Source organism: Alligator mississippiensis, chromosome 6 (genome assembly GCF_030867095.1).
Source record: "Alligator mississippiensis isolate rAllMis1 chromosome 6, rAllMis1, whole genome shotgun sequence".
NCBI classification, from domain to species: Eukaryota; Metazoa; Chordata; order Crocodylia; family Alligatoridae; genus Alligator; species Alligator mississippiensis.
In genome coordinates, this window is record NC_081829.1 from 67145090 (window position 1) to 67217178 (window position 72089).

Below are 72089 nucleotides of genomic sequence, written 5' to 3' on the forward strand. Positions count from 1 at the left end.
GGACAGCATTGAGAGGGTCCAGAGGAGGGCCACCCACATGATCAGGGGGCAGCAGGGCAGGCCCTACGAGGAGAGGCTAAGGGACCTGAACCTGTTCAGCCTCCACAAGAGAAGGCTGAATGGGGGATCTACTGGCTGTTTACAAACTAGTCAGGGGGGACCAGCAGGCATTGGGAGAGTCCCTGTTCCCCTGAGCACTACCAGGAGTGACTAGAAATAATGGTCACAAGCTGGCAGAGGGTAGATTTAGACTAGACATCAGGAGGCGCTACTCCACTGTCAGGGTGGCTAGGAGCTGGAACCAACTTCCAAGAGAAGTGGTGCTGGTTCCTACCCTGGGAGTCTTTGAAAGGAGGCTGGATGAACACCTTGCTGGGGTGGTTTGACCCCAGTACTCTTTCCTGCTATGGCAGTGGGTCGGACTTGATGATCTGCTCGGGTCCCTTCCAACCCGACCAACTATGAAACTATGAAGCACAAATAGTGGTCTCCCTTAGTCAGCCAAACCAAGGGGACCCCAAGGCATAATCTAGACCCGCTCCCAATAAGTCTCCCACACTATGTACAAAGGAGAACTTTATTGGTTATATCAGAGAAATCCCATGGAGCAAACAGGGTGGCTGGGTAGCCTTTGATCATGCATCTCATCATGCAAGCTATATATCTAGTTAGATCTCAGGTAGCTTACTCACAAGTATCATCCAGAGGCAGGTAGAGATTCCCTATGGAGGCAGGCAGTTCATTGATCATGAATTTGAAGAGACAGAGCAAGTTTCAGATGGTCCAGCTTCTCTCTGTGAGTTTTCATCATGACTATTGCCCCTCCTCCTCGGGCATATATAAACCTTATGACCTCATTTACCTGATCCAATGAAGCCCAGCACCTATTGGCTGCCAGCCAACCAATTTGAAATTCATCACTGGTTGCCAGGTAGACTGGCAGGGTCTTTAGCCCCCTACCAGTCAGGTTGGCATTACTTAGAACAATAGGGAGTGTAAGCCTTGCACCCAGGTATGTGATGCCAGGCACTTAGGCAGAGGGAGCAGGTTTCCCCCCTCCCCTCAGGAATGTATCCAGCTCAGGTTACAACTCAGGGTTACCTGGAGCCCATGGGATGTCTGCCCTCTGCATTGACCATGGTAATCAAATTGTAACAGAGCAGAGTTTGGGGAGAGACAGAAATGGTATTCTGCCAGGGTGCTAAATGCTGATAACAGAGCTGATAAGTGCTCTGTTATCAAGGGGGGGAGGGGGGCTCCTCCCTAATCACAGTGTCCTACCAGAACCTGGCCACACCCCCCCAGTTCCCTGCAGAAGGGAAGGGAGAGCTGCTCAAGTGCCCCTTCCCCCAGCTGGCTTCTATCCTGAGCCACTCCAGGCACGTGCCTGCAATTCTGGGATGTCTGTCTGGGTTACAAACTGATTTAGCCTAGCCAGATTAGGCAAACCTGCAAAGATTGAATCTATTCAGGCTCAGGCTTTTATAATGTCTGTCCCTAGTCACAGAGCAAAGACTTCCACCTTTCATGTGTTCTCAAGACCCCTGCCATTAGCAGAGATGGATTTTTGAGCCATCCTGATGCTAGTTCTCTCACCATGCACGTGCTTTGTAGCATCTTCTTCATCAGATTCAGCAACTCACAGCTGACTTCGGACCTCCCTCTAATAGGAACATGTTGTACATGTCAGTCGCATTTTACGTGGGGGTTAGGTTCTGAAGCCAGTGCGTAAGGCGAAAATCACATATAGTCAAATCAGGTGTTACCGTGCCAGCGATTTGACTAGCGGTGACTGCCTCTGCCTCCAAAACCTCCTGCCACTGCGGCAAAGCCATGCTTAGAGCTGTGCAGCAGGTGGCAGCAGTGCAGCGCAGGGTGGTGGTAGGGATGGCTGCATGCTGCCTGGCCACCACCACACTGCCGCTGCCGCCCGGCAGCTGGCCACACAGCTGTGGGCACGGCTCCATGGCGACAGTGGGAGGCTTTGGAGGCAGTGGCCGTCACTGCCATAATGGGCTTCCAAGGTAGCGGCAGCGCTGCATGCAAACTCAAGCCCCGACCCCCCCTCCCACCTCACATATAGTTGAATTCGTGCAAGTTAAATGGATGCTTATGATGCGACTGACCTGTATATTCTAGAAAGTCTCCAAATGTGCCTTTGAGTGATTCAGCCTCATGTGGTGACTATGTAAAAGGCACTTCCCTGGGTAGCACTGGAACATGCACCATTGACACACCTCTCAATCCATGTACAACATCCCTGCTTCGATGCTTTCAAATGGGTCCATGAAATATTTAATTATAGCACTAAATTATCAAATTCACAAAGAACGTCTTATTTGCTTTCCTATAGCATTATAACTGCCCATGTACTTAAAAATAAAATTACAAACCTAGAAATGAAAGTGAATAAATGGACCATCTATTATTTCAGTAATGATAGTTACAAAATAATTCAGACTTGTTAATAACTTAAAAATCTGGCTTTTGTTTAAAGTAATGTTACAAAGTAGGTATTTTATTAAGAAAAAATAAAGACACATAGAGCTGTGAAAATAACGGGGTTTTCAGGTCAGTAGCTGAAAATAAAATAAAGTAAATTTTAGACTGAACTGAAAAATTTCACTTTACAACAAAATATAAATAATAAAAATTATCTCAGGTTAAATTTAATGTTTTATTTAAATGTTTTGTATAATTGGAATGTTAATTTGAAGCATCTTGTCCCTTCCCGGGTCTGTTGTATCTTAAAGGAACAGCTACTGTGGAAGTCGTGCCATCCTTCCTTCTTCGCTTTTCCCCTACGCTCATGCTCACTCCCTGCAGTAAGCATTTTATTTTTATCCAGTGCCTTTTCACATATCCTCCCCCTTAAGATACGGCTAGGTGCCTTTTTTTTCATCTCCTTGAGGTTCTCTTGAATAACGGGGAACTCACCTATATGGGTATCACTGGAGAATTTGCTTCTTGACAACACCGAGGTAGGAAGTCAGCCACTACATTGGCATGGCCAGGCCTAAATTCAATATCAAAGTGAAATGGTTGTAAGGTGAGGGCCCACCATGTGATCCAGGCAATGTCAGTCTGAGTGGTCTTTAGCCAACTCAAGGGGACATGATCAGTTATTAATGTAAACTTGCAGCCCAGGAGGTAGTAATGGAATTATTCTATCCCCCCATTTAATGACCAGACATTCCTGCTCAATGGTACCTTTGTTCCTGGGGATTAAATTTTCTGCTGGCATAGGCGATTGGGCATTCTATGCCATCCATCTCTTGAGCTAATACTGCTCCCATGGTGTGGTTGGATGCATCCGTCTGTAGGATGAAAGGACGTGTGAAGTCGGGAGTGTGAAGGACCACATCTTTGCACAAGGCATGCTGGGTTTTTCAAAATGCTCCTCATCCCATTTTTTAGGCCCATTACCCCATTCCTTCAGTAAGTCAGTTAACAGGGCCATCACTTCCGCAAAATGTGGAATGAACCTGGTGTGCATTTGTTTTCCCATTTGGGGCAGTAAGTAGTCTTATATAGCCTCTATCTTGTCTGTTAGAGGATGGATACATCCCTGGCCTACCATGAAAGCTAGGTACTTAGTCTTGGCCTTCCCTAATTGGGTTTGCAGTCAGTGGCAACACGTAGGGGGTGCACGGGCGTGCTCATGTACACACTGAGACCACCAGTGCCCCCCTAAGAGCACCAGCCAGGGGGGGTGGGGTCACTAGGAGAAACACTGCTGGCACTTCTAGGCACACCCCTGACCCTTCCAGGAGTGCCGCTGGCACTTCCGGGTTGGTGCCTCCCCCCCACCCCCCCAGTCAGCACAATCAGGGCACCCCCCCCCAGGTTGCTGACTGGCCTCTGTGAGGAGCAAGTGCCCCCCCCCCGACTCAGGAAGCACCATTCACCCACGGTCATGGTCAGACCAGCTAGTCTTAGCTCTTGGAGGACCACTTGAATGGGCTTTTAAGTGTTGTTCCCATCCATTAGCATAGATCATCTATGTAGGCCATGGCATAACTCTGGTGTGGGGCCAAAACCCAATCAATTAGGCTCTTGGACGTCACTGCAGCCCCATGGAAGCCAAACAGCATATGCTTAAACTTGTATAGTCCCTACAGAGTACCAAAAGCAGGTTTTGCCTGATCTTCTTTTCATATGGGTATTTGCCAATAACCTTTGGTTAAATCCAAGGTTGATATAAATTTTGCCTGCCCAACTCTCTCTAATAATTCACTTATTTGCAGCATGGGAAAAGCATCAAATTTTGAGATTGCATTTACTAAAAGTCCACACATAATCATAACAAACTATCCTGTTCAGGCACAACTACTAAGGAGCTCTGCCAAGGACTGCAGGATTCTGTTATTATTTCCTGAGCTAACATTTTATCTATCTCCACCTGGATTAACTCATACCGATGGTACAGGATCCTCCTCCATCTTCTCCTTACCACCGTTCCTTCAGGGGTGACAGTATTGTGACTTAGTTCCGTGGCACAGCCTGGGTTCTCATTAAACACATCCCCAAACACATGTACTAGGAGCTTTAATTATTCTTTTTGCTCTACTGTCAGTTGAGTTCCTAAGCATACTTCTTTGTTAGCCTCTAGCTTTCTTTGTAACTTAGTTGGTTCTTTCCCTAAGTCTGGCTGATCCCTCAATGAGGTTGCCAATAGGCCTTCGGGTTCATTCCACAGTTTTAATAAGTTGACATGGAAAATTTGTTTTTCTTTTTCTGTCCAGGGCAAAGGATTTCATAATCAATAGGGCCAACCCACCTAATTATTTTAAACAGCCCTGGCCAACAAGTTAAAAACTTACTTGTGGTACTAGGGAGGAGAACTGAAACCTATTGCCCTTCACGTAAGTCCCTCTCTCGAGCCCCTTTTTCATAATTAGATTTTTGTTTTCCTTGGACTTGCCTGATGTGATCTCAGGCGACCTCTCCTGCTCTCTGAAATTGTCTCAATTCCCAGCCATAGTTAGCTAGTTGTGTCCCAGAGGTTCTCCTTTCTCCCATTCCACTTGGGCCACATCTAACAGGCCCCACGGTTGGTATCCATAAACTAGTTCAAATGGGGAAAACCCTAATGATGACTGTGGAACTTCCCTTACTGCGAACAGCAAATGTGGTACAATCAAGTCCCATTTTCTGGGTTCTTCTGGGCACTTTCCGGGCACATCTTTGCAGCATATTTTTAAGAGTCCCATTGAATCTTTCTACCAACCCGTTGGTTTGGGGATGATACGCAGCCATTCATAAGTGTTGTATTTTTAGAACTTGGCACAGGCTGCACATAACATGGGACATAAAGTTTGTCCCTTGATCTGTAATTACTTCTCTGGGGATACTAACCCTGGATATCCATTTAAGCAGTCCCTCTGCTACTCGAGGTCCAGTGACTGTACATAGAGGGATCGCCTCCGGAAACCTAGTGGCATAATCAATCATGACTAATATGAATTGGTGCCTCACAGGACTTTTGGGTAACGGTCCAATTATATCTAGGGCTATTCATGAAAATGGATCCTTCACCACTGGCACTGATTACAAGGGAGCCCTAGGGGGTTTTTGGAGACTGACTCTCTGGCAATTCAGGCAGGCCCTACAAAAGTTCTCTACTTGCTCATACAGCCAGGGCCAGAAACACCAATTGGTCAGCCTAGCCTCTGTTTTGGCCCTCCCAATGTGTCCCCCCAAGGGATTCATATGGGCCAGCCTCAATAGTGGGCTTCAGTATGCTTGAGGAATCAAAAGTTGTGGTACCTCTAGTCCGTCAGGTTGACCCAATTTAATTCTATACAACAGGCCCTTTCTTAGTTCATATCTGGGTAGTAAGCAACACCACTTGGGACATATTACCTGTTCATCTTGTTTGGCTAATTTGGACTGAATGATGGATCGGAACAGATCTTCTCCCTCTTGTGCTTCCCTGAAGTGTCTGAATCCAGTGGAACTTCTGACTCTTCTCCCGCTAGGCCCTCCCATTTTTCTTCCTGTCTTCTCACCGTATCTAATACATGATAAATTTCTGTCCAAGTAAGTGCGATATGACTGCCATTGCAGGGGTAGAGTTTTTAAGCCCCCAAAGCAGGTATGACTCTTACCCTGCTCTGGACACTCTCCCACCTTTGGCACCCAGCAGCACCTCCCCTCCTCTCCTATCCCTCCTTCTCCTCTCCAACAAGCATTGTCTCTGAGCATAGAAAGAGAAGACCTACACACCACTGCCACTATCCCCAGCTGACCCAGAAGCAGGGAAAGCCCCAAAGCCACTCCTGCTCCACTGTAGTCAGACGTTGCGGTGAGCAGCTACACCAGGTAACAGGCTCAGCTGGAGATTGTGGCAGCAGTGACAGCCCCGCCCCCCACTCCCCTACCTCACCTGCTACTTACTTGTTAACTTGCTTGGGGGTTCAGCCAGACCTCTGACTCAGGTATACACTGATACAGGGAACTGGAGCCACCAGCAGGTGAGCTATGATGTTAAAGAGGGATATGATCACGTTGCTATACCCCACCACACCCCAGATCTCCAGAAGATATACAGGTATGCAGATAGCTGTTTATATACACATGTGTACATACATATATACATACATTCTTAAATTGTGTCTCTTAATACTACTGGTATGTTTTAAAATCAAAGATTGCTTCCTGGAATTTGTTTATGGCTCACTCTGAAAGTTTTACATTGATCTGCATTTCAGGGGCATGAAATTAAGGTACTTGGAATCAAGACAATGTGGAGAAAACTTCCTAAAAACTAGAAACTAGTGTGTTCCATTCAACTTTATTGGGCTTCATCGACAAAGACTGAATTCCTGATGACTGCAGTAGAAGTTTATTTATAGCTAAAATGATACAGTAGAATTAACAATAAAATGATGTATAACATAATAATAAAATGGCAACATTTGTGGGAATTTGTAAAAGCAAACAGTAAAATTATACATTCTACTACTTTAAATAAAAGTAAAATAAAACATCATATATGATGATATATGAAAATAAATAAAAGGAAGCAATATAAAACAATAGAATAAAAAAAAAAACAGGTAAGTTTCTTGATTTTGGCCTTTATACTTTGTGCAAGTAATGCAAATACACCTATAAAGTATAGGGCATGCTGTAAGCTGTTAGAGAAGAGCCATTTGTTCTTCATTAGTCTAGTACTTAAAATTTTCCACTAATGGAGAGATCCATTTCCCCCTTTCTTCTTCAAAGAACAAACAAGATGACAGATTGTCATCTATCTCATTCTTCTCAGCAAAACTTATCCTGGCTGACTACGGGATCTAACACCACCTCCCCATAATCACGTTAGAGTAAATCTCAGTCTCATAATAGCCTTTTGTTTGTGGTTTTATACTTCAGCTGGCTAGATTTCTAGGCCAAAAGAGTGCTTTATTAATTTTAAACAAGGGGAAGTTTGAGGAAAGCTCACCAAGCTGCTGTCTTTCTTAAATTTATATCTTGTTTTGAATATGGGCAGAATAGTGAGTCAGTAATTGTCAGCATATTTCCCAAGCCATTTTTATGGAGGAAAGTGTTAATATTATTTAACCATCCAAATAAGGGTTTATTTGGAAGAGAAGAGGCATCTACAATGCACTTAGAGCATATGATATGGGTACAAGCTCTAACTTTTATCCAATAATTTGGAGTTCTTAATTGAGCTAAGGTACTCTCATTAAGCAGCCCCATTTCAGATCACATGATTCCTATCCTCCCACCATCACAGATTTTGGTAGAGGTAAAACCTACCTGAAAAAGTAGTTAGAAATGTTTTCTATTTTGAAATGAACCAGGGGGTCAGTTCTGCTGCCTACAATAAAATGAACTCTGCCTTTAGTGCTCCTAGGAGTACCCTTTTACTGGACTTGGTGAGAAAGGATGAAGCTCTGCCTGAGGCTTGTTTTGCTTTAGTGCTTACATTTTTATGAGCTTATTCCAGATCAGATTTTTATTATTTTTTCCAAGGTATTTAAATGAAGATATCACCTCTAATTTCTTTTTCTGTAAAACCCATACTTGTTTCCTTTCATTCTCAAAAACCAATACCTTGGGTTTAGTGGTGTTGATTTCCAAGCTGCTAAGATCCGGATGACTGAAAAACAAGGATGTTGTGCCTTTACTGTATCTGAAATTGCAACTTCCACCTCTGGGTGTGGACACACCAATGCTTGGTGTCCTTTCAAAAGAGGAATGTTTCAAAAGGGCAGCAGCTGGTATGTTCTGATTCTTGTGTATGAACAAGCATAGAAGTGTTGAAATACAGCAGACCATCTCCAGCTCTACCACCCCTTCATCCAGGGCTCCAAGTGTTCCTGGCTCCACACTCTCAAGAGTATTCTTGCTGATACACATTTCACAGTGGGAGCTATGAGGGGTCCACACCCAGGGTAGGAGCTGTGTCTCTAGTTACAGTCAAGGCAGAGCATCCTTGTTTTTCAGTCATCAGGATCAACTGGCAAACAAGTATACTTCACAGCAAGACATTAGCATTCTAAACTGAAACACTACCGTTCACATCCAGACTAAGATACAGACACAGGACAGGAAGAAAAGAAAAGAAGTTCAGAGTCAAGTTATCACTCCCTCCAGCCAGAATTAAAAAGCTGATGCACTCCAAAGAGTGGAACCTAAAAACATTACACTAGACCAGAAGTGTTAATGCAAAGATTTTCTTAAAAAAAACCTGTGCTCCTCAAAAAAACAAAACCCCACAAAACAAAGCAAAACTAACAAAATGCTCCAGCTCTGCTCTGTAACAAATGTCATATAAAAGAACTACACAGGTACAAACAACAACTGGGGTTACTAACTACACACTACATGCAAAGCAAACAACATGAATGTCCTGCTGATCTGGCAAGGAGGCTGGATTCTGCTGGTTTTTGAAACATGGAACAAAATTACTTAAAAGGCTCCTACACAGCTCCTAGATGCTGCACCACATGCACAATTCTGCCCCACGGGAGAGAATTAGTCCTTAGGACCTCACGGAATGGTACATAGATAGTGCCCAAGACCTCTATGTTTTGGCTTTTCAGGAGGGAAGTTTGCCAGTGAAGTACACAGCAACAAAAAGGCTCCTGGAAATGTCTACAGCTCAAAATGAAGCATTTTGTTTTGGCCGGAAGTGGTTAAAAAACTGAAAATATTTAAAACAGAGCTATTTTGTATGCTTTTTTATGAAAACAGATTACCTAGCTTTTAGCTCCTATGCTAAAATCTAGCAGGATGAGTCATCAACCACTGTAAAATGGAATTTAATATGAAAACATGAGCACAGTCAGACTGTCTTTCAAAAGTGGATACAGTCATTGAATAGATTAAGAGATTTAGAGATATTTTGATAAGTGATATTTTAAGATCATCATTCTGTTTACAACAGACTGCAGAGTTTGAAGTGCTATAATTTACATACTGAAAGAGACAAGCACCACAGGGAAAGCTGTTAACTGATTTGAAGAACAGCTGTGAAGTACAAGTTGCCAGCCTCATGGATGTTCCTTTAAACGAGGCAGTGGAGGATAAGATGGCGACTGCAGTGAATCTTGTCTATTTTAATACTAGCATCCACACCCTTGTTCAGGATTCCTTTCAGCCTCTATCTACTTCTACCCTCTGCCCCTTTAGCAATATTAGAGAAGTTTGGGGGATCACAATCCTAAAATGAAAATTGTTTATCTGTGCATTAAACTACAGGACTGTGGTTATGAGATCTATTCTTCACTTTGTCTCTGATTTCCAGTGCAGACCTCAATAAGCAACTTAAATGATCTATGTTGTGGTATCCTGTATCCATAAATAGTAATACTATTTCTATCTCAGATACTTACATGAATCCCAGTACCACTAGATCTAAGTGCTTTGTCATCTTTAACATATTTATTTATTTTTATGATACCTATGTAAGAAAATGCCACCAGCCCCACTTTACAGATTTACATACCTATCAATATATATTTAAGTATGTGTACCTAGATCTATAAAAACCTTAGGTGCGTAAGTGTCACTTTCTACACCTGCAATGCTATGTCCAGTTCTGGTCACCCCTGTTCAAGAAAGTTGAATCCAGGCTGGAACAATTGCAGACAAGAGCAAATAGAGAATAGTGAGCCTTTCTTCTGAGAAGAAACTAAAAGTTCTTAGCTTGTTTAAGCTAGCAAAATAAGACTGAAGGGAGATGCATGCTCATCAGGGGGGATAAAGACCAGGGAGAAAGAAACTATTTATTGTATATTATTTCTGGAATGAGTGGGTATAAAATGTCAATGAATACATTTAAACAGAAAATTTGAATTCTTTAACTATCAGAGGGGTGATGGTTCTGGAATACCCTTCTGGTAAGTGTAGTGGAGGCAACAATTAATTTTAAAATACAACTTGATAAATATATTAAAAAGATTATGTGACTTGGTTGATTTCAATTACACAGGACTGGTTTCAGTCTTATACTCCTAAAATATTTGAATATTTATTAGGACATGGACAGAATCCTACATGAGTGCCTTAACCACCAGACTTTTAGGCTATAGTCTCTCTCTCTCTCTGTGCAACTACTTACTAGTTAAGCATTTTATGCGAAGTGTAATGCGCTAAACAGAAAAGATTGAGAAAGACCCACTTCAACATATCCTGTGGCCTAATACTTAAGATAAAGAAAGTTAGGAGGCCTAGATTAAAATACCTGCTCCAAATCCAGATGTTTCATAATCCAAGTGAGTGGTGGTCTATCCTTTGGATGGGGGGCGGGCGAGGGGGGCACTGCTACTCCATTTCTGTGGGTGCTTAGCATTCCCATATAGGCTAAGTACAGACAGTCAAAAAGCCTGAGGCTGTATTGATTCAGTCTTTGCAGGTTACCCTAAGCTGCAAAGACTGAAGCGATAAGCAAACAAACAGACATTCATTTGTGATTCAGGAAATGCAGCCACATGCCTGCAGTGGCCCAAGCCAGAAGCCAGCATGGTCTATGTGTTTGCTTCCTCTTCCTGCTGCCCCCAAGGTCTCTTGGATTTGTGGTCCACAATCAGAGCAGCAGGACTCTGCAGGGTTGCTAATCACTTCCTCTTCCTGCTTCCAGGTGTCTCTGGGATTTGTAACCCACAGTCGCAGCCAGCAGTAAGTAAGCCAGGAGGGCAGGGCAGCTCTGTACTTGGGGGAAGGGGAGTTTAACCCCCTCCCTGGCGTCAGCCCCCAGCCACTGTTTGCCAGGCGGCGGGGGAGGGGACAGTGATCCAACAAGTAAGACCTGTGAGCCAGTCCTCACTGATCCAGCTAAGAAGCAGAGGGGCAGAGCCAGCCCTGCTCTCTGGAGCAGATAGCGTAGCCTAGCCCAGGGCTGAAAAGCATGCTGGGATGCTGGGAGACTCTGATTTAACTTAAACCAGGAAGGGATTTGAGGCAGAAGTTTCATAAACCAGTTTAACCTAAATCAGTTTTATCTTAAACATGTTTCAGTCATTTTGAAACTGGTTTATGTGCACTGAACTTCTGTTCTTTTACAGGTTTAAACCAGTTTCTGATCACTTAAATTGGTTTATGTGTAACTTCTGTCCCTAACCATAGAGATAGGCACCTGGATACCTTTGAGGGTAAGAGCTAGGTCTCACTCTTGTCATCAAGATTTCTGTTGCCCAAGTTAGGTATACTCATATTTAGCATTCTAGCTCTAGACCTCACTTTTACGTTCCTAATTCTCTCTATGCAATGTACAGGGAAGCTGGACACCTAGTCTGAGGTGAGGATTCCACCACATAGCAGAGTATCTAAAAGGTAGGTGTTAAATACTGAAACTAAATTCTAAGTTCCCTTTTAACTAGATCCAAACTGACTTTGTAGCCACTCTAGATATCTAAGTTAAGAGAGAGATTAGTTGACTCCTCTCAGCAGTTACAAAACTTCTTGAGTTCCTATTAAATACATGTGGGCTAATGCTCTTACTCAGACACTCCTCATTCCCACCTTAACTCTGTTGTGAGGGAAATCTGTGTGACACCCTAATCTCTACCTAAACTCCCAATTCCTTTGATACGCTCTGATCTCAGTCAGCAACTGTTCAGTTCTGAAAGCACTTATATAGCTCATTTCAAAATCCTAGCCCCTGACATATCAGCAGTGCTCATCTTTTTCCCATGAGCTTAGTGGTAAGATGACATGTTTAAGAAATCAGCGACGTGGGTTCCAGGCCCAACTCCAAACCCACCTCCCCCTCAATCCTAGGCAAGTGCTCTAACCACTAGGTTATCGGCTAGTATCAGTAGTGGCCTTCCTTCTCCCCTCCTGTTGAAGTTTGCTCACAGGCAGACATGATGGGACAAAAATGTGTGTGTGAGACTTGTTGAGCAGTGATGAAGGGAGTCTTGGCATTTCTTTTTAACCAATGATTGTCAACTCAATGCTTCTGTTGAGAATGCTCAACTCAGTGCTTCTGTCAGTTAGGTATTCTGGTTCAGGGAGGTGCCTGCCCTCTGAACAGTCTGGATCCCAAGAGGAAGAAGTACCACCCTTGCCCTCAGTGTCAAATGCCTGTGCTCCAGGGAAGAGTAGGAGTTCAGATATACTTCAGCCTAGCTGAAGGCTCCTCCTAAAGCAATTTGTATTGCTATTAGGAGACATAAGTTTCCCCATTTACTTTATGGAGATCCTATGTACCTAACCTGTCCATTTGGTTCACCCTCTTGGGCAAAGTGCCTAAACTTTAACAACTGCAGTGCTTACAGTGGAGCTTTCCTTAGGTGTCAATTAGGATTAGCAACCAATAGGACATGTAAAGTGCTTAATCCCATTGAAATCAATAAATATTAGGCATCCCGATACTTTGGAAAATCCTGCTTGGTACTATTCTGCATCTTTGGGTGCCTAAATATCTTTAAAAGTCTGTCTCTGAACTGAAATGGTTGGAGTTAGGTCCCTTTGTGACTTATCTGAAATCACACAGGAAGTCAGACCTCCCAAATCCCAGTTTAGAGACTTACCTACCAGACTATCCTTCATCTCTAAACCTAGTCCTGGGGATGTTGTGAGTTTAAATTAATGAAATTTTAAAATACCCATATTAGTAGTCTACAAAACCAATTAGTCAAAAAGTCAGAATGCAAATGTATTCCATTTTATGCCATTTTCACCACAAAGATTTCAATCAACTGATTCTGATGTTAAGAGTTGAAAGGGTAAAATATAAGACAAGAAACTAGGACTCTTTCCAAAGTAAGTTACATACACATTAGTGACATGTAGGGGGTGCACATGCACCCCATGAGATCAGCTGTGCACCCCCTGGAAGCGCCAGCCATGAAATGCACTTCTGGTTTGGCTGCTGGCTCAGCGATCAGCTGCTGGGGGACCCCCCCTCACCTGTCAGCGATCTGGTGCCCCCCCAGACTTGGGAGGCACCAGTCGCCCAAGTACATACATAATCTTGTTCTTTAGCCTTTCCCAAAGCAAAGCGAAAACAATCCTCTGATAACCATAAGAGATTTCCAAACAGTTTTACAGGGCAACCGAAGGTACTGCTGGGAGAAGAGGAACACACACTGCATCTTTAAAATGTAGCAAAAATCCTTTTCTTGGTCAGTCCTTATCTAGTATGTCTCAGGCAGCTCCTTAGTGTTCCAGGCTCACCTCTACACTGTCTTACCTTGCTAACAGAAGAGCCCCTTTCTGCTTTACTCTCCTCTGGTTTTGCCCCTCCTTCAGGAACTGTAGGCAAAAGTTAGAAAATCAACTAGCAATACTAGAGGACAAGACTAACTGTCACTTACCACAGTGGGAGGAGCACTGAGCTGTGGGTGTGCTGTACAGCAGCAGTCAGAGAAGTGCTCTCTCTAGGTGGTGACGGCGAGAGGGCAGCTACTCTTATGCTGCTGGGTTACTTTCAGTTTGGAAGACAGTATTCTCAAGGGCTTATCTGGGCATAGCACTGACAGCATGATCAAGACGCTCCTGGTCTCCTTTCTTGTAAGTCCTGTCTCCATTTCCTTGGCATTAGCCCTTTCCCTGTATAATCCTGTCAAAGGGGGAGGACAGTGGCCAGTGGGACAGTGAGCATGCAAGAGAGCTGCAGGTTTGCCCGCTGTCCCAGTGACAGCGAAGAGGGCTGTCTGCCTTCCTCTATATTCCAAGTAGCTGTGCAGGGCCCTCTCTCCCACTCAGTTTAAGAAAGACTGTAATGACGTCCTGTTTATCTGTAAATATCTCTCTGAAATACAGACAGAAAGATGCTACTAACTGCTTTGAAATGAAATCCAGGCCACTGCCCCTTTCTCTCACTAAAGGAGGCAGGGCAAGTGCTGGCATACACTGTACAGTATTTATTTATTAACATTAAACCACTCACGAGCATTAACGCTTTATAGAACTCATGAGTAAAAGCAGTTCCTTCATTGAACAGTTAAGTCTAAATGTCATTTAGGCACAGACAGCCTCATGTAGGAGACAGAGTCGTCTCCTACAGCTAATAGGAAATAATCCAGTAAAGGTAAGATGACTCCTGACATGTCTTCATAAAAATCACATTGCATTTCTGTGAAATGATACTAACTTTCAGTTCAAGCTTTGTTTGCTTTGTTGCACAACAGGGAAGAAAAAAAACAGAAAGCCTTTAGAGCTCCTTAAGATACATAATGAGTAACTCACAGACTATGTGACTGATGCATGTTTTCTTTAATGCATTTTTTTCCATAGAAGTTAGGAGAATGTTTCCAATGTTTTACACTGTTAAAAATGCTGGGGAACAAAACACTTAAGGAGCCTGGAAACTCCTCTGTGCTCCCATATTTTTGAAGGACGATGGCAACATTTTACCTGTATCTTTCTGTATTGTGAAGAAATGCTGAAAACCAAAATTTATTTGTTTATCCTTTACATATACTTATTTACATTTCACAGTGAAACAAAAGATAACTTGTAGAACTGGCATAGAGTCCTCATTTAGATGAATTATGTGAATTTTTTTTTTGGATACCAACTTTCGTCTTTTGCAGTTCCGGTTTTGAAAGTTTGCCGACTACACCCAGTTACCACCACAATTTGTTAGTATCAGCACAACAAGATAAGCCTAGTAGCAGTCAGTAAGTACTGAGTCCTAAATTAACTGTAAACTACAGAACAAGACTGAATTAAGTAATATTAATGGCAAAATTATTATTGATACCAATTGGGAACAGGATTAGACCCAGAAAATGTGCTTTCATGTGTTCATAAATGTATTAATTATGGCTCCAGTACCGCAAAAATGTACATGTGCTTGACTTCAGTACCATGAGTATCACCTTGAAAACAAAGGACCTACCAATGGAGTTAAAGTCTATCACATGCTTGAGCATTTGTTGGATCAGGCATACTTTATTCCCTTTTCTATAGCATGAGAAGCATTAGCAGAGAAAATTCCTTTTTAATCGTGCTTAACTCTTTAATAATGGGTGATCATAATTGCATAGAGCTGTCTCCACCTGCTGCTCTCAAGGATATATAGATCCATGATGGACCACAAGGATGCCACAAGATCTTTATAAGGGTGTCAGTCAATATTAGCACTGTTAGGTGTGCAAACACCTACACGTGATTGACAAGATAAACCCAGACATTTTAAGGAGGAATCCATGGTGTCAAAAACATTCTGACCTATTGGCTTTCTTTGCAACAGAAAAATTGCTCTGTTTCTATAGACAAAAAAAAAGAAATGAGTGAAAGTTAAGACCTGGTATTTTTCAAGGGGTGCCTTGAGTCTAACAAGATTGATATAGGTTCTGAGATCTTTTTACAGGAAGGTCACACAGATATGGAATAGATTTTTGCAATGTTGAAGCTAAAAATAAGTGGTAAAATTATTAAAAACTCTTAAAATTACTGTATCAGTTACCACAATGTGGATGCAAAATTAATTATGTAAGGTGATTAAGTAACCCAGGTTTATTCTGAACTAACAAATGCAATGCCCTGGCACAAACCCACAAAATATAATTAAATAGAAGGAAGGTTTCCTGGCCAAAAGAAAAGGAGCACATTTTATGCGTCAGTATACTGGGAGAGAAATGTCTGTAGTATACCAATGGTAGAGAATACTCCAAATATATATAAAAAAATATATCCATCCAACTTTATTTTATTTAACAAAATAAAAGTGGTGTGAACAACTTATCCGGACACTGCACCCTTTGGTGTACATAATAGGCTGATGTTTCTAGCAGTGTTTTTCTATGTGCTATGAGAGGAAGTTGCTTTCACAATTATCTGCTATTCCAGTTTACCCTGCTTTTTATAGCATAGAATATTATCTGTTTTTTAATACACCCAGCGCAGAATGGAACTTACTCATTTTCCTACAGAAAAACATTGATGTAATATAGTGGATTAGGTCTTCAGCTTGCAAGTAACTCCACCAAGTAAATCTACATATCCAAGCAGCGTCAGGAACAATCTTAAAATCTAAGGGGGGACTAGACCTGCCTTTGTAAAAAAACATAAATGCAAAGCATAGACTATTCTAGCACACAAACTGAATAGTAATCGATTCTTATACTTTCAAAAGACAATCAGACACTAGCCAGTGATTTCTGGTATATATAGTGAATTTATGTAATAGGCAGCTAATTTCTGAGAATTTAGGTGAGATCCTTATTGTATGAGGTAGGCTCCTGATACAATATTTGAATGCAAGACCTTTCCAGGATGCAGGAAGTGGTATTCAACCCACTGCAGAGACTTACATATACATTTTTAATGTATATACAAGTACTACAAAAAATTCAGTGGGATGACTCATTTGTGTGAAATTAAGTACAAGTGTCATGCAGTTTGCATAACTGAAGTCTGTATTTGAACAATGTTTTACCTTTCATTTTCTAGAATGAACCTCTATTTCTTTTTAGCTTTAAGGCAACTCACTAAACATTAGGGCTGTGCGAAGCTTCGGTCCCTGATTCGATTTGGCGGAGTTCTGGCCCAATTTGGTGGCCAAATCTCCAAATCCGAACCAAATCAGGAGACTCTTTAATCTCTCTGAATTGAATCAGAACCCTCCGAATCAATTTGGAGAGATTCAGAAAGATTCGGACATAGACACAGCTTTAAATGTTTTTTCTACATACCTCCAGGTACCAGGCGGCTTGTCAGCACTGTGATGGTGGGTTGGATGGAGCTTGCCACAGAAACATGGGGGGGCTCCCCATCGTGCTCGGCAGTGGACCTGGAAGTGGACCAGAAGCACTTCCGGTCCACTTCCAGGCCCACCAGGCAGTGTGCTGGGGTTCCTCCCGCACTGCCCCAGAGACTGGTGCCTCCTGGGTCTGAGGGGGCACCCAGGGTACCCCTGCAGCTGATTGCTGAGCTGGGTGGTGCGAGTGGGGGGCCCAGGGCTCTCCCCAGTGGACCCGGAAGTGGACCGGAAGTACTGTCAGTCCACTTCCAGGTTCACCGCCAAGCACACAGGAGGCCCCCTGTACTCCTGTGGGATGCTCCATCCACCCCAGCATTGTAGCATTCATAAGCCATGCCAAGTACCTCAAGGTATGGAGAAAAAAAAATTTCAAGCTGTGTCTATGGCCAAATCTTCGATTCTCTGAATCAGCATTGAATCTTCAGATTCGGATTTGGCTGAATCAAAATCAGAGACAGTGGTCCAAATCAACCAATTGAATCACTGCCCCTGAGTTGGGTTGAATCTGAATCTCATACAGCCCATTTTGCACACCCCTACTAAACATCCGAGTTATGTTTGGGGAGGTTAAATTGGATTCAAAATGGCCACCTGATTTAAACTTAACTCATCCCATTGCCAACCTTACACTTACAAACTCAGTCTCAGTGACCAACAATCAGTCTAAACCTGTAACTATACAGAAGTTCCATGCGCACAAGCTGGTCTAAAAATCACAGAATCTGGTTTAAGATAAACCTGGGTCTACGTGGTATCAGTCTTAATTAGATTTAGGTCAAACTGGTGCATGGAACTTCTGTGCACTTCCCCTGTGCAGCCCAAGGGCTGGGAAGACCCAGCCACTGCCCACAGCCTGGGGCTGCTCTATTCATTTCCCCTTTGCCCCTGCACTGGTCTATTATTTGCCCTCTCCAGCCCCTGGCTCCCCACCATCACCAGCCAGCCCTCTCAACCCCCATCCCACAAGCCACTTGGGATGCAGCTGCTTTTATTGGCATTCACTACTGCTGGAGCTGGTGGGAGTAGGGGCAGGAAGGGATGGAGATGTAGGCTTGCTGGGGGTGACTCCACCCCACCTGCAGGTTGCACCTCCCCCCCACCCCTTGCAGGTCATGCCTACCCCCTCACCCCATCTGCAGGTTGTGTCTGCCCACCTACCCCTCGGGAGTGGGGCGGGGGGGGTCGCATCTACCCCATCCCCCAGCAGACCCCTGATCCTGTCCAGCCTGCTGGACTTCCAACTCCCCAGTTAGCCTCCCCATCCTGACTTACCTTATATCAAGTAACCATTTTAAATCAATTTAACCTCTCAAAAGATGAACTGTAGTTAGCTGCATAAATTGGGGAAAACAGAACCCCCAGGATCTTTTGGGCAAAACAGATATTAAGTTTGCTCTGTTTGGTCCTTCTGCTTGGACCTATTGCTGCAGGTGAAAGGCACATGATATGGGTATGTGTTATTACCCCCCATTTCCCAGATGGAGACTGAGATTAGAGATGAAAACTGACAATCTCAAAGTTGGTCACCCTTTTGAGTACTTAGGAGTCCAGTGTCAATACGCTCCATTCATTGCTGTTGAAACTGCGCGCTCAGTACCAGGGAACAGATGCCAGGAAATTATGCTACCTTAATTCTGTTGATTTGAAAGAAGATATACTATACATTTTCCAGCTGTGTTGGTTCTCATGAGGAATGCCATGAGGAACTGTCCTTTAGGCCTGTGCAAATAGGGAAGCATTCATTTCGGATTTGGATTCAGATTCAGCCAATTCGGATGACAGTGATTTGATTCAGAGATTCGGATCATTGTCCTGAATTGATTTGGCCAAATCAACTTCAGAAGATTCAGCACCAATTCAGAGAGAGTTGGTGATTTGGATCAGCTGGGGAGAGGCAGGCACAGCTGGGCGGCTGCAGGTTCTCGCATAGCTCCTCCAGCTGTGCTTGCCACTCCTCGGGCAGGGGGTGCTGCAGGAGAAGCCCCCATGGCTGCCCTGCCAAACCCCATCCCCTGCCCAACCCCAGCCTAGTCCCGGTACTTAAAAAAAAATTAAAATAAAAAGCCCAGCACTAACTGGCTGCAGGAGTGGTGCTTGGGGCCTCTGGGCACTCATGGCAGAGCGCCCCCCCCATGCAGTGCAGGGCACTGGGGGGCAGCAGGGATCACCTCGCCTGCCTGGCACCTGCATGGCAGCTGCCCCATGGTGCGGGTGCAGTGCAGCTCTGCAGGGTGCTGCGTGCTGTCTGGGAACTGGGGCCATTGGGCTGAGTGCTGCCAGGCTCCAGCTGACATGTGGAGCCACCCCAGCTCCAGACATCGCACAGCACCCTGCTGAGCCATGCTGCACCCACACCATGAGGCAGCTGCTGCATGGGTGCCAAGCAGGGGGGGGGTGGGGCAATCCCCTCTGCCCACCACTACCTCACAGTGCATGGGGGGGTGGCTCTGCCATGAGCACCCAGAGGCCCCAATCACCACAGGTGCAGGCAGTGAGTGCGAAGCTTTGGGAAAAAAAAAAAGTCCTGCAGTGTGGAGGTGCAGGGTGGGGGCACGATGCAGACATGGCTCACTCTGGGCAGCAGCAGGGCATAGTCCATGTTTCCAGCGCTTGGTGCCTGATGCGGGATGCAGGCATGGCAGTACTGGGAGCAGGGACTATGCCCTGCTGCAGCTTGCCCACTTCCGCTGCACCCGTGTCCCATCCCGCTCCGCCTTGGCTGTGCAAGCGGCAGCAGGGCAGAGCCCCCACTCCCAGCACTGCCACACCCGCATCCCATGCCCCCCCTCCCCCTTCCCTGAGTAATGCACCGTCCCAGCCCGGCTGGGCAGTTTGTCCCAGCCCCAATCCCTGCCTCCCTCACGCCCCTTCCCTTCCCCCCCGCCCAAGCCCAACAGACTTACCAGCTGGAAGCAGCTGTCAACTGCCTGTTTAGTCTATGGCCGAATCTCCAAAGCAGCCGAATCTTTTCCAATGCTTTTCCAAATCGATTTGGATACTTCAAGTCAATTCTGAGCTTTTAATTGGATTCCCAATTTGATTCGGATTATGCGATTCAGTCCCCAAATTGGGTCAAATCTCCTCCGAATCAAATCAGGTACCAAAGCTTCACATAGCCCTACTGTCCTTTCTAGTAGTTCCGATACTAAATGTATGCTACAGATTGTTGTGGGGGAAAATGGCTAAAGTTAAGAAATGCTACAGGAAGCCTACTATCACAAAGATCTGTTTCAACTAAAAATATTCAAGGATAGCACTGGATTATTTGACTAAATAAAAAAGCTATTATTCTGTTCCATCTTGCTAGGGCTCATGCAAGGGATTTTGATTATGCAGAATAGAGCATCATAAAATATGAAAAGAAAGGCTCCTATATTTGTTTGCCAATTACCAGGAGTAATCACAATCAGAACACAAAAGAAATTTCCAGTCACACAAAGCAAGCAAATTCCCTTCCCTTTTCTTTAATTCTTTTGAAAATCCTTAGCTATGCTGAGTGCACTTATGAAGACTGCAAGAAAGGCAGCTGAGTTCTGGATACATGAAAATGTTAGTCCAAAATGGGACAGGAAATTATTGAAAAAGAGGAGTATGGATAAACAGGACTACAGGAAAAAGCAGAGACTTCCTTTTGAACTTGATGGATGAAGAAATCAGTTTAAAAATTAGCTGTACGCAAGAAAGGCTTTGCATGCAAACATGGTCCTCATACTCCTATAGGGCTATATCACACCCATACATAATGCAGCCTCTTTCTGAAACTTTTTAATGGGAGGAAGTTTTCCCCAAGCAAAATCTCTGAAGTCAAGTAAACAAATCAATGCATCATAAGGGATCCACTAAGTCTTCTGGGGAATATAGTCGATTTGAGGCTATATGGCTAAGGAACCTGTAGCTGGTGCCTGTTCTTGGATGCACTTCTATAAGACCTCCCCAAAAGAACAGTGGGTTCTAGAAAGATGTTAATGAACAGTGCAGAAAGAACAGAGCTCTGGAATCTGGCCCTAACTTGTGATTCTCTTTGGGGTTTCTAGTCTGTTGCCTCTACTGATTTCATACTTACCGTTTGAATTTTCACTGTAAAATGTGTGTGTAGGAAAAGAATAAAAACAGCTTGAGTCATTTTGGGGTAAAAAAACATTTTGTTCTCTTTCCATAGAAATCTAATTAATAAAAAGCACCTATCATCCCCTTGGGGTCTATATGCAACTTCTGTTATTTGTCATGGACTACTGTTATTTGTCAGGGAGTACTGTTATTTATATGGGTACTAAGGAGGAGTTGAATGGTGTTCAAAGTGTACCACAGATGAGAAAATTGACATAAGCATGTTCTTTTTAATTAGTAATAAATTTTCATTTCATCACACAGCCATCTTGTAGTGGCTATCTTGTGGGAGGGGCAATTCTAAGAGACTCAAAAAAAGAAGAAAAAGTTATGCAAAAAATAAGAATATTACATTGTAAAAAAGGCATATCAGATAGAGAGCACTGTATGAATATTGTACAAAGTTTCTGTGGCAGTACCTCTGTAGACCTATGAGGTTACTTGAAGAACCACTTCTGAGAAATGTTTCACTCTTCTTGTAAATATATGAGGAAGCTCTTTTAATTATGTATGGTGATAAAATGCTTCTCTATACACTCCATTATATTCCCCTACTGTGTCTACTAATGTATTGTATACAAGAACCTGGGTGAAACGCAAAACATTCGTGCTTATTGTGGTAATGAGAACACATTTAACAGTGGCGTAATTTGGTTTGTGTACAAGTTTGTCTGTCATGCTTTGTAGGTGTTATTTAGATAGTTATTGCTTTGATCACCCATTTACCGTATTTCCTCCTCCATGATTTACACTTTTTTTTTCTTTTCATGCTCATTTTTATTTCAGCAGTAACCTTAACTTTCTGTGCCTATAGCCATATGCCTTTTATAGTCATACCAGGGATAAATTTGGACCAGTTGATCTTGATTCTTCATACACACTCCCCCTTTTCCATATATTTCTAGGCCTTATTGTCTCCTCCTCTGCAAAATGTTCCACTGTGCTCGTGCCTGCTTTTTCCCCTTTAAATGTGTTGGACCTATTACCCCAGTCACTGGTATAAAAGCACAGCAAGGAGATCTGACAGCCTTTCTAACTGACTATCTCAAACTACAAGCTTTCTTTTTTGGATTGTGGTTTTCCAAACCCTTCTGTGGCTCGTGCGGAAGGAAGTCAATAAGCGCAGTTGCAGGTGCTGACGGCAGCCTGACCCCTCACCACAGCCAATATTTCTCCTACCACCACCATATCTGATCCACACCCAGGCCAGAAATGCTCCTACAGCACTCAGAACTGGCTGGAAAGGAGCAGCTCCTGGTTCACTCTACACTTCTTCCTCCCTCTCCTTACAGTCCCTCTGTTGAGGGATAAGTACTACTGGAGCTAAGTGCCTAATTGTTTTTAAAAAATGCTATATAGAGTTTAGAGTGTAATATTTTAGAAGCAGCAGCTCAGATGCAGATGAAAAATCAGACCTATGAAATGAAGCCAAAATAGAATATTCTACAAATGTAAAATACATGAACAGAAAATGCCTTTCCTCCTTCTCGGAGAGGCTGTCGTATCTACCATATGTGGAAGCAATAACCTAGATACATGAGCGACCCTTGAAAGGGTTAAAAATTTTAGCTCGAGGAAATGTTGCATTGTAGTGATGTGTACCTATGATTTACTTTCACAAAACATGGTGCTGTGGGTAAAACAATTATTTAATTAATATACAGCCCAGTAAAAAATATTTTCAAACAGTGCATTTGTCTTTCAAATTGGCCTTATGTTAAATGTATTTTTCTTTTTAAAAATTAATTTTTTTTACAATTACATGGGAAATTAAAATACCTTTTTAGTACCTAAAATTACGAGAGGCTATTGAAATAATTCAAATTATTTTTAAAAATGTTTAAGCAGTATATGTTTGCTAGCAACATTTTAAAGAAAGTTAAATTACAGAACCTGGGGAAGTCACTGGCTAATCACCTGGAAGCAGGGTTTACTAAAGGTGATACACAAGCTTTTGGCAGCTGTGTTTGCTTCTTCATTTTAGATTAGCTGAGTTCAGAAACTAGTTTGTTCAAATATCAGAAACTGAGGAAGAATGAAAAGGTTTTTTTTTTCCCCCAGTTTATGATTTAGAATGGGGTGTGACAAGGGAAGATCTACTAATTCTAAAATCTTGGGCTAACTACAGACATTTAGGGAGGTTTAATCAGATTCAAAATGACTGTTCGATTTAAATTTAGCTCACCCTGATGCCAACCTTACACTTACAAATCTGGTCTGAGTGACCAGCAATCAGTCTAAACTTGTAACTGTACAGAAGTCCCATGCACACAAACTGGTCTAAAATGTGCAGAACCCGGTTTAAGATAAACCTGAATCTATGTAGTATCAAATTTATTAGATTTAGGTCAAACCAGTATGTGGAACTTCGGTACACTTCCCCTGTACAGCCCCAGGGCTGGGAAAACCAAGCTACTGGCCCCAGCCTCAGGGCTGGTCTTTTCCCACACCCCTCCCACCTTGCACTGGGCTATTTTTTGCCCTCCCTGTCCCTTGCTCCTTCCCCCATCCCAACCAGCCAACACTCTCAACTCCCATCCCACAAGCTGCTCGGGGTGCAGATGCTTTTATCAGCATTTGCTGCTGTGGGAGCCAAGCAAGTTGGGAGGGATTCATATATTCATAGATTGTAAGGAGCTGTAAGGGTCCTCGGAAAATCATCGGGTCCAGCCTTCTGCACTAGGCAGGAAAGACAACTGGGGTCAGGTGACCCCAGCAAGGTGACCATGCAGTCTCCTTTTGAAGATTTCCAGGGTAGGTGACTGCACCACCTCTGGAGGGAGCTTATTCCACTGTCTGGACACCCTAACTGCGCAGAAATGTTCCTAATGTTCAGCCTGACACGGTCTTCCAGGAGTTAGTGGCCATTACTCCTGGTTTTCCTCAAGGATGCCCTGGTGAACAGTTGTTCACTGAGCCCTTGATATACTCCCCTAATGTAGTAGTAAGCTGCTACCAAGTCCCCTCTCAGCCTTCTCTTTTTTAGGCTGAAGAGTTCCAAGTCCTTTAGCCTTCCTCCTATGGCTTGCCATGCAAGTCTCTGATCATATGGGTGGCTCTTCTCTGGACTCTCAAGCTTTACTACATCCTTGTTAAAGTGTGGTGCCCAGAACTGGTCACAGTACTCCAGTTGTGGTCTCACCAATGCTGAGTAAAGTGGAAGAATCATTTCCTTGGTTTTGGTTGAGATGCATTGATTGATCCATGCCAGAGTATTATTTGCCCTGCTGTCTACAGCATCATGCTGATGGCTCATATTCATACTGTGGTCTATTATTACCCGTAGGTCCCTTTCATTCATGGTGCTCATCAGTTTGGTACTGCAAAGCCTAGAGGTGTGTTAGGGATTGTCCATCCCCAGGTGGAGCACTTTACATTTCTCGATGTTCAGCTTATCTGGCTTTGATCCACCCAACTTGCTAGTCTGTCTAGCTCCGTCTGTATCTGCAGTCTATCTTCAAGCGTGACCATGCTTCCCCATAACTTGGTGTCATCCGCAAACTTGGCCAGTGAGCTGTTCACCCCCACATCCAAATCACTGATAAAGATGTTGAATAGCACTGGACCAAGCACCAACCCCTGAGGGACACCACTGGCCACCTCTCACCAGGACGACACAGATCCATTCATTAAAACTCTCTGGGTCCTACCCCACAGCCAGCTTCCTACCCACCTAACTGTCAGGCAGTTAAGCCTGCAATCCTCCAATTTTCTCATTGGAACATCATAGGATACAAGATCAAAGGCATTTTGGAAGTCTGTATATACAATGTCAACCTCCTCTCTCTTATCCAGGTGGCAAGTTACCTGGTTGTAGAAGGGGTATAGGCAAGTAAGGGCAGGAGGAATAGGGGTGTAGGTTTGCTGGGTGGGGGGAGCTCAGGGGTCTCACTGGCCCCACCCACCTCACCTGTGTTTCACACTGCCCCCCCCATCCCTCATGCGTCCGGCCTCTCCTCCATCCCCCAGCAGACCTCCAGCATCCCTGCTAGTCCCCTTCATTCTGATTTACCTGATATCACACAGCTATTTTGAATTGATTTAGCCTCCCCTTAACACCTCTGAATGTCTATATTTAGCCTTAAGGGAGAACTCGACCAGTAAGTTCAATTCAACACAAGTAATACTTTCTTTATATAGTCAATTAGTTTTAAATGGAAATATGTTTTGATAAACATTTTTCTTTTTTGTCCAGTATATTTAAATAGAGGTTTACCTTACTAATAACATGTTTCCTGCATTCTAATCAGAATTCAGTATTCATTCAATACCAAACCAACATAAATGATTATAAATAAGAAATGTTAGTTGACATTTTCTAACATAATAAAATATAAAAAATTAAGCGTCTCAGTAAATGCATGTTAAGCTACATGATTGCATGGGCATGGCATAGCTTACCCACTTATCAGATAAACCAAAATATGGTATAAAGTTTATATTTATCTGCAAAATATAGCTGAATAGTTAACAGTCACAAAAATCAACCTTTTATTTGGAAATTAATTAAACACAAAACTGAAACCACAAACACAAAACAAGATTACAATTACCAACTAAAATCAAGGTTTCCTGTTTGCTGTTTCAAATCCTGAAAAAATATGAGATTTAAATATTGTTGATTTAAATCAATTCACAATATAAGAGATAGCCTGCAACTTCCTTTTATACTACCACAGTCTCCACAGAGCCTTCCATTCAGTAAAATCATCTCTCAGCAGTTTCCACCACCATATGCACGACCCTCCATTTTCAAAGAGGACAAAAACACTATTAAGATTTAAACAGACAGCTCTACCATTTATTTAAATAAAACTCACTGCCTCAATTTCAAGGCAGAAGAAAAAATATAAATTAAAATTAAATTGGACCACAAATTCTTTGGAACAAGCAGTCTTCATTTTTCTGTCTTCTACAGTATCAAGTACATTATCAGAATTTCACAGATAAGATCTCTTCTGTATTTTGATAGTGTTGGAGTGATTTTGTGATTGTGATGGTGCAAGAATTATGCAAGAGGCAAGGATTTTTGCAGGGGATATATTTATTGGATCAACTGCATGGTTGGGATAAAGTTAGATAAGCTTTGAATGCAAGACAGTCTTCATCAGCCTCTGATATTTTAGGTCCCTGATAAAAACCATGCAGCTGGTCCAATAAAGATATCACCTGCAAAAATCTTTGCCTCACAATTAGATAAGAAATGGATGTTCAGAGTAAAAGCAGAACTTAAGTAAGTTGCATGTGTGTGTGTTTCCATATAAGAATATGGTTCTTAGTCAAAAAATACTCTATTTCAGTATATGGCACTCTCTAGAAAGACATGTACACCTCAGCACATATCCAAATCTTTAAAAAATTATCTACAATCCAATTCAGGCTATAGAGTGGACCACACAGGACCTTGATCTCCAGAGAAACAAAAAAGGAAGACTATTTTTGTTATATATTTGTACTGAATATTAAATACAGCTAGAGTGGTGAGTGAAAACCCCAAAAAGGACAGTAATGATAAGATTTTTTTTTTTTGTTTAAATTTAGGGCTGTGCGAAACGGAAGCATTCCACGTTGACCAGCATTTCGACATTTCAACAGAACAGTGTTTTTTCGACTTTTGTTTCAAGTTGAAATGGCTGTTCCATTTCGTTCCGTCAAAATGTTTTGCCGTTTCAACCGTGTTTCGCTGTTTCACCCATAGGATATAATGGGAAAGGTCAAAACAGGCTATAACTTTGTCATTTATGGACTGATATGGATAAAACTTGCAGGAATGGTAGTCCCTTCTGAGGCATGACACGTGACACCCTAGTTGTGAAGTAGTTTTTCCTAATGTTGAGCCTGAAACAATCTTCTAGGAGTTTGTGACCATTGCTCCTAGTTTTCCCCCAAGGGTGCCCTGGTGACGAGTTGTTCACAGAGCCCTAGATGTACACTTCTGCTGTAGTGGTAAGCTGCAACTGAGTCCCCTCTCAGCCTTGTCTTTTTCAGGCTGAAGAGTCCCAGGTCCCTCAGCCTTTCATCGTATGGCTTGCCGTGCAAGTCTCTGATCATATGGGTAGCCCTTCTCTGGACTCTGGAAAGGTTATAGGCCATTTCAGTATTCCTCATTATAGCCTATGGGCGAAACTTCGAAACAGCATTGAAATAGCAAAACATTACAACTTGCCTTGTTTTGTTTCGTGGCTGTTTCAACCACATCCATTTTGTTTCAATTTTGCTGTTTCAACCTCGAAACAGGTCAAAACAGCATTGAAACAAAACTGGTGGTGAAATTTCGCACAGCCCTATTTAAATCCCAGCAAAAGATGATAGCTCAGTACATTATATATGCGGCCATAAATAAGGTAGGCTGGATATGAACCTTATAGACTAATTAAATATAAATAATATATATAAAGAGCATAAGCTTTCGTAAATTTGAGTTCACTTCAATCAGATGCCTAAAGGTTCTTATACATGTGCAGGGAGGTTGCTTGAACATACTATAATTACAGCACATCAGAGCAGACTTGTTTAATCATGCCTGCTGGAGTATGGTAATTACTGTGCTCCAGTAGACTCTAGTGTCATGTGTATCAGTGTCCCCATGCTAAAAAGTGGTGACGGGGCACTTTGAACTAAAACTCACTGCCCTGCTGCCATTTTTAAGCGTGGGGACGCTGATACACATGATGCTCCGGGTGCTGTTAATTAGCATGGCTCTTGGAGCTGTGCTAATTAAAGCACTCCTCTCACTCCACCACCTCCTGAAGCATGTCTATAAACACCCTAACTTCATCATAAAATGGCTAACTACCTCTCAGTACCCATAAAAATCATAGCAAGATTTAGGAAAGGTCCCAAACCTGCATATTTGGTCTTCATTATTGCTTAAGGAAGGGCAGATCTAGGCTCAGTATTATGATGCAGTGAAAGCAGTTCCTGGAAACACTAGTTTACTTAGCTTAAAATATACCCAGGTATATCTGTTGAAGACAGAGAGCACCTGTTATGGATCAGATAGATGGACTTACCATAAGCCTACTAGGTATTTCCTTCCAACCTTACATTCCACATACTACTACATATAAGCTATATAATAATGTGATAAATACCAACATATTTAATAGGAATAACAGTCCCGATGTAGCACTATCAGGGGAACCACAAATTACATTTATAACAAGTCCTTGAATAATGTTAATGTTTTATCCCAGGTTTTCAGCTGGAGCACTGGATCACAGCATGAAAGCGATAATACACTTGCAGCACACTCTGCATATAAGATCGCTATAAAGAGGATTATTGCTAAAAGAGAAATTAATTGCGAGTCTGATCAACACCTCGCAGCCGACGGCAAGACCTGTTGTAAGAAGTGTCCACCAGGTAGGTATTATGTTAAGACAATCTACTAAAAGTGAAGAGCTGAGAAGAAATAGCCACCTGCAGCATTATACCCTGGTGCATAATCTACATGATATAGCTTTCTCTAGGATATAGGTATTTCAGAACTTGGCTGCAGCCACATTTCCCACAATGACAGGACTATTTCAACTTAGTGCTGTCATGTAGTTGGAAGTTTGGGCACTGCAAAATGGACTTTCTTGACTGGTCTCTAATTGTTTTTTATTTGGGCTTCTTTTCCTTAAGGGTATACCTGATTTGTCCAGTCTTTACTAACAACATTCCCATTATCTCGTCCAATCCTAACTAGGCTACTCAAATTTTATAAAATGTGCTTCCTAAGCATTCACTAAGTTTATGCCAAAAACTTCCCAGGTCACGTGTAAAGTGATTTTAACAGAAAAGTCCAAACACTTTTGTTTTTATTGTGCACCATAAGGAAGTCAGGAAGTACATATAAGCTCTCTTACCCTCAAGACTCTTCTCCATTTGTACACATGCTTTTGCATTCAAAATATCATTTTGCTTGTTAAATTTTCATTCCGTTTCTTCTAAATAAGTTTTTTTTTTTAATACATATGCTACATTATTAAAACACATGAATGGATACATACCCATTTAAACTGTCTACAGCATTTAGGGAATCTTCATCTTGCCCATACTTGTAATTAGAAAATATTGCAAGAGTTGAAGAGAAACCACATCTGTTTTTTTTTTCCTGGGAGCAGATATGGCAGGTCTCATTCTTTTTTTTTTAAGGTACATTCAAAAAGCATGATTGTACAACAGGCAACAATACAACTTGTTCACCGTGCAACAATGGACTTACCTTCATGGATGAATACAATTATGTGGAGAAGTGCCGAAGGTGCCAACCATGTGACAGTGGACATGGTATGTCTATAACATAGAAACTTGAGTAATGGAAAAATATTTGATTTTGGGCTAGATTGAGAAGTTATCACAGCACCGAACAAAGGATAGCACATAGTTTACGATGTCCTAGGGACAGACCAGTAGGGAATTGTAGTCAAAAGTTACTATTTGATACCTGTATCCTTTTATTTCTGTAAAGGGAGGAGAGGACTAAGCCACCCCAACCCTTACCAGGGGAAAGCTTATTTTCCCATTCCCAGAGGCTCGGCTACACATGCTGGCATTTTGAGAGGCAGAAGTATAGCCACTCCGTATTTGCCCACTTTGGAGGGTGTGTAGAAGCCCCCCAGAAGCTGCTCTCCATCTATGTTGAAGCTTGCAATGCAAGTAGTTTACGTTATGCCCCCACCCCTGAGTGCAGTACATGGGTATTTACCTAGAGTTACCGCAGTTTAGGTTACAGTGGAAATCTTTTAGGTGTATTAAACAGCTTTAGGAAGCTAACACAAAACAATCTGAAAACAAGGTTTTCATTTAGTATCTTTTCACAAACTTCCTTATGAAAAATAAGAATGCTTAGGGTAAAAGACAGTCAAAATGATTTTTGGACAGAGGCAAGTTTCATCATAGGTTTACTCCTCCTTATGAAATGGTATCTGAGCATTTGTAGAGAGTCCATCCAGGAGAACACAACACCTGCTCTCTTCAATGTGATATGTAGTTATAGTTTACTACTCAAGCAACTTTGCAGCTCCTACTTCTCAGACACAAAAGTGCTGCATAAGCAGGCTTCTTTTGAAGTGCTTCAGAACCCAGCACTTGTTTTGAAGCACTGTAGAAATTTGAGCAGTATTATCTGAGGAAATCCTGTTGCAGGTGGCTGGGGATAGGGGGCAAAAGTCATATTAAAGGTGAGAATTAGTAGGTTAATTTTTTTAAGGGCTTACAAAGAACAATTACTTAAAAGTATTGGAGATTCAAAAATCCTTCAACCCTTTGCACCTGACTGTTTATGGCCATCCAGGTATGTGAAAGAGGGAGCAAGACCCTTCTCATAATCTCTCATGCCTCTACATGGGACACAGACCCCAACACAGTATTTGATTTCCTCACTGAGCAGAAAGACAAAGACATTTGACCTCTGCTTCTAGGAACGTCTCAAATGCTGCATCTTTGCACTTTCCACTGCCCTGAGCTGTGACATATGCCCATAATTCATCCCTCAGCAATTGCTAAAATTGTTCTTTTTAAGTGAAGCTGAACAAGATCTAGCTATCTGTTTTGGCTTCAAACCCTCCTGTAGACACTTTCAAAACCCCTATAGATACTCAAAAGTCTCCACTTCTTATCTAAGTGCCTACCTGAAACCACTGCCACCTAAGGAAACAAAAGGCCATTACATTAATGTGACTCCAATAGTATGCAGGATCTTAGAACATATTTCAAAAGAAAGAATAAGGACTTGAATAAGGATGTGGAAAATGAGATAAAATGCAACAAGGGTTTGCAAAGGTAAATCGTGCCAAACTGACTTAATGTGGTAACCTTCTTTGATAATGTAATGAATTTTCTAGGCAGGGGAAATGTGATAGATCTGATACATCTGTATTTCACTGAACTATTTAATAATATGCTACATGGAAAATTTAGTTAAAATGGAAAAGGTGAAGATTAATACATGAATTGTACAGTAGATAAGGACTCTACAAGAAAGACAACAGGTTCTAATGAAAGGGGAAGCCTTGTGTTGAAAGGAGGCTACTAGTCAAATTCTTCAAGGATCAGTCTTGGAATAGATCTCATTGTTTTTTCACTAGCGGCTTTGACATAAACGTAGGAGCACGCTAATGAAATTTGCTGATAAAGTTGGGGGTACTGTCAATGAGGGGGAGAATCATCGTGCAGGAAACACTGGATGGACCTTGAAGACTAATCACAATTTTATAATGTTCAGTAATACAAAGTACCAGTTTGTATCATCAAGGACTAATAACAGGATTTCTACTAAAAGCTGGGAGCTCAGCAGGTGGAAACAAAGGAGGAGAAAGACCTGGTTATATTAGACAGAGGAGACACCTATGTGATAGAGCTGTTAAAAAAGCAAATGTGATCCTTATTTGTATCTAGTGAGTTTTTTCTAATAAAGGAAGGGAAGTAGTAATCTTGTACTAGATGATGGAATACAGTAAGTTTATACATTTGTGGATGACAGTAAGCTCTTTGGAAGACTGGATCACAATTCAAAATAATCTTGATAGTTTCTCTAATTTATCTGAAAGCAATAAGATGAAATTCATTAAAGATGAAAGGAACAGTCAAAAGAACAAATACAACATGGGGGATATACAGCTAGCTACTACCTGCAGAACAGAAGAAAGAGATGAGCAAGTTACAAATGAAGTTCAACAAGGTCGAACAGTTATAAACTCCTGCAAGACCATTTCAGGCTGGACATAAGGAAGAATTTCTTTACTGTCCAAGCCCCCGAGGTCTTGAATAGCCTGCCATCGGAGGTGGTTCAAGCACCCACGTTGAATGCCTTCAAGAGAAATTGGATGCTTGTCTTGCTGGGATCCTATGACCCCAGCTGATTTCCTGCCCCTTGGGCAGGGGGCTGGACTCGATGATCTTCTGAGGTCCCTTCCAGCCGTAATGTCTATGAAATCTATGAATGAGTCAACCTTGTGACACTGTTACAAAGAGGCAAATGTTGTATTTACAGGGACGTCATATGCAAGCCAAAGAGAAGTTGTTTTCCTCTTGGTGCTGAAGCCTCAGCTGGAGTACTTAGAAATCAATAACAGTCACCAAACCTGTTAGAAAACCACGCCCCATGTCAGAGACCAAATGCTGAAGAAGTGCAGGTTCTGGTAGACATTCAGTTAAAGGTGCCACTGGATCCGACGCACAATCCCAACAGTTGTGCCTCCTGACACGCTACACATGCATTTGCTACACATGCATGGCAGAATACGCAATTGTGGGACTGGGGACCAGTGTGCAGGAAGCCCAAGATCATGTAGGAAGTAGGCAGCCAGTCAGCTGATCCCCTGATCCCAGCCTTGGGAATATATCAAAATCAAGGGCTCCCATGCACTCTCAAAGAACCTTGACTTTGATGTGCTCCCAAGGCTGGCAGCCCCAATCAGCTACCACTCCCAACTTCTGGGGCACAGTAGACTCAAAAACTACAGTGTGCCCTGGAGACCTGGAGCACAGATCAGCTCCTGCCTCCAGCCACAGGGATGCAAAGGGCTCCAATGTACCCCTGTGGCTCCCAGCCACACGCAAAGCCCATGGTAACACTTTTAACATCTCTGGACCTTCCATCACTGACTTCAGAGTAGCTGTTCTTAAAGGACAAAACTTTAAAAATTAGTTTGAACACAAAATTGCGGAACACAAAATCATCCAAAAACAATTTGGATTCTTATCCCATTCTCTGGACTAGCTGTTAATCCCAGTGCCCCTGAATGTGTTTTAACTGCCTTGTTTATCCCTGTTGATAAAATCTACCCACCTTTTTTCCTCTCAGCAATGTCCCCTTCCCTATCTCTTTTCTTTCTAATTAAATTGTTTCTTTCTGTATCTATTTACAGCATTTAATGTAGTAGGCTGTTGCCTACAAAAGCTCAAGGAGCTCTCTAAACAAATCAGTTTCAAAGGTACAACCCTACCCTACCTTCAGCCTGACTTCAGACTAACATAACAAACTTTACCTCCTTTATCTACTCCTAAAAAGTAACCTGAAGCCTACAAAATGTTTCTATAGTGCAGAAGCTAATAGAGAATCCCAAATCTTAAAGGCTAGGGACAGAAATTACATCTAAAATGGTGTAAGCCAGGGGTTCTCAATCCCCAGGCTGAGGCCCAGCTGCCGATCCACAGCATGGTTGGCTACCAGACTGGAAGTGGCCACGAACTGGCAAACTGCAGTCCCCCAGAGCTGGGCAGAGAGGCTGCAGCTCCTTCTACAGGGCCTGCAGCAGCACAGGGTTTCCCACCCCCCCGCCAAGGGTGTAGGGGTATCCTTACCTGTCTTCCAGCCAGAAATTCTGGCCACGGTCGGCTGTGACCCTAGTCCGCAGTTTGCCGGGCCATGGCCACTTTCGGGCCACGGTTTGTCAGGCCACAACATAAAAGCTTGGGGAACCCCTGGTGTAAGTGATTAGAAACCAGTTCAAATCTGTAACACAACAGAAGTTCAGTGCACAAAACCAGTTTAGCCATAAAAATGGGCAAAACCAGTTAAAGATAAACTTGGATGGATGTAGTATCAGACTTAACTGATTTCGGGTAAACCAGTTTTTTGAACTTCTGTCCCAGACCTTCTCCAGATTCAAGTTAACTCACAATCCCCAAGGAACCCAAGATGCTTTGCACTTCCCCTGCAATCCCTGCCCTCGCACAGTGGGTGGGCTAGCTTTGCCCAAGTTTTCTGCTCCAGCTGAGCAGGGAAGCATGCTCTAGCATCCCCCAGCTTCTGGTCTGAGCCACTGCAGGTATGTGGCAGTATTTTGGGAATCAAAAGTAAATGTGTGTTCACTTGCTCTTCAGTTCAATCTACGCAGTTTGGACTAGCCTACAGAGATTGAATCAATTCAGCCTCAGGCTTTTTGACTGTCTGTACTTAGCCAAAAGGTATACATATGGACAAAAAAGAAAAACTGCTAATTTTTTAAATATTCATCTCTATGTATAGAAGCAACTTTCAGCAAAACAAAACTATCTTGCGTAAGCTTTCCTTTTTGTAGTTTCTGCTAAGATGTCTCATTCTTATCCTCCTCTTCCCAATGTCCTATAATCAGGAGGAGCACGTATAAAACAATATTGTAATACTATTATAATAGTGATGCAGACAGCAGTAAAGCTACATGAATACAGCCTGAGAAGAAGAATTTGCAAACAGTGCACTAAAATACTCAGAGTATCTGCTTTTTTCTAATATTAACAAACTTTTGGGATTTATTTTAGGTCTGGAAGTTGAAAACAACTGTACCACCACACACAATACAAAATGCAGGTGTAAAAGTGGTTATTTTTGCGTTTCTGAACAATGTACAAAACATTGTGAACCATGTGACAAGTAAGTTTTAGGCCTGTATTATTTCATCAGTTTACTATATAAGATCATGTTCTGGGCAGAGGCAGTTTTTAAGCTAGCTTCAGTGGCACATCTAAGGCACTGTCTAGAATGGTAAAAAAGGTGTTTGCTTTTCAAATGATTTAGCTCACAGAACTAGCTCATCTATGTTGAAAGTCCCATCTAATATAGTAAAGCACGCTGTACTTCATTTTGGTGGTCAAGTTATAGTTTACTGAGTTTTTCAGTGATGTAAAGCTAGTTTAGTTAATTCAGTTAAAATAAGTCTTTTTCTTTAAGTCTGCACAAGGTTTACAACTGCACAGGCTTCAATTTGAATTCAGTTTCTACAACCACATGGGCACATATGCACTTGAAAGCAGAAATGTGGTAAATCTGCATGCAGATTCTGAGGCTATTTTAATAATTTCCACTTTTAATTTTTGAGCTTTGCCTTTGTTTGTGTGTGCTCCATTAGTCTGAACAGAAGACTGTTTCAAGTTAGCAAGTTACAAAGGAGCAGACTAGTTGGCTGAGGTAATTGTCCTGATAATGATTTTAAGTAGTAGATAATGAATTAAGTAGAGTAAAGCACCCATCACACCTTATGTGTCCATGGAAATGAATGTGCAGTCTGTAAATAAAAATATTCTTAACATAATTTACACTGTGACTCATGACTAGGAACTGAACAAAAACCCACAGAGAATTCGCAGCATTGGAAAACTGAGAAGCTCCTTCTTCATTAATTTCAAAATTCTTAATACCAACATATATTAAAGAGCAGGATGGTAAGAATAGATGAACGTAGTGACTGCTTCACCCTCTTGACAGACTGAGTTGTTTTTCTACCTTTCCTATGAAAAAAACATTAATATTAGCTGTTCATATTTCTGTAGGTGTGAAAATGGCATAGTTGACGTACACTGTACCCCAACCTCAAATACCGTATGTAAAGGTAATTTTTAAAACTCCTGTGTATTTGATGGTAGAATGCAGCTATACAGAAGTGGCCACTCTGGCCAATAGGCAAATGTCCACACTGGAGGCAGCATGGAGCTGCACCACTTGACAGTGCACAAAGTGGAAGAACATGGACACTGCTTCTGGCTGATGGCAGGTGTAGAAGGAAAACAATCATCTGCCCCTTTTAAAGTGGTGTACAGCAAATGAGCCCCTAGCATGGAGCAGGAGAGAATAGAAACCATTTCTTGTCTTTCCCCTGCACAGTAACTTGAGAAGGGGCAGGGAAAGACTCCCTGCATCTCTCTGCTCACTCATCCACAGAAGGACCTCCTCAATCAGGCCTTCTTGATCCTGTGTAGGGTTTGAAATGTGTTGTTATACAGAGATCTGCTTCTGTTTGTTACCTTCATGAAAATTTTCTGCTGGTCTTTATTATAAGGAAACTTTTGGTGGATGTTGTCAGCACTTATACTACTACTGCCATTGGCTGGAATACTGTACTACTGCTTGCAGCGTAAGTCTCTTTTCTTACACTGAACTGAATCTGAATTGCTTAAAATTAAATGTATCAGGTATCATTCCTGAATTGATATCATTCCTGAATTCTGTACCAGCTTTTAAAGGTCTTCAAATTTGTGTGTTTCAGACAGGAAGAATTACAAGAACTTGAATGTTAACCAGCAGTATTCAAATAATGTGATAGGGGTAAGTACCATTACTTAGCTTGGGTGAAATTCAGCACAGTACAGGGTGCTAATATGAGACCATCTGCCTCAGCTAATTCTACACTGGAGTATTACAGACCGTTGACACTAGAAAGGAAGAAAATTAACTCTCATCTTGAGTTAATGAGATTGCCTGTTAAAAATGAGTTAATGAGCTTCCTTTTTTAAAGGCATGTGCTGCCTTAGGATGCACAGACTAGCAATGCATTCCCTGCAGCTGAGGATACCTTGTCATCCTAATGTTACCCTTTCTGCTTCATCAGCTAATTTAAGGGTGGAAACAGACAGCACCTGACATTTCATTTCTGCCACCATAAAAAAAAAAATTCATAGCACAAATGGTGAGCAAATAGACATTGCTACCCATTGTCACACCACATCAAAGAAAAATCAATGGCACAACAATAGGTAGTAACAGGCTCTGCTGCTTCATTACTGATGTCTGTTAGCTCTTTGGTAGGAGAACAGAAGAACCTAAACTGTTCCTACTCTTCAGTCACCAGGGCTAGGGACAGACATTCAAAAAGCTTGAGCCTGAATTGATTCAATCTTTGCAGATTAGTCTAACCTGGCTAGGCTAAATCAGTTTTGTAACCAGACAGACATCCCAGAAATGCAGAGACATGCCTGCAGTGGCTCAGGCTAGAAGCCGGGTGGGCACTAGAGCAGCCCTCCCTTCCCTTGCACAATGCTGAGCTGAGAGGGCGTGGCCAGGCCTGGCAAGATGCTGTGATTATGGAGAGTTCCCCCCACCCCCCTCCCAAACAGCCCAGTGGGGAATGTTTATCACCCATAACTCAGTGTTTATCAACCCATTAAGAAAACAGAGGGACATTACCAGCTACCTGTTGATTCTTCCTTTGTTCCATTTGCCACAGCTGGGAGGTAGCCAACATGTGGACTGCTAACTAATGTGAGGGATGGGGAATGCCTGCTTAGCAGAATGGGGGCAGGCAGAGGCCAGGCAGATGCCTAGAGAGACTCCAGCCAGGGAGCAGAGGGGAGAGGCCAGCCATGCTGTGGAGCAGAGAGCCCCGTCCAGCCCAGAGAGCATGCCAGGATGCTAAGGGAGTCTGATTTAATTTAAACCAGCAAGGGGCCCAGGACAGACATTGCATAAACTGGTTTGAGCCAAATCAGTTAAGTCTGATACTACCTTCAACCAGGTTTATCTCAAACCTGTCTCAGCCATTCTCAAACTGGTTTATATGCACTGAACAACTGTTTTGTTACAGGTTTAAACCAGTTTCTGATCACTTAATCCAGTTTGTGTGTAATATCTGTCCCTAGCCCAAGGGGCAGGTTCTCTGGGGGTTTGAGGACCCCACAAGCACCTGCCCGGTTTCCTGCTTACAGAGAGGCACCCCAGGGAATAGGAGTTCCTGCTCAGTCAGACCCATTCCCCCAGGATCATTGGGGAGCAAGTCTAGCTGAGTGGGAAAATTCCTGCTCCATGAAGGGTGGGACAAGGGACAATGTGTGTTTTGCCCAATGAAGCAAATCAGCTGTGCTGCAAAACATTATCTAACGAAAGAAAAAGGATAGCATAAGAGAGAAAAACTGCAAAAGGTCTCATTAATACTTATTTCTGTCCTTATTTTCAGGAAGAAAACCCTCTGCTATATACAGGTATGAAATAGACATTATACTTTCTAAGAATTTTGAAAAAATGATGTATATACTGTGTAGAAATATATGTTCAAGTTTAATGCCAGGTCAGTCTCTTATTTTTCTGACAGCTATTGCTCCTGGGTGATATGCAACTCATCCTATTAATAAACATGAGCTCAACCACTCTTTGCTTGGACACAATTACCACTGGTTTTAAATTAGTCTCAACCCCAGCACTGTTTTCAGAATGGGAAAGGGGAAAGAAAATGGAGGGAGTTTGGTCTGGGTTTTTTTTCAGATGGCACTAGAGGGTGGGTTGTGTGGATTGGAGTCCCCCTGAGGTAGGGGCCTCTGATCCCCCCACCCCACCCTCCAGCGCCAGGTGGACAACCCCTAGAATGAGCTCCCTCCACTCCCCTTCCCTCCTCCCATTCTGAAAACAGTATCAGGACTGGAAGGGAGAAAGGGCATTGCTAAGTGAAACCAGCTGCAGGCTTGCAGTCAGCATCTGGATTCCCCAACCCTCAGGACCCTAGAGCAAACTTATGTTGGATCCAGGGGATCGTTCTAACCCAGAGCACTTCCTGCAAAGTTCCATGAGTTAGAATGGGGAGCTGCAGTTCTGTCTGCATCTTAAAAGTTCTGCCTCAGTAAGGACAGCATGCCATCTACTAACTGGTCAGGGCTTGTGGACACAGGTGATATCTTTTATTAGACCAACAAGATTTTTTGCAAAAATCTACTAGGTGATGCATGACAAGAGGCATTAGTGACAGGAAAAACTCAGCTCCGCTTGGATCAGCCTTGTGAACTTATGCAAACTTCTGGAGACTTCATCTTACAAAATCGATTAAAAGACCCACTATTATTTCAATAAATACACTAACAAGCTGGTTGCCATGTGCTGCTGATGTGTCCCACTTTCACACATTATGGGACTTCTAAGCCAGAGGTGTTCACACTGTATTATAGATGACATAGTAAGAGGACTTGGAGCCCTGGCGATAAGCTTTGGGTCATTAGTAACTGGGACATCATAAGCTGGAGTCTAGTGAGGAAAGTATCATCATGGAGTGGCTCATATCCCAGCTCTGTGAAGGCCACAAGTGCTTATTTGTTTAACAGGACTTCACAAACATGAAGTAGAAAAGTAACGGAGAAGGAGGTGCTATAGAAAGCGTTGAGGTTTATAGAACATCACAGGGAAGGAAAATGGAGGCATCCCTGGACATTTAGATTTCCTGATATGAGGGAAAGTGTAACAAGCAAAGGTATTCCTAATCTGAACTCCATTGCTTAAAAACAAGCATACAACAAAGACTAGACTCACTCTCTCTCTGTTTGAGGCTTCAAATTCTTCTTTTATGAAGTACTTTTAAAATGAAAAAGAGTAGTAAAATACTAATGCCATTTTTTTTTAATTTTCATTTTTTGTGTGTATTTCCAGATATTGACTTGAGCCCCCACATTTCTAGTATTGCAGAGGGGATGACATTACCCCAAGTCAAAACATTTGTTCGGAGGCATCAAATAACAGAACCAACCATAGAGCGAGTCATTCAGGACAACCAGAATGATACAGCTGAGCAGAAAATTAAATTGCTCCTTAACTGGTATGAAGCCCACGGAATGAAGGGGGCACACAGAACTTTGATCAGCAGCTTGAGAGAACTCAAAATGTGTGCTGTTGCTGATAGTATTGAGGAAAAACTGAAGGCGGCTGTTTCCAGCAGTCAGGAAAACAACAAATCAAATAATGGAACTACTGAGCAAAGCAGTGTCCATTCTTATGGAGACTCAGTGCCATAACATGTTTAATCAACAGGAAGCGATTTCTGAATGAACTAAATTTTTTCTTAATATTGTAAATATCAGAAAGCCTTCAGATGTCATTTCTTTGAACAAATTCTGGATACCAAGAGGGTGTATAGGCAAGCATAAGCAACAGGCCTAATTATTGGGGAGGTATTTGCTCCTCAAAAGTTCTGAAACATTTCTACTGTTTGCTAAGATGTAGGAATAGAGATCCTGGGATTATGCACAAAAAACTATAGAAGTTCTACCTAAGAACCTACCGTTCATTTTACATCTATCTTACTAGCAGGAACTTGGTGTAAATGGTGTTAGAGGAACTGCAGATTACGAGCACAGTTTCCAAAGAGGGTGGCTAAATGAACTGCTTGCAGTCACCCATGAAGTAAGTGGCACATGAGGGAATGGAGCCTGGGCTGCTTAGGTTCTACAACAGTACCTGACCAACTAGACCATCCATTGGCAATGCGTAGGGGGTGTACACAGGTGCAGGTGCACCCCGAGATGGTGGAGCACCCCCTAAAAGAAGCCCTGCCGATGCTGCTGGTAGTGCCTGCAGGCAGTCGCCGCTCGCCACCCCTTCCCCACTCTGCCGAAACCACTGCAGCCACCTGTGGGAGCTCCTCACTCAGCCTACCCCCACTGCCGCCACTGGCACGGCTGCCTGCAAGAGCTCCCAGCTCGCCGCCACCACACCCCCACCGCCACCACTGCCTGCAGGCGGTCACTGTGCCCCTCCAGCCTCCGGGGGCATGTGTCGTTCATGAGGCCATCCCAGAATCTGACCTCCTTCTACCATAAAAAACAATTAGAAAATCAACCAGTAATAGAATGAAAACCTATTTCAGGATTGATGGCCATGACATATTTATGCTTCACTGATGTCTTAAACAGTTTTCCGTACAAGTCTTATGTTTCAGTTCTCTGACAAAACACCAGAGTTTAAGAATATTTTTAGCTAAAAAACTTGCATTCAGCAGTGATCGCTATGGTCCATTCAGGTTTCAAATCCACCCAGTGAATTGGGAATATGACCTGTATTTCTGAAGGACAGGATCAGGTCCACAATTTTTAAAGTTTTATCTATACCAGCTGGGAATCCTCCAAGATTTGGTTGTATGACTAGCTTTTCTACTGCAAAAGAAACTAAAATACAAACAGTAATAAAAGACATCATTAAAAAAGCATATATTTCTTTCCTTCTTTTTCTTTGTATCATGTGGTCTACAAATCTTACAAATGTCATACTCTCAGGGTCAGTACATCACAAAAGCAATGAGTGTGATCTCCATCCATCTGAAAAAAGCCTCTTTCCATCTCAGGACCACACAAAGCCCAGGCCCCTGTGCCCCAGGCCAGTCTAGTCAGCAAGGTGGGGTCTGATATCAGGTTTATCTTCCTCCAAAAAACTCCAGTGTTCTACTCAATGGCATGGACAATGTATTTAAACCTGTTGACATCTACATTTCCTATGCCAGTTCTTTTTCACCCTCTCCTGTACAATTGTTCTAAAACACTGAAGTGTGTACATTGGCAGCACTGCAATCACAACAACTAATTAATAACCTTAATTGTCCTGTCTCCAGGGTTAGGGACTGAAGTTACACATAAACCAGTTTAAGTGATCAGAAACTGGTTTAAACCTGTAACAGAATGAAACTTCAGTGCACATAATATAGTTTCAAAATTACCAAAACTGATTTAAGATAAACCTGGTTGAATACAGTATCAGACTTAACTGATTTGGGTCAAACCAGTTTATGCAACTTCTGTCCCAGACCCCTTCCTGGTTTAAGTTAAACCAAACCAGAGTCCCCCAGGATCCCAGCATGCTCCTCAGCCCTGGGCTGGGCTGTGCTCTTTGCTCCAGAGTAGGGCTGGCCCCTCCCCTCTGCTCTAGCTGGGGGCAGGGGCATGGCCAGATGCCAGCCAGCCTGGCCCCTGGAGGCAAAGGGAACAGGGAAGGGGTTTATTCCCCATCTTCCCTCTCCCACGGGGGACCACGGCTGAGGTCTGCCTGACCGGGTGTAACAGCCCATCAGGCATTCAGCTGCCATAGCACCATCTGACTGCCTCACCCACAGCTGTGGGGCTGGGGCTGAGGGGCAGAGCCCGGCCAGCCCACAGGGACTGCTGAGGGCAGATGCACAGAGGCCAGCCCAGCACACGGAACTGGAGCCAGAGCTCCAGGCACTGGGCAGAAACTAATGGGCTAAAGCTTCCACCCTTGCGAAGCGATGCTGCATGGTGGGACAGGAGCCACAGCCGGAGGTGAGGGGAGTAGAGCAGCCCTGCTGGGCCCAGCCAGCACACAGCTTCCCTCGCCTCCAGCAGCCTGTTCCCCTCTCCCTCCCGCCCCTGCTGCACTGCTCTGGGCAGCACGGGTGGGAGGGACAGCTTTAGCCTGGCAGCTTCTGCTCAGCGCACGGAGATCTGGCTCCAGCTCCAGCTGCTTTTACCCGCCCACTCGTCCACCCCTGAAGGGGTTACTTATCAGGCTGGGCAGGTGAAGAAAGGCAGATGGAGCTGAAGTCAGAGCTCCATGCTCTGGGTTGAAGCAGTCCCCACCTCCCTTCACCACCGGGAGCAGTACAGCAAGGGGAGGGGGGAGTAGCCGCTGGAGGTGAGGGGAAGATGCACACTAGCTGGGCTCAGCAGTGCTGTTCTGCTCCCCCCATCTGCAGCTGCATCTCCTGCCCCTGTCCCTCTGCGCAGCTCTGGGTAGGCAGGTGGAAGCTTTAGCCCTGTGGCTTCTGCCCAGTGCCTGGAGCTCTGGCTCGAGCACTACCCACTCCGCCTGCCCGCCCAACATGGTGCGAGGCAGGGAGAGGAAGGGGGGGTATTTGGAAAGCAGCTGGAGCTGGAGCTCCATGCACTGGGCAGAAGCCGCAAGGTGAAAGGGTCAACCCAAGCCGTCTGTGGCAGCTCAGACTGCCCCGCCCCACTCCCATCCACAGTGCAGCCCCTGCTGGGAAGAGGCTTCCGCTCCTGGGACACCATGAGAGGGGCTGCTTCCCCCATCATGGTCTCTGCCGCCTCACCACTCCAGCAGCAAGGGCAGAGGAGTGGCCAGAAGCCAGCTGGCGTGGCCCTCTTAGAAGAGGTGTTATTTCCCACTTTCCTCTGGCGTCTGGCAGAGGGGGCAGGGAAGGAGCTTATCCCGCTACTTGCCCCATACAGGGAGTGATCAGCAGTGGCAGTCGGGGCTGGCAGACCCCGGCTGCAGCCCGCAAAGGCAGAGGAGGGAATAAAACTCATCCCTGCCTGCCTCAGGGGCCATGCTGGCCAGCACCTAGGTGCACCCCCGCCCCGCTGCAGCAAGAGGGGACAAGGCAGACCCTAGCTTGGGTCCCTGCTGGTAGGACAGGGAGGGGAGGAATTAAACCCCTTCCCTGGCCAGTTCGCTTGAGGCTACTGCCAGGCTGGCCACAACTTCCCTGCAGCTGAGGGACCCTCTAGGGCCCTCCGGCTTTTGGCCTGAGCCACTGCGGCCATGTATCTGCATTTCCTAAATGTCTATTCACTTGCAAATTAGTTCAATGTACACAGGTTAGACTAACCTGCAAAGATTGAATCAATTCAGGCTCTGGCTTTTTGAATGTCTGTCCCTAGCCCTGGAGCTGCTGACTTGAAAAAAACAGAAAAGCACCTATGGTGTGCATTTGTGAAGGGACTGTCCCTACAGATTATGACTTCACTGGAAGGGGATTTCACTGATTAGGGAAGTCAGGGACCAGTTTTCCTTCTCTGTTCACTGACACTTCATGACTCATTGGTGATCTCATAGACATGTTCAGACTTGTTCTCTTCCTCATGGCTGAGCTGTTCAGGTCATGTGATTTTTTTTTTTATATATACTCAGTGACTGGCAGTCCAGAAAAAAAAAAGTGCTAAAACATGGTGAGATAGATTAGCCACGCACAGTGTACTTCATGACAGTGCTCAGATTGCTCCTAATTGGTGTTCTTTGATTCATCAAAAATAATGAACCTGCACCTCCACTGTTCAGCAGCCTGAGCAAACTACTAACTGTTTATGAATCGCTTGCTCAGGTGCAAATGACAACGCAAATGATAGGCAGGGGAAAACCAGGTGCTGTGAATCAACACAGGAGTTATCATTGCTCAGATCTGTATGAGATGGTTACTACCAACAAAAAAACAGTAAATCTTACATACCCTGAAAGTGTTGTAATGCAAAACTTGACCTGATTTGAGAACCTGATTAATACCAGCTTTGTGTGAAACAGCTACACTATAAAAGAGGCAGAACTGACAGTAAATTGCAGTTCACAGATTTTCAGTCTTTTGTGGTTCTGTCCAAGAAGACTGTACAGCAATGAAGGCTACAGGTAACTTTCTTGTTTCCAGAAGCAGCTATGGCAGAGCCAAGGTGCAGTATAGGACATACAGTGCTTTTTAAATGTCATATGGAACATGAAGATCAATATTTTGGAACTATCTTCTGAAAAGCCTGGAGCCGTCAGCCCTCACAGCATCCTGTTCATTTGAAGTGGCCCATATTGGGCAGCATACTGAATAAGGGTTGTCAACAGGTTGCCAACATCTCTATCTCTTGCCTTTCAAGAGAAAAGAAACAAACTACATCTCTACAGGTTGGACTTGTTGGAGAAAGATGACCTAATTTCCATGCTGCATTGATTACACTTGCAGGAGAATTTCTGAGCTGAACTGCAGAGTTGCAGTAATAATACTACATAAATGACTAGCAATAAGGCAAGCCAAATTTCCTGTTTGCCTGTGGTCTCTATTACAGAACTGGGTGCCGTGCTGCAAGCCATTCCACCCTACTCCCCTGACAGGCTGGGGATAGAATGGCCCCCTGGTGAATTCCCCAGCACTATGGCCGGATAATGCTCACAAAATCTAACCAATGCAGCCTGTCTGTGCAGCCAGCCACAGAAAGAAGGGCAAGTGTTGTGAGTTAGTGTGACTATGTGAGAAAGAGTCAGGAAGGCACAACATGGCTTAAAAGTATGGATGCGTTCCTGCAGTTTGATGTTAGGCTCCTGAATTCATGCCTAGAGCAATTCAGTACTGAACAAGACATCTTGATGTCAAATGGGTTGCTCATTTATCAAGGTCCCAGGAGATCTGAAAGCCTTAAACAGAGGGGCCTTAAAATGAAAGCATCGATATTCTTACATTTGGAACAATGAAATCTAATGGGGAATTTTGTTTAGATGTCATGGGATTTCCCAGCATAGGACTGTCAGACAAACTGTTTGAAATTAAAAAAAAAATTCCCCTGAATAATGAGTCATATTTTCCCTGAGATGTCTCCAAATCTGTACCCAGATTACTAGTAAACCTGGCAGCTATACTTTTTATTTTGTTAAGCCAAAACCTAATGGTTTCACGAATGAACAGAGTGGGGCTAAAACTTTGTTTTTTCATAGCAAAGGGTACAACACAGAAGTTCCCAGACTAGCAATGTGCAGGACAGAGCCCCAGACATGCCAGAGACTTGGAGAATCTATTACTATAGCTTCAGGGCTAAATTTGTGCAGCTGCCTCAATGAAGTACTGCAAATGGCCTAATTAGCTCACTCTCTCAGCAGGGAGGGTTTAGCCACATGCAGTTGGAGCTGCAAACTGATAATTCACCTCTGCTAAGACACAAAGCAACTCTGTCACTTTGATGTCTCCAGTTCAGGAGTTCAAACACAAAAGCAGCATTGTGTTCACACTGCACCAGACATCTCTTTGCTGTGTGCTTGCAGCATGGCGCTGTCTGGCGACCGTAGGAGGAACTGGCCACTACTAAACCCAATCTCAATTTCCAGAGAAGAATCCATTTTACAGACTCTTTGGGGATACCGCTCCAAAATTCAGGATTCTCTTGGAAAATTTGGTATTTTGGTTGCTTTAGGTATCTCTGTACAACATCATTCCCATTTTGTAGAGATATCCCTCTCAAGCTGCTTTCATCCCAAAGGATAACGGTAAGATCTTAAGCAGATGGCCAATGCACTTGCCTTGTCTCAGATTTGGTCAGAACACAAGTAAAGACAGTGTAGGAAGCTCAAAAAGAAAGGAAGCGAAATGACAGTCTGTTTGGAAACTGAAACATATGGAAACTCAGAACACAATGTGCTCAGACTCAGGAAGACAAAACTAAAACTTGCTGTATAAGAGTCATTATTTTTATTCTGAAAGACTGTGCTGGAGACAAGGCTTGACCTGAAGAAACTGAAACTTTTGAAGGAAAACAAGTCTGTCTACTGCGGTAACTTCAGAATCCTCCCACATCTCCACTGAAAGCTGCCCCATTTTAGAAAAGAGCACCTTCCATAGGAGCTGAGAAATGATTTCTTTAAGACACTAATCTACATGAGGTATTCAAATGTATGTGAGAAGTCAATATGTGGAGTATAACAAGCAGAAAAAAGGACAAAACAAACACAAAAATCTATGCGGCGGGGGGGCGGAAATAAAAGGGTTGGTTCTTATTAAGAAAGGTCTTTGGGTCAGATTTATTTCTTGTCTGAAGGAAATGAGTAATATATGCTCAGGTGTCACGTTCTGCTTCCATTAGCTGTAAGTGCTGTGGTTTTGGCCTGTGGTACTATAAATGAGGATAGTACTCCTGCCAACTCATTGTTAGCACAAGGGAAGTGCAGTTACACATCTAGCCCCCAGCAGCAATCTGTGGTTGAATACTGTACAGAACAATATGTGGCAAGAAAATTGACCAAACCAGATTTGTTGTGGGGAAATTCTGGCTTATTTGATGCTCCATATATCACAGTGGATTTACTGAAAGTTTGACTCCACCGTGACTCTGTTGGGTTAGTGCCTCTGTGGGTGCATCCCCAAAGGGGGGGTAGGGGAGGCTGGAGTCAGCAACCGTGCTGGCCCCAGCAGCCTTATCTGGGGCATGGCTCTGACCAATCAGGCTCTAGTTTTGGACAGTGCATGCTGCTTCCACATGCGCCGCCCTGCATTTTTTAGGCATGGATTTTTTGAACCTGGGATTTTCCAGGGTCAAAAAAAAGTTCCACGTTGCAAAGTAGCAGTGCGGGGAACACCTGCATGTGCAGTGTGTGGCACCGCAGACAGGTCTGTGGCACTGCATACCACATGTCCACTGTCATCTGGACGTGCCTTGTAGTTCAGTTCTTGGGACCAAAAACTGGGCTTTCCTTGTGGCATACCCCAGTCCGGTGATTCTCAACCAGGGTGATGCACAACCCTGCAGTGCCATAAGAGCCACAGGACGTTGCTCAATATTAGCAGTGCGAGGTATGTAAACAATTACACTTTATTCACAAGATAAACCCAAAGGCTGGATCCAGACAAGCAGGCACATGCAGTTTGTGGTGCTGCAAACTTGTTTGCGGTGCCACAAAATGCATGCGTTGCACATTAAACCATGCATGGCACTGATAATTTCCAGTGCTGGGGTAACATTTGCTACCAGGATTTCCAGGTAGCAAATAACTCCTAAAAAAAAAAAAAAGAACAACCAGCACAAAGCATGCTGAAATGCCACGTGCTGAGACAAACACAGAGATGGAGGAGCAGGCAGCTACCCCACTTCTGCATGCTGCAAAGCCCCATGCTGCAGCATCTTGTGCCCCAGCTAGCCGCTCTCCAGCTAGCTGGGGCACAGTTTGCTTTGAGATGGGGAGCAGGAAGCCCTGAGCCGGCTTCTCCCCTGTCTCCATGTGCAGGATATAGCCCAAATTTTGAAAATGATCAAGGGATTGTTGGGAGGAAAAACATTCAGGTTTTTTGAATGGTCTGCACTTAAGGGCCATCTCACACTCTTCACACCAGTCTCATTAGTGTATTGCCACAGCAGTTTGAAGGGTTGTCTGCATCTGCACTCTTAGGTTTCGTCTTTGGATCTCTCATTCTCATGTGTGGATCTAGGATTTTGAAAAGAGTTAGGCTGCAAATGGTGTGGTGAATCATCACACATGACACAATGCACATTTTTCTCCAGTTAAAAAAAAACTAGAAGCTTTACTAATATGGTAGGGGCCTACAGCTTTATTATTCCATTTAAGATTGAAACAAGAACAAATATAACTTTATTGGAATGTGCACTGATTTGCTATATTAAATATTAAGTATAAAAACAACAAGCTAGGCAAAAACGTAATCTAAAGATGTTGTTTCATTAGTCCTCTTAGTCCCGTACTCATTAGAATTAGATGTATAGCTCTTGCTCAGATTCATAAAACAAAATTTAGCCTTCACTGACAGTTATTTCCACACCTGAGTTAATGATTTTAGCTAAAGCTAAAAGCTACCATACTGGAAAATTACAGAAGAAACGATAGATTGATTAGTGAAACATCGAGACCATTTAAAGGAGAAGTCATTAATACCAGTGGAGTGAAGGGAGATTAGCAGAAATTGAGTAGATTATGACCCATGTAGTCAGATGATTCCCTCAATACTGCCTGAATAGAAACGCTGCTTCTGGAAAGTTTATTTTAAGTTTTGGGTGGAATAAAGGAAGGTGAAACAACATCACTCCAGTCACCTCCTTCCCCTCCCCCAATCCATCTCTGCACATAAATATGGATTTTCCTCTCTCGTTATTACTCTGTGAAAGGCCACACAAAGAACTGGACTTTCCATAGATCCCTGACCATGATTTCTGTTACTTTAAATGGGGATTAAATCATTTATTCCAAATTGTGTCCTCTGATTGTGCAATACAGTAAAAAAATGTCAGTTCTTACTATGCAGTTAATCACATTCTCTATTACTGTCTCCGTTTTTGCTCCAGTTTTCGTACCTGCTTCTGTTCCCTCTATAAACTAACACTTTCCAAATCAAGTTGAGTTAGAAATACACAAAGGCAGATTTTCTGGTTGGGTTTTTTTTCCATTTCAAATGAATTGCCTTTTTTTACACTAACCAGTGTTTCAGTTCTCAAATCTAAGCATCCACCAGATGGCAGTATATGTCCAGGACATTCACATGGATGATAAACGATTTCCCCACCTATCCTTAAACACAATCCCCAGAATTACCCTTTACAAGAGCCTGGATGATTTTTCATCACATCCCGTGCCCAAATAGCTGTCTGCATAATGCTTGGGGAATTCCATAAGCACAGAATACTGGCATTATGGGACACGTGACATTTAATAGTAGCTAGAAGAAAAAATGAACAGTAGATAAAGTATTTTAAGGAACCTTAAGGCTCCCTTGGAGGAATACCTGGCTATCCTTCTAATACAAGAAGATTTTAATCAGCATGAGCTGAATGAGCTCTGGCAAAGTTAGACCTTTCTTCCAACCTGTCTGTGGGGCCTGAGTCCATTTCACACTGAAAGGCTGATTGGATGCAGCCATCTATTACTCCCCACATTCGCATGTGCCAAATTCTGCCCCATCACAGCTCAGATTTGAATTCAAAGTTACCAGTGATAAGTAAATACGCTATATAAAAACTGCTGGTATAAGGAAAAATCATGGAAGCAAGCTGAATGCTCATTCGTTATCATTGTGTACCTTTATTTGCATCAACTTGTGTATACTCATTAAAATAAAGTCCAATTGGATGTTCATATAAATCAATAAAAACATTTATGCTTAAATTCAGAAAACCTGACCTTTACCCCAGAAAGGTAACTGGGATTAATTTGATATTATGGGGAAGAGCCAATATGGCTTTTGTAAAGGGAAATCACATATCGCCAATTTGCTGGTTTTAGGTTCAAGAAGCATGTGGATAAAGGGGATTCAGTCACTACAGTGTATGTAGATTTTCAAAAAGCTTTCAAAAAGTCCCTCACCAAAGTATCTTAAAAGAAACTAAGGAGTCAATGGATCAGACCAGTGGTTTTCAATCTTTTTTCATTTGCAGACCCCTAAATATTTTTTAATAAAGGTGCTGATCACTTTGGAAATTTTGAATGGAGGTATGGACCCCTCTGATTGTAAGTGCGAGTATTCACATATTTTTGATTGGGATAAATACTGAAGGGACAAAGAAGATGATACAAAGTTTTCCCAGGTATCGTAGAATCATAGAAAAGTAGGGCCAGAAAGGACATTCAGAAGTCACCTAGTCCAACCCCACACCTATTCAAACCACCCTATACAAATCCATTTCTAACCTATTAGTAAAACTACACAGTCAACCCTGACAAAACCACATAGCATAACCCCCTAACTGGCCACAGGTAAAGCAGAGGGACAACAGTGGCCAATGTCCTACTACTGCAAGGGTTGTTAAAATACACTCCAGAGAGCCAAAGAAAAGGGCTGTGCCCCTTTCTACATAGGAAAGAGAAATGCCTCACAGTCTGTACTACCAACATGTCACCATAGGTAAAATTCCTTCCTAGCCCAAAATTTGTTGATCAGTGTGACCCTGAGTGGATGGGAAAGACCCTGTAGCCAGAAATCTCCAGATTTAAGTCTCACCCAGTCAAAACCCCTTGTTTTGGCTACAGCCAACACACGATGCTTCTGAGGAAGACAAACCTCCTTCTCCTCTCCCTCTCCCCACCCAACACACATAGTAACAAAAAGCGGGGGGAGGGGAATCTTCCAAGCCCCATATGGCAAGCAGTGAAGCCCGGAAGAATGGAAAATACCCACAGTAGAGTATAGGCATAGCTACTCTTACATCATCCCTGACCAATACTCATTCAACCTCTTCTTGAACACATCCAATGGGTGGAGATTCCATACCTTCCGTAGGCAGGCTATCGCATTGCTTCACTGTTCTAACAGTGAAGACATTTTTCCTAATATCCAGTCTAAACCTATTTTGCTGCAACTTCAAGCCTCCTTAATTTTGTATTTTGACCTTTTTTCAACAGTGCATTTGTTATAAACAAGAGGTCTTCCTCCCCCACAGTTAGCAAGAAGATAGATGATGTGACTTAATCATTTTTCTCTTCTGCCCTTTGGCCACTAAGTACTGCTCAAACCTTTGTCTGAACTTTCTCTAGTTCTCTGCTATATTGCCCAGCAACAGAATGTGGAGATTGAAGAAATTCCATGATTAACTGTCCTTTTAATTAACTGTGCAGGCAGATTACTTACAGGGGCTTTTGTTCCACACCCCACAAAAGTGTCTCAACTCTGGGGCATGGGTAGTTTGGGGCACAGTTCTTTTAATTGGTCCCACTGAAATGTTCTGCTTTCTGTAAATAATGAAATGATTGCTGGAGCATGAATTTGACTCCCCCAGGTACAAGAAGTGACTCACTCTTGCACACATGCTTGCTCTCACGAGATGACTATTCAGGTATCTATTCTTGGATAGATAGTTGAACAGACTAGGACTCACACACAAGAGAAGGTGTAATGCCTAGGATGTGAGTTTTAGGTGCCTAAAAGCATTCAGGACCTAGGTAATTGCATATGTAGAAACTGAAATGTTGGTGCTTTGGCATCTTCCCTGGAATCCAAGGAGAAAGGTGCTTTTAGAGTTAAGCTGTAGCTAAGCAGGGTCCTGAGGATCTTAATTTTAGTTTCTACCATGTTAAGCATGTAAGTCATGTTGTAGATGTAGCCCTAGTTAAACTGAGGGGACAGCAACAGTGGGCACATCTATACATGCATATTAAGGTGAAGCAATAAACTCTGGTGCATATTGCATTGGAATGTAATGCTTGCAGGTGGTTCATTTACACGTTGTGCCGGGTTGGAACAGTCCCAGTTAGCAGGGGGCTCGGGGGGGTTCAGCCTGCCAGGCAGGTCAGGTGCTGTTCTACCTGGCTCAACATGCTGCAGAGGACCTGGGGGGGGGGGGGGGGGCATGAGAGTGCTCCAGTGTGGGGCTAGCCAGCAAGCAGCCCCCACACTAAACCATTCTCATGACCCAGTCACTTGGGTCAGTGTCTACATGTGTGTTGCTGTGCATGAAAAAGCTCCACAGCAACACAGTACTTGTATTCATAAGTACTCACTTGCTGCAGAGTTTTAGTTTCCTGTGGCCTAATAGGGCTGCACCTGTAGATGCTGAGATGTTTACAGTGGAACTAATTAATCTACTCCACAGTACATGTCTTGTGTAGACACGCCCAGTGAATAACTTTTGTAATGTCATTACACACAACAATTTTTAATTTTCTAGCACAATAAATCCTGTTTGGTTATTAAATATCTATTCCTTCATGCAAGTGCAGGATTGTGTATGAATCAAATAGGAAACAGGGTCTTATGACTAATGGGAAATCCAAGCAATCTATCTGATAGAAGTTAAAAATAGTAAAAAGACTTCGAACCAAAAGAGCAAAGGTTAATATTTAGTCAACAGGAAAGAGCTGCTCCCTGGAAATTTTAATAACTCCTTTAAAAAATAGACAGTCTTTCAGTCCAAGAGCTCAAGGCTGGTTTGAATGTGTCAATCTAACTATGATTCCAGTAAATTATATTTTAATGGTCCATTGGTAGTATACTCCAAAACTCTGCTAATTAGTCCAAATTAGGTTCAACAACAGTCAGAAAATGCATTTGGTAGTGCATTTGTAGATGTCTTTTCTGTGTCCTTTACAATCTAGTATTTAGGACTTTTTTCCTTGTTTGACCTCCACAAATTTAAATTCAACATAGGTTTGCATTTTTGGATTACAATCCATTTCACTACAGAAGACACAGATTACTTTATAACAGTATGCTTTTCTCCTCATTTTTACTATGCTTCGCTGTAATGAGGCCCCTAACCCATCACTGAAGGACAGAGAGAGCCAGAGAACTGCTGGCTGGCTCCAGCCCCCTGGAGGGACTAATAATGGCAGAAGACCTTTTAATAAAATGGCTGTCCACCCCAGGTGCTGCCAGCACAGGGCAGCCAGTGATTCACAGGCCCAGGGCAAAAGTAGTGAATCAGGTGACCCAGAGACAGCGTTATAAGCCTTATAAAACCAGGATCATGGCTGAAGCCTCAGGAGATGGGATTCTGAACAGCCAAGGAAGAAGGACTCCACACTGCATTTCTGAGCAGCAGAGCTTAATATTTTAGCTTGTTATTATGGTGTGATGTTGACCCAGAGTGGGGTGGGGGAACCTTTTATTTGGAAGTGGATGCTTTTATTTTTCATTGTGTTTCTGTTATTGTTTGGGGTTTGTGCTATACCAGAGGACCAGATTTTGGATGCAAGGGAGAAGGCAGGCAAAAGAAGAGTGCCAAGGGCACCCTGGGTCCTAAACCCTTCAAAAGGGACAGCCAGCCTAAGTTGGCTAAGCCTGAAAGAGCCTAGGCCTGGCTGTGAGACCCAAGAAGCTTGGAAGCTGCAAGCAGCACCTGTGGGGAGTGCTGCTATCAGCTGAAGAACTGTAGCATGAAGCAGAAAAGATGGAGAACACAAGCCCAAACCTGTGCAGGGTGAGCCAGGCACCCAGGGTCCAGGGTGTGGACCTCAGGCAGAAGAGCCCAGCCAGAGTAAAGTGGGCCAAGGCCAGGGGGTCATAGCCCAGACAACGTGTAATGTACTTTAATGTTGTAAAGTGAACTATAGCTCCCAGAAGCCTCCTGGAGACCATAGGAAGGAACTGTAGTGTGGACTGTATTTCCCAATAGCTTCTAGGGGACTGGGAGAATGAACTGTACTGTACACTACAACACCCAGAAGGCTGCAAGAGAGGAGAGGATACAGAAAGATCAGTGTAGAAGCACAGAACAGCACAACAGGGAGAGAGACATGTGGTGTGAAAGCATGCAGCAACTGGGATTGTGAACTGCAGCAGCCAGGCTCGGACATGGAGCCCAGGCAGACAACAACTAAGCATTATGGGGACCAGGGACTGGTCTGGAGTCCTTCCAGATTTGTGTGTGTTGGGGGAAAAGAGGAGGGCGTGTAGTTTAACCCTTCTCAAGTGTATGTCATGGTGTTAGTGTTCCCCATCTGTTACCTGTTATCTGTTTTGGGGTGTTTTACCATAGTGACACTGTTTACTACCTGTTATACATATCCTATGTTTATGTACCCTAATGTTTATTTACCTGTACTTTTACCAACCCCTTTACCCTCTTGACTTGTGACCTTAATCCCTAGCATCCCCCATATAAAAGTGGAAACTTCCCTTGGTGATTCTCTGTGGTAGTTCCTGGGGTTGTGGGGGTTGGTACAAATGATCTAGGACCTGAAGCAAAACTCCCTGATCTCTAGGGCCAGCCTCCCAGTTCAATTGTAGCAGAAAGCCCCCTTTTCCTCTTGCCTGCAGTTGCTCTCCCCTCCTTGGATATGTTTTTCCTCTTCTACCTTTTCTTCCTTCCTCTTTCTTTCACTTTAAGATAAGGAATTGTGTTTTGAAATGTGTATGTGTGCATTTTGTATCTCCCCTTGTATTTTGGTATTTTTATCTATTTGTGTGCCATGGCATTTGTAGCTTATATTTTATAGTCCTCACCTTTCAACTAAATGTGTTTTAGTTTCATAAGTAAGTTATACATTGTAACAATGTTAACAAGGGCAGGAATCAAACTGCCCTTCCCTGTATCAGGCTGGCCCCTGAAAGAGCCAGTGAATCAGTGATTGAATGTGTAACACTGTAACAGCAGACAGAAATGAACACCTGGGACATTGCAGATCAACCAACGGAACAATTCAACAGAAGACAATGTAACAACCAGGAAATCTCTAAACCTCACTGATCAAGGGCTAGAAGCCCTGGCCTGAGTTAATCAACGCGGGGGACCAACTTTTGGGCTGAATATCTCCAGATCGACCACTCCCAGAGCCCTATTCAAAATTCATCAACGGACTCCCAAACCTGCACGTACATGCAGACGACCCCTGGGGCTGACAGATGCTGTCCAGTAGCCACTGAGGCGGGGGAAGTCCCACGAGGGTCAACGACCCCTGGATTGGGCAAACCTGAAAACTGGGGAGTCACCAAAGTCTGCCAAAGACAGATAAAAGGCAGTGAAAAGTGACCCTCAGTGGCACCCTCTTGATCTCCAACTTGACCAGACCTGCCCAGCCAGAAGGACCAGCCGGTGACCCCCTTCTGGAGGATAACACCACGCTGAAAGAAGCCTCGACTGGCCATCGACGGCAGACTCCACCGCTTGTAGGATAGGTATACCTGACTCTGTAGCTTGCTACTGTGTGTGTGTATGTGTGTGCATATGTGTGTGTGTATGGGGACCAGCCCCAAGGTTTATGATTTAACTCATTACAGTGTTTCAATCCGCCTAAAAAACTAGAATTTTAAGGATCCCGAGTTGGACAGTTGTAGCCAACACAATTATAACATCAATGTGTGGCAAACAAAACAACAGGGTGGGACTTTGAGAGGCCAGAAGGAGCAAGTAAGGCAATTGCTAAAGAGTGACTTGGCTGCCCCAGGGCCTGACCTGCTAAAGTCACCTACATTTTAAATGTGTAATATTTATCACCATTTACTTGTCTGCCCCCATAGTCTCCAAGTTCCCAGGCTTCAGTCTTAATATTGTAAGCTCCACTTTTTTCATCTTTGAGGCCTCATCTTCCTGGAATGGGAGGACTTTCCGGATTGGAGGTCCAAAAAGATGGAATTTCCTCATGTTAACTCACTTGCCCCTTCCTCCTACACTTGCTTCCTATTGAAGAGGGAGAAGACTCATGGATAGTACAGGAGTAATCCACTCACTGAAAGTGGCCCTTCCAGTCAGTGAAGTCATAAAGGCCCAGCCAATGATGAGGCACTTTCTTGCCACCTTTCTCCTAACACTACAGAAGATTGACTGGTGTTATCTGGTCCCTTTTCCATGGCTTGGAATTATTTTATATTCAACCCTGCAGCCTCACTGAATATGATCATGGCCAATGAGAAAGCAAAACAGTTTCTAAGAAACCCATCTCTCATAAGCAAATAAAGATTGGAGTTGATGGGAAATGTCAGTACCAGGACATAAGCAGCCAGACCTAGGGTCCAATTGGGAATCAAGTTTATTGAATCGGGATAAGAGTCAGAATTAGAAAGGGCAAGTTGGGTGGGCACATGGCACCAGCTATGACCGATACTGGGGGGATAGTGGCTTAGCTGGCCTAGTGGCATGGAACATCATACTGGATCTGGGATTTGATGGGCATGGGAAATTATTTTTTAAATGTTTGTTAAGCAGAATATAAGGTTGCTACATAATACCTCTTCTTGTTTCTTTGGCAGTGTGTTGACTAGGTTGAAAACCAATGGTGCTTAGCAATACCTGCTCCTGTGTATATTTTTGTAAATATGTATATTTTTTCTAAAAGAAGAGAAGAGTACACACTTTTTTCCCCCCCAACACCAGTGTTGTTAGCAAGTGCATGGCATAAGTCACAATAGTTTGGGGCCCTTTAACTAAATCTGTAGCTGATGGAAAAGATGTTGAGTAGATAGCTGAGGAAGCAGGGAAGCCAGACTGCCTAAGTGAGCAGTAAATACACTGAGGAGATTTAGGAAAGCAGGGAAATACATTTCAAAGTGGGAGGTAGATACTTTGTAAACAGTACCACCCACACCATAAACATGATAAAACCTGTGAAAATCAGAGACACTGTGGACATAGAGAGAAGTTACATTTTTCACCTGATCAGCCCCCTGAAAGTGCTCTACAGCATGCCGTGACACATGTTCCAGGCTGCAGAGTACTTTTAAAGCGGTCACTAATGTGACAAATTAACCCTCTTCAAATGAGGCATCAGATAAAGGCACTCCACTTTTGAGTGATTTGGGGAACTTGTGTTCCCTAGTGTTATTTTTTTGCATGACTGGGGCAGCCCAGCCCTGCCCCCAGGGCTGACAGCAGGAAGGGAAGGGGGAATGAGCAGCTGGCTGGGGTTTGCCAAGCCTGAGCTGGGATGGGGGGTTGGATTGGCACCCTCCACCCCACCTTGTGGCCCTCCACCAGCCCCTCCCCCCTCCAGCTCAGGCTGGACAAACTACAGCTGACATCTCACTCCACATTCCCCCTCCCCCTTCTCTTCCTGCTGACAGCCCTGGAGCTGGGTGTGGCAAGGCTGGGGGACGGGGAGGGGGAGTAACTCTTTGGCTGCAAGCAGGCTCCTCAGGTGCCTGCAGGCATGCTTAATCCCTCCCCCCTCCCACCGTTGGGTTGGGGGTGCACTCTAACTCATGATGCTTTATGGAAAGCACCATGAGTTAGAACAGGGATTTGCATGTCTGTCAGTGCCCTATAGGACCAGGAAACCATTCTGAGAGGGGCAAAAGACATGAAAGACATCAAAGCAACCAAAGGGAAGAAGGTGTGTGGATCATCCATAAAAAGGCAGCCAAAAATGAAACCTGTGGGACCTCCACCTACCTGCCAAAAAGAACTGTTGACCCCCAGAATACTTATGAAGGCCTGGCTACAGGGAGACACACTGTCCTCAGGACTACTTAAGACTTATGCAAGGTTTCTGTTATGTCTTCACTTATGCTAAGTTTAATGTTATTGCTTTGTCTTATTTTGTTCTGTCTTAGCTTATGCTAAGCCTGTGGCTCAAGAGAAGCCTATCGGAGACCCACATCTCCAGGTTATCCATCTGTTTTTATGGAGAATTTCAAGGAAATTGTGTTTTGTAATACCAAAATCCTTTGTTAGATATACCTACCCTTTTCTGTACAGAGTTGGTTTTCAGGTCCCTAATACAGCAAATAGTGTTTTGCAATTGAACAGTCACCTACCCAACAATGGCGGAGTTCAGTGCCCTAGAGCAGTGTTTCTCAACCTGTGGGTCACAACCCAAAAGTGGCTCACAAGAAGAGTCACAAGCAAGTCCCAGAAAAACACGGGAAAGTATGAGTTTCTCCTTTCAGGTTGGCACCATTCAAGCTGGGTCATGGGAGCAGCACCAGCAGCTGGATGCAAGTAAGTGTATGGGGAGTGGGTGTTGGAGGTCCAGGGCTTGGGAAGTTTCCAGGTATGTCTGTGTCTATGCAGGGAATGGGTGTCTGCATCAGGGCAGGGGGTGGGGGAAAAAGGTGCCTATTCCTCCAGTGGGGGATGGTGGCAAGGCGGGGGGAGGTCCTTCTGGGGTGGTGGCATCTGGTGCTGGTGCCTATACTTTCAGGGGAAAGGCACCCAGGAGATGCTTCTAGGGAAGAGGGGTGGGTCCTTGACCAGCCTACCTAGCACAGAGCAGGAACCCTAGCCCAGGGCATGGAGGTGCCACAGGCCTCCCCTCCTCCTCCCTCCAGCCCATGTCAGGGCCAGACTCACTCTACTGCCACCCGCATGAGCCAAAGCCACTGCATTCCAGCCCAAGCAGGACCCCATTCTGCTAGGGACCCCCTCTGGCAGGGCTGGGGAAGCAGGGGGCCGTGGATTGGGAGTGAGGGGCAACAACAGAGTCAGGGGGCTGTGGCTTGGGAGCATCAGCAGGGCCAGGGAGCTGTGGGTCAGGACTGGTCATCAATGTTTACAAATAGGTCCTGGTACAAAAAAAGTGGAGAACTACTACCCTAGAGCATAACATCTCATTGGGGTATTGGGTGCCTAATTAAATGAAAACATGGCCCAAAAACCCTTGCTCATCCATAGAGGTCCACTTCTTCAAAAATTCATGAATCTAAAGAACATTAATGTGATTATTCATGCAAGTAGCGTCAATAAGATTCATCCCATAATTAAGTCTTTTGATTTAGCTAATGACTTTACCATTTGAGAGTTGGAAGGGGGCAGCAGGCAAAAACCAAAAGGATAATTCATCACACCATATAAACTGTCCATTTAATTCAGCCACTGCAATTTACTTTGCTTACATTTTGTATTGGAACGTGTGCGCATGTATCTTATTCATTAGAAACTTTACTGCACCTTTTCCCATCAACTCTTTGCTAAGATGCTATTATGTTTGACATCTTTGTGCATCTCATGAAGTACAAAGACTATCAAACTTCTACTGCACTTTTAGATATAGCTGCCATTAGTCTCCCAATATTTTGTGAGTCCAAAGGTTCAGAGCCCGTCCTGCTAGGCAGCTCCACAGAGGGTTGGGAAGAGGAAGACTATGAAAGGGCCAGGTTACATCTCCTTGGCCTGTGGTTCCAGCCTTTGTCTCCTCTCTGCTCCCCTGGTCCTGCCCCCCTTCCTGGGTAACCAGAGTGGGGGGTACCATGATCTCCCAGGGTCCCCTTGCCCCCCCACATGTGTGTTATATTCCATCCTGTTCTTTCCCTATTAAACCCGTATATGGTTAAGTTCCAATTCGTCTCAGCTCTACCCTATAGGGGATAGGAGGAGAGTTGCTCCCCCACAACACACTAACACCTGCTAAATCCCTTCAGTTGGAGAGCTGGGACTTCATCTGAGTATCACGCAGGTTACATTTAGTACCTGGGTTACCCCTACCATCCCAGCCCTGCTGGCCCCCTCACTCCTAGCGTGCCCCCCCCTCCCCCACCCTGCCAGCCCTGCCAAACCAAAAACCCAGTCTAACAGAAAGTAATATTAATTAACCTGACCCGAGTCTTGAACTGACTGACCCACGCACAGAACATTTTTTTGGAATCCAAAAAAGTTGTATTTTTCATTAATTTAAATCTTGAACTAAATCACCAGTAAACATTTGCAAGGTTAGCCCCTAGAGTCTTGTTGAAGTATTGCAATAGAAATTCAATGTATTTCCATGGATTACCAAGTGAACCCAAGTGGCACCTGGTGGTGTAATAGTTGCAAAGCAGGCATGAATGAAGCATGCCCCCAGTAGCTGGTGGTGCCAGGAGCATGGTGGTGGTGGTAAGCAGGGAGCACCTGCATACACTGCCAGCTCTGCCAGTTGCAGGGGGGTCGTGAGCACCAACCAAGGGCTGGCGACTGCCTGCAGACACCGCCGGCAGCATTGGCAGTGGCCAGCAGCAATTGCTGACTGCCCACAGATGCCACCGGCAGTGTCAGTGGCCAGGGGAGTGGGGGTGAGCAGTGACTGCACGACTGCCCGCAGTCGCCACCGACAGTGTTGGCGGTGCCATTTCATAGGGGGTGCACCTCCACACTCAGGGGGTGCACATGCACCTGTATGCACCCCCTACACATTGCCAATGAAAGCAGGAGGGGGGGAAATAAATAAATAAATAAATCACATTTTTGGGCATAAGTAAGATCCACGTTGAAAATTTAAAGTGATAAAAAAATCCCCATGGAAGAAATTCAGAAGCTAAAAATAAAACATGTCAGAGGTGTTTTAAATTACCATGATAAAAAAAAAATCTAAAATGATAAAATCAGGTGACAATGTGAATACACATTTAGTGTAAATTTTTGTCACATGGGCACAGGAAAAGTGTAACGTGGTAACAGGAGAGGTGTAACATGGACAAGTGCCCCATAAGCGCAGCTAGCAGTAAATTTCATTAAGTTTACCATCAAGGCAGCTCTATACTCATGGGAAAGCTGGGTTTAACCCCCTCCCTGGCCCCAGACCCCAGCCAGGATTTGCCTGGAGGGGTGGGCAGGCACCCTGGGTTTAAACCCCCTCCCTGCCCCCCCCTCCCAAACCCTTCTCTTCTGGAGCAGACAGCCCAGTCCAGCCCAGGGCTGGAAAGCATGCTGGGGGACTGTGATTTAACTTAAACCAGGAAGGGATCTGGGACAGAAGTTTCATAAAGTGGTTTGACCCAAATCAGGTACTACATTTAATTATGTTTCAGCCATTTTGAAACTGGTTTATGTGCACTGAGCTTCTGTTCTGTTACAGGTTTAAACCAATTTCTGATCATTCAAACTGGTTTGTATGTAATTTCTGTCCCTAGTCAATGTGTAATACCCAAAGCACCGTGTACATGAAGCAGATATGCAGCTGTTAATATACTATTAATAACATATGAATATTAATAAGCATTCCTTTTAAGAATCTAAGGTTTGCTGCCACATTTAGAAAAGCCACTCAAAGTCACTACTTTGCACTCAATGGGCTGTACACACAAGCAGGCAAGAGGTGGAGATGGGTGGAATAGCTGCCAGCAGGGTCCGGTACTAAGCTTTCCAAATAAATATGGTAATCAATGCAAAAAATGCGATTTGTACACTGAATGTTTTACATTTTTTGGATTTGTAAAGCAATGCTCTGTTAAGACAGATGTAGCCTTGGGCACCAGAAATGGAGACAAAAATCTTTGCATAATACACTATTTTATAATGACTCAGGGTCAGCATTTGGTTACTCACATCCACATTTAAAGAAAAGTCATAGAGAAGATGATGGTATTTCAGTTCCTAAGAAAACTACAAGAACCCTCATGCAGGCAAGTCTCAGTCGCCCCCAAAACAACCTGCAGTTGCTCTCACACTAGTGCCTTTGTGGGATAAGTCAAAGGGCTCTGTCTGACTCAAAAATAATTTTCATACCTGGGATCCTTTCTGGTCAGGTAGCTCACACCTCTTGGGGTAACAGAATATTACCACAGATGTGTGTGTTTCAAAGCATTGATTATTTTTTCACTTTGCTTACAGAGTTGTGTGCACCTAGCTGTTTGGGGTTTAGTGAGTAGCAATTCCTGAAATTGGCATGTGTAATTCAATGCTGCTGAAGAAATATTTAGTATTGAGACTTATTTTAAAAGTATCTGTCTAGATTCAAAACCTACTTTCAGTTACATAGGTACAACTCACAATGAAGTCAGAAGGGATTTCCTCCAGTAGCCCACAGCAGAACATGCCCAATAATAACTGAGAAATAGCACACTGTGAGGAGCCAAATTGATTAAATGGGCATAGCTCCATTGTAGTCAGTTTTACTCAGAATAGACCCAAACCTGCGGTATTTTAGATATTTCTACTCAGAAAGAACAGTTTTAGGCAATTTAGCCATAGCATATTAAAGCACCCATCTTTATTCATATATTTATTTCAAAGTGGTTTCTCACAGTACATTACTGGAAAGGGCATGACTGTTTCTTGTTGCTAGACTAAGTTATTAATATATTTATTTCTATAGTATGGAACAGTTCCATATAAAATGGGATTAGACCATAACAAAAATAATCACCGTCGTTAGTACAATAGTCTGTGTCTTCTGAAACTCTGCCTCTACTTCTTCTTTTTTTAAACAACAAAACCATGAGAACATTTTGTCAAAGGTCAGGAAACAGCTTGGGATTGCTTGTGGGGCTTTGAGCTCTTACTGACTTAGTAAATCCAAGTATGAAAATGATTGCCAAACACAAATCTATTAACAATAAAGCTACCCTACCAGAAAATATTTTCAGAGGTAAAACAATTCTATGTACGTGGAGTGAACAGTTGGAATGAGATGGAATCTGTTCACATTGAGTTCAACTTGAGTTTTGCCAGTGACTTCTCTGGAACTAGGAGCAGTCTACAGGTAGGAAGAGATCACTGTATGGACAAAAATAACATGGCTTTATATACTTTTATATATAATATGGTTTTATCTATGCATTTTAGCTTTATTGCTTTTCACATAAAACAATAACTACAAAAGTCTCTTAGCTGTTTATACCATTTTGGTCTCCGCTCTGGCCAAAATAGTGTCAACAGACCCCAATATCCCCAATTCTGGCAAAGGAAGCATTCCCTCAATACTTTCATAGAGTCAGAGAGAAATAGGGCTGGAAGGGACTTCCAGAGCTCATCTAATCCAGCCCCCTACCCAAGACAGGATCATGCCTACCCAAACCATCCCATACAACCATAATCGAAACTCCACATAAGACTACCCTCAGCCCTGACACAACACAGACCTAGCATCCTAACTTGTCACAGGTAAAGCCAGGGAACCACAGCAGCCAATGTCCTGCTTCTATAACATATAGTCAATACATGCTCAAGAGGTCGCCAGAATATACCCATCCTTATAAGCCCTGGAATAGCATGTTGGGTAGATGGCACTGATGACACTGAAAAAATCTGAAGTTTTAGACCATGTTAAAGCCCTGTACTTAGACAGACTTAAGTCACAAATGGGTGTCTTCCAGAGCAGCCCTGAATCAGTTGGACACAAAGGTGACTTACAGCCACAATAGTCCCCTTCTTCTTGAGTGGAGAGTTCTGTGCTGCATGTACTAGACTCAGCACAGAGTCTCCCCACTATGTTTCTTCTGAAGGTTTTGTGCAACCAAGATCACGTTAGAGCCCGTAACATTAACATGGAAGTCTTAATGTATCAGTGTCAGAATGTTGACCTTTACATAGGGTGTCCAATATCCAATGAAAGTTTGAGGTACAAATTTAGGTATAACATCCAAATTATACAAATAGTTCTGAAAAAAAAATCCTTAAGTGTGGCTAAAATAACTGACAAGTACATAAATATTTTTAATTATTGCAAGGGGGTTGAGGGAATTTGCCCATTTGTAAGGGGGATTATGGTAGGAAAGCAGCAAGGATCAACTGTAGCCCAGCTACAATCAAATAGCAAAGTCTTTCCTTCATTTTCATTCCATTTTTCTAAGGCAAAATTCCCAATGTTTTTAATGGCTGCTGCTGCCTATGCCATGCTTTGTCCATGAAAAATCCATGCAACACTCTTATTTTCTGCATGGAAGTAGGCGCACACTTGGAACACAGGAAACTACTGATTTTATGGTGCAGAAATAAATGCATGCTAAAAAAGGCCTGAAAATCTGCAGAAGCTACAGAATAATTCTTTTTAGTTACCCACATTAAGGGCTAGTTCATTACTGCTTTCATTTTTGTTATTTTTCGGAGCAAGTAATAACACTGGTAGAAATAAGTAATGTGAGAGAGCTTGGTATTTTATTTAGATCACCTCTTGCTGACTGGACATCCAGTATTATAATGGACATCAGTAAAGGTCAAAGCCTAGCTTTTAACTGGATTTAATTTAGGTATCATGGGAAATGTCATCCCTGATATTTTTGGCCAAGAGCAGTATATTGAAAACATCAACAAATTAAAGGGAAAACAGAAAGCTGGAATGTGCATCATTATATTGTACATGAAGGAGCCAATGTACATGAAGTCCCTCTATGTCCCCACAGGAAAGGGACTTGGTGCAAGTGATGACATGGCAAAGCAGTCATGCTGCAACCTGGCTACTCCCTGGGAGGGAAAGGCTGGACTATTTAGACCACATTAAAGCCCTGTACTTAGACAGACTTAAGTCACAAATGGGTTTCTTCCAGAGCAGCCCTGAAACAAGGCTGCTATCCTCCACATAATACAAAAAGTGCCAGTGGTGAAGTGATCAGTGCCATTACCAGGAAGGCAAATATATTTGTCCTACTTCCTCAATCCTGAAAAATGGAACTGCATTCATTCCACTGTGCAGAGGGCCTCTGATGTTTGGGGAACGGGAGGGCAGAAGATAGGAACCATTTTTTTTCCTCCACCCAGAAACAGATTCCTTGTGCCACTGTGGGGCAACTACTCCTATAACCAATATACTCCAGGAGCAGTGGCAGCCTACCATGCCCCTTCCTTTCTCAGCAGTCCTTGGCTAGTGGACAGTTTGGGGATCCATTGAACATACCCTCCACACTCTTAGGTAGCCTTCAAATCCTGTCTTGTGCTTCTGGGAAGAAAGCTACTACTACAAAAGTCAGGCTCCATAACATGCAAGGCGCTGCAGAATCATCATGTACGGCTTCTGCCTTCGGCGCACTGTGTACCAGAAGCTCAGTTATTTTGTCATGTTTTGGCCATCTGACAGCACTAGGACCATCAGGATTTTCTCTTTTGATCATGTTTGTTGGGGAATACTGGAAATGCCAGTGGGTAGATAAGTTGTAAGCTACCTTTTCACTGTGTTATGTGAGAAAACAGCCTAGTTGCATTATTTATACCAAGGTAGATAAACTGTGAAGGACTCAGGCATAAAATACTGGAAGCAACTGAAGTGTGCCTATGTATGGCAAGGCTTTCAGCTTTCTGGTGCAGAGGAAGTCCATCAGATCCCCACACCAGGTGGGGCAGCATGGCAAAGCCTTAAATTTACCAGCACATCTGGAGCCCAAGATCATGATCCCAGGGTCAGGTCATGCACCAAGACATTAAAAGCCACTTCATGCAGTCCAGCATCAACAGCCACAGTCCCCAGTGCCAGGTTGCATGGCCCAGCTTTACAGATCCTAGTGAGCACAATGGGTTCTGAGGAATTTAATCCCAGATCCTCAGAATTGCACATCCTGTCATGGACTTCTACCTCCGGGATAAAATGTGTCAGATCCCAAACATGTGACTAAATTAACAAAATTTAACACAAATCTGCATTTAATTTAGGTCACAGAAGTTTCAAGACTGCAAAACTGTCCCTGTTCTATAAAGCATTGTTCAAATTTAAAGCTATAAATATTGCATCATCAGGAAAAATCCATGTTACATTAAACTTTTCTTCAGTTCCTTGTTTAGAAAAGCATTTTTAAATATTATTTCATCCTTAGTAGGCAGACTATTTCTTCTTCTGTGCTTTTTTAGTTGGGAAAAGCAAGCTGTCAGCTCTCCATGACTAATAGATAGCATAACTACTGGAAGGAAAAGAAGCTGCTTCCTGCCCGCAAGACAGGCCTTTAATAACAAGAAAAGTTATTTGAGGGATTCAGAGCCAGCAAAATGCATAGTTTCTTCTCTTCCCTGCATTTCCTGAACATCCCAAGATCTGTGAAAAGTCTCACTAGTCTCTGGCCTTCAGCATAACGGGCTTTCTTCATTTTTTCTGCCTTGGGCTATCCAATTAGCCATTCAGGCACTGATGCCCCTTCCATACATTTGCACCGTTCATGCTCCCAGGGAGACAGCAGAGATCAGGACTTGGAGACTTGTGCTGTATTCATTCTAGGAGAAATTTCAAAAGCAAATTCTGTGAGTGAACCAAGGACAATACTGAAGATATTAGAACATTAGATGTCCTTTAACTGTGCCCTCTTTACCCAGTCAGACACCCCTCCATTGACTGAGCCTTGATAACAGGATATTCCTTCTCGAGGTCCTCCATGGGCATAGTAGAACCCTCTCTTTATACAGCCTGCATAATTTCTGATGTTGCACTGCTGTCATCTTGTCCATGCAGCAAAACAGAGTGGGTGATGCTTTAACTCATAATATTTAAGTGAATAATTGTTTACTGCTATAGGCTACAGCACATAGATCATGTAAAACACTACCTATTAAATGAAATAATTTCTGTGCTGTTACCAATTTATTTTTCACAACGTGGAACACACTAACTTGTGTGACCTCTCAAGTAGTTAACTGAACATGGGTTTTTTGCATTTTCTCCAGAAGACTCCTGTCTGCTGTGTGCACTGGTACAAGTGACAAACAAAAGTTACTAAACATCATCCCATTGATCAAATCATCTCAGGTATTTGCATTTGGAGACATAACCAATATGTCCCCCCTGCCCCCCCACCACCAAAGGGCAAATATGTGTTTTGTCCATTACCGATCTAGACTATACCACTTACAGAAAACTGCATAACTTAGATTGATTCTGCCTTTGATTGTTTGCATATCTGTACCTCGCCTTAACGAGCAGCTACTCCATATTTTCTTTGTTCAGTGTGTAACTTAGTGCCTTTTTACTGCACACCATTCAAACTCAGTTTTCAGGACGGACTTAATACATTTCCTGTAAGTTTTCTGCACTCATCACTACAGTATCTGAATGCCTCAGAGACATTAATTTTTTATTTTTGTGACACCCTTGAGGCTGAGGACAGATGTTGGTGTGGGGAGCAGTTCTACCTCTGCAGATGGGGAAAGGTGTGCAAAGAAATTAAATGTAAGTCTACTTGTTTTCACATAGCTAAAATGAACCACATTGGATCTCATGTTTAACCTTACAGCACACTGTATATATTCAAAGCACAGCTCCCACTGATTTCTGTTGTGGCTATGTGTACTATGCACTTCTGCAAAATCAGATCCCAGGGTATCCCGAGAGGCATCTAGAAAGAGAAACATATAATCAGTGACAATTTGGGCAAAATCTGTCTTCTGTGACTCTCCTTGCATCACCAGGCACCCCCTGGAAGAGACAGGGCTAGAATCCTGCTTTCCAGGACGGCCATTCTGTGAGATGACCTTGGCCTTCCTGCTTGACTACACACTTTTCAGTTCCTGCAACACAAAGGCACTTTTGGTGATATCATCTCTTCTGCTCGACTCCCATAAGCATTCCTCAGACTTACTTTACAGTATTAATTAAGAGGAAGGTCAGGCAGATGTTTGATAGTGCCAGGAACAGACAGGAACTTAAAAAAAAGTCCCGCTTTCTCTCCTTCCTCTCCCCTCCCCCACCCCCCAAAAAAGATTATATGACCAATTTTATCTCAGGTCATTCACTGTTATGCAAGCAAGCTTCACTCCTGCCCCCTGTCTTACCTCCTTATTTTCCCTGGCTTCTCAAACTCTGATTCTGCTTTCATGCTCAGTCTGCACACCTTGGACTTCTCATCCCAGTCTTCCTGCCCAGCCATTCCTTGTTTCCCTTTCCATGATCTTCACCCAAGTTGTGGTATCTTCTACCAATTTCTTTCCCTATCAGTTTCAGTCAGTCCCAATTCTCCCCTCCAAGTCCCTCATCCAATTTATCTTCCCTCCTCACCAATAATTTCTTCCCTCCTCCAGTCATTTCCCTTCCTTCTGTTCCCCTTCACCACTGGCTCCTAGTACCACTATCCCTCTTTGGGCTTTTTATCCAGTCCCACCCTCCAGCCCAAATGCTTCAGAGCTCTGTGTCCTCCTGCCTGCCCTGATTCTTATTTCTGAACCAAGCTCATCCTCCATCACCAGCCAGACACTCGGTTCCAGTCTTCTTGGTCAATCAGGTTTCAATCTACTACCCACACATATTCTAGTCTCAGATGGCTACAACTTGCAATCAGATTTTCTCTCTTTCTGCCTCTAGTCTCTAACTCAGAATCGTTGTCCCAATCTAATCCTTTTTCCTCCTTCTCCTAGTCCCCTCTGCATTTAAGCCAGGTGGCTACCTCTTCCACATTACTTGAGTACCCAAGCACAGAAGAAGCACACATCTTTTTTTCAGTATCTGTGTCTCGTCCTTAAGAGACCATGTGTGCACAGTTTGACTGCAAACAGAAACTAAAGGAATGGAATATGCTCAACTAAAGACAAAATCTTCAGAGATTTTAACTTCTAATTTAAGAAACTTCTGTTGAGTAAACTATGATTTCTAAAAGGCTCATAGTATAACCAAATATGGGCAGATTTTCACAAGAAGCATAAGCCTTATGCATCAGTTACTTTCTGCCAAATTTCAAGTTCCTGCTCCAAAGTGTGGGAGCACGTGAACTTCTAAAATAAAAGGCCTTTCAATATTGCAAAACATTATCTATACTGTCCTAGCCTCTCAATACCTAATTTATATCAAATACTTTTCATATAGAATTATGAATCAAGTCAAACAACATTTTCAGGTTTTATACTAAAAACAGATCAATTACTTGTCCGGTGTCAAACAGCTTGGCAAAACGTGTTGCATCCTGTCTACAGTTGAGGGTACTGTTCATAAGAAGTTCTCTGAAGTTTCTGACCAGTATTAATTATCTTCATTACTGGCCCAGTGCCTGGGTTTGCAGATGGTATCCCATGGATGGCTTTCTACTGACAAACCAGATAATGCTCCTGCTGTGTGGTCCAATGACAACTGCTGATGTCTGGATGTCTGGATCCCATACATACTCTGTTAAAATATCATGTATCCTGATGATTACATGATAGCAAATGTTTCGCAATGCAGATGATATTTGAACCAAAATGTAGATTCACAAACAGCCTCCTGAGAGGAATTTCGAGGCATTTCCAGCATTCATCAGAGTCGTTTTATAGTGTTTAAATAAGAACAAGTTCAGGCAGATTGTGTTTGAAATTACCAAGAACAGACAAGCACTTAAAAAAAAGTAGGGGAAAAATCCCAAAACATCCTGTTTACCTATTTGCAGGAGAGATGATCTTTCCAAAACGCCAATAAGGAAAACAAGGAATTTCCCCATGAGCTTATTAGACACATTTGCAATACTAATTCCCCTCTCATGTGTAGGACAAAATAACTATCATGTAATGGGAGAGTAGCAAACATCTGCACTAGCTGGCCTGTACTCTAGACAGAAACAATTGAGAAAGGGTTTATAAGTCAAATTAAACTGCATGGAAGACCTAGGAAACCCATTTGATACAGAAACTACTGATTTCATACATACATACATTTTCAGGGTCAGAAGGGACCTCAGCAGATCATCGAGTCCAACCCCCTGCCCTACAATGACAATGACTGTCTGCTGAATTTAATTACTTTGAATTACATGTGATCAGTTTCCCTAGCTTGCCTTTCATTATAACTCATAACACAAAGGGGACCTCTCTCAGGGATGTTTGTCTTTATCTGAGATGAATGCAACACCTTCCTGGTTATGATTTTTTATTAATAATTTTAAGACAGTTTAAGATTCATTTTTCCTTTGCCAGATGGACAAAACCATAGTTTCTAAAGTTTATAAACCATAGAAATGAAAGTGCCCAGCGGATATAGTGTGTGCACATGCATTCATATCTATGCAAATGTGTGTGCTACATAGGAATTTTGAGTGAATATTGCAGAGTTTATGAAGGTGAATTGCAGTAAATTGTTCCACTGTACCCCAACCCTAATCTCTCAAACAGTCCTTATCTCCTAGTCCTGACTGTCTCCTGTGGAGGGATGATGCAGGGTACAATTGTGCACTAATTTGGAGTTGCATACAAATATGTGGCTTGTGTGAGATGTAGAACACATTTTAGATATAACTCAACTTCACAGGAAGCAAAAATTTAACTTTGCTTCTTTTACCATCCAAACTCCTTGAGTCCTAGTTAATATTAATTTCAGCAATAGTGATAGAAAGAGGTTCGGGTCAGTAGGACTGTGGGAAGGAGAAACTATGATGGTACCCTCTTGAAATTTTTCTATTTTACTGGGAAATGAAAGGAAAAAAGAGATTGTTCTCACCACCACTATTACCACTATTTCAACCAATGAAAAGGAAACTGATTCTGTCTTAAAAGCTGAAAGATGGTAGAGAAGTGGATAAAATTGGTTAGAGAAGAACCAGTGAGATGGTAGTTCTAACATAATATATATGACAGCAAACTATATGGAAAGCCAGGTTTGGGCTCACACCATAGGAGGCAAAAAAATATGGATTTGGGGAAGAAAGAGCAGGATGACAGGAGTGGGAAGAAGAGAAGGCAGATAAAAGATTACACAATCAACCAACAGACTGACATAGTCAGTTGTGGGAATGCAGAATTCATATGGCAGAAACTATAAATAAATGCTACATTATTAAAATGAGAAGGCCTGGAAGCAATAACTGCAAAATCAGTTCACTGTAAGCTGCAAAGACTGAACTAAGGGAGACACTATGGATAAATAATCAAGTCAAATTAGCCAAAGCAATTAACTAGAGAAGATAGAATCAGCTAACAAGGGAAAGATAAGCATGTGAGTCTACAGAGGCAAATAGAAACTGGCAAATAATCAAAAGGAAATGATAAAAGTACCAAGGCTTACCAGAACTCTTAATACTGTGAAGCTGGAGTCAGTGCATTACAGCCATAGCAATGGGTTTGACTATTGAAGGACATTCTGCAATTCCTAGTAAGGAGAACTGATATTGTATATCTTTGTCCTATTAAGTAACTTCCTGGCATGAAAAGTCATGTTTATATCCTGGCAGCCACCATGTGTGGATGTTAAGAGAAAAGAAAACATTCATATTATTAAGTGGAAAGGAATCTTGGAAAATTGACTGCAGTTTGCTTTTTGAAAGCAGATGGTTTTAATGTGATGGAAAGGACCCACCTCAAATGCCTACAAAATTCCCTGGATCCCTACATTTAAGTGAACTGGTTTTGTCAAACTAGTGTTACTTTTACAGACAGCATGAAAAATCCTTCTATTTATGACAATGCTAATCTCTTTGAGAAAATTATCCAGGTGCATATCTGCAAGGGACCAGCAGGGGAGATTATGCTTAGGGGCAACCAACATGGGTTCATTAGAGGCAGGTCCTGTCAAACCAACCCGGTGGCCTACAACCAGGTCACAAAATCCTTAGATGCTGGTGTTACGGTGGACATAGTCTTTCTGGACTTTAGGAAGGCCTTCAACACTGTCTTTCACCCCATTCTCATAAAAAATGAGGCAACTGTGGTGTCGATGCCTATATGGTCAGATGGGTTGCTAATTGGTTGGAAGGCCACACGCAGAGAGTGGTGGTGGATGGGTATTTTTAACCTGGAGGGATGTGGGCAGTGGGGTCCCCCAGGGCTCAGTCCTCAGGCCCACACTGTTCAGCATCTTCATCAGCAACTTGGACAAGGGGGTGAAAAACACCTTGTTCAAATTTGCAGATGTCACTAACGTGGGGAGAAGTGAGCACACTAAAGAAGAGGGACAGGCTGCAGTTAAATCTGGACAGGCCACAGGGGTGGGCAGATGAGAACAGGATGGGTTTCAGTACTGACAAGTGCAAGGTATTGCACCTGAGGAGGAAAAACCAGCAGCATACCTACAGGCTGGGGAACTCCCTTCTCATCAGCACAGAGGCAGAAAAGGATCTTGGAGTCATTATTAACTCCAAGATGAACATGGGCTGACAATGTGGGGCACCTTGTCATGCATCCATAGATGCATCACGAGCAGGTCCAAGGAGATGATCCCCCCCCCCCATGCGACATTGGTCAGGCTGCAATTGGATTACTGTGTCCAGTTCTGGGCACTGCACTTCAGGAGAGATGTGGACAGCATTGAGAGGGTCCAGAGGAGGGCCACTCGCATGATCAGGAGGCAGCAAAGCAGGTCCTACGAGCAAAGGCTGAACCTGTTCAGCCTCCACAAGAGAAGGCTGAGAGGGGATCTGGTGGTCATCTATAAACTGACCAAGGGGGATCAGCAGGCAATGGAAGTGTCCCTGTTCCCCGAAGCACTACCGAGAGTAACAAGGAATAATGGCCATAAGTTGATGGAGAGTAGATTCTGGCTAGATTTCAGGAGGCACTACTTCACAGTCAGGGCAGCTAGGATCTGGAACCAACTTCCAAGGGAACTGGTGCTTGCTTCTACCCTGAGGGTCTTCAAAAGGAGGCTCAAGTTAGCCCTGGCCCTAGGCTGAGTGACCGGAGCCTCACAGTGCGGCTCTGCCTTTAACTAAAAGAGCCCTGGTGCCCAGAGCAGGGCCCAGGAAAGGGAGGACCCCTGGTGTGAGACCAGGGAACCAGAGCCTGTAAGGGTTCAGCTCCCATGAGAGAGAAAGTGCCCTTGGCTGCCCAGTGTGGGGCACCAGGTCATTGAAAAGAGCCAAATGCGTTGCTGGAGAGAGGCTCTTGTGAGATTGGCCTCCAGGGGACCAGCCTTGGCTGCTTCAGAGAGGAAGCATGAGTTGCTGGGGAAGTGGGCCCCACAAGGGAGGCAGGCACAGGACAGGAGGGTCTGCCACCTCCACCTCCATTGCGGGAG

At 43.4% G+C, this 72089-nt stretch overlaps 1 protein-coding gene and 2 long non-coding RNA genes across 3 annotated transcripts in view; 1 reads left to right on the plus strand and 2 right to left on the minus strand.

Moving 5' to 3' along the window:
* Positions 1 to 2078: 2078 nt before the first annotated feature.
* Positions 2079 to 13733, minus strand: LOC109282394 (uncharacterized). Its single transcript, XR_002089363.2, has 6 exons — positions 13655 to 13733; positions 6400 to 6481; positions 5866 to 6016; positions 3211 to 3317; positions 2938 to 3016; positions 2079 to 2579 (listed from the first exon to the last, which is right to left on the minus strand). It is a non-coding gene; the product is annotated as an uncharacterized LOC109282394 (long non-coding RNA).
* An 82-nt stretch (positions 13734 to 13815) lies between these two features.
* Positions 13816 to 40923, plus strand: FAS (Fas cell surface death receptor). The gene is made up of 9 exons (XM_006272249.4): positions 13816 to 13974; positions 28477 to 28645; positions 29423 to 29557; positions 34514 to 34625; positions 35522 to 35580; positions 36028 to 36102; positions 36235 to 36293; positions 37918 to 37942; positions 39372 to 40923. The coding sequence occupies exons 1-9, from the start codon at positions 13945 to 13947 to the stop codon at positions 39731 to 39733; spliced, it is 1026 nt and encodes a 341-aa protein (XP_006272311.4). The 5' UTR covers positions 13816 to 13944; the 3' UTR covers positions 39734 to 40923.
* Positions 40924 to 60764: 19841 nt separating this feature from the next.
* Positions 60765 to 72089, minus strand: part of LOC132251186 (uncharacterized) — a 20486-nt gene continuing 9161 nt past the window's right edge. The window contains exon 2 of the long non-coding RNA XR_009463070.1: positions 60765 to 65404. This is a non-coding gene — a long non-coding RNA (uncharacterized LOC132251186). The remainder of the gene's footprint in view (positions 65405 to 72089) is intronic.

Excerpts from the sequence above, each read along its gene's own strand:
- FAS (XM_006272249.4), top strand. The coding sequence starts at position 13,945 with ATGATCAAGACGCTCCTGGTCTCCTTTCTT. Across the intron at positions 13,975-28,476 it reads CGCTCCTGGTCTCCTTTCTT|GTTTTCAGCTGGAGCACTGG; the intron begins GTAAGTCCTGTC and ends GTTTTATCCCAG. Across the intron at positions 36,103-36,234 it reads ACTGTACTACTGCTTGCAGC|ACAGGAAGAATTACAAGAAC; the intron begins GTAAGTCTCTTT and ends TGTGTGTTTCAG.